This window comes from Neltuma alba, unplaced genomic scaffold (genome assembly GCF_004799145.2).
Source record: "Neltuma alba isolate B1F8T4 unplaced genomic scaffold, ASM479914v2 tig00002876_pilon, whole genome shotgun sequence".
In the NCBI taxonomy this organism is placed as follows: domain Eukaryota; kingdom Viridiplantae; phylum Streptophyta; class Magnoliopsida; order Fabales; family Fabaceae; genus Neltuma; species Neltuma alba.
The window spans coordinates 1-70,834 of record NW_021633053.1 but is presented as its reverse complement, the minus strand read 5'-3'; the positions used below and the strand labels follow the sequence as shown (position 1 = coordinate 70,834).

Genomic DNA, 70,834 nt, shown 5'->3' with positions numbered 1-70,834 from the left:
TTAAATTAGTTATTTATAATAGATAAGTATTACCTTTCTTAAAATATCCTTGCTATTCAAATATATTGGTTAGAACTACCATTATAAAAAAGACTACTTGAAAAAAAATATAAATATGAGAGACAAAGTAGATTGGGGTCTTATATTTAGAACCAAAATAAACTCAAACGAGGTCTATATTAAGGAAATCGAGAGAGTATAAGTTAAAATATATGTTAAGGTTACTCGTCTAAAAGCTCCCTAAAATTTAGATAAATTAGTTTTTAAAAAATAAATATAAAAAATAAAATGAATTAAAGTGTTACATTTAGAATCATTATTTTATAATTAACAAGCTCTTATATTTAGAACTGAAAGAATATTAATAATTTTTTCTTTCAATCATTATTTTATAATGGATATCAATAGATAAAAACATATCATTCTGTTATTTTCTTTCTAATAAAGCTTCTTTTCAATATTTTTTTCATTTTCAGACCAATATAATATGTCATCTTTTATATTTATACAATTATTTTGCCAATTCAACTTTGCCAAAAAAATTTACTTCGGCACATATTTTTACTTTGTCTTTTCATCGCTGGGGCTATGAACTTATCTACGAATAGAAACTGGGTTTAATTACAATATTGTTTTAAATTTTCTTTACGAAAGGACATGTGAGGGACAAAATAGAAGTTCCAGCGATGTGGGCCTCAAGGGGAATTAGAATCGTCGGCTGCTTTTAGTAATGGGCCTGTTATTTATTCTCCGTGCAGTGGACAAAAACATTTTTGGTTTGGTTTTTAACTTTTGAAAACCAACTTTAAAATCATTGAAAACTAATTTTTCAAACAAGAATTATGTTGTCTACGACTCTTTACATTGAGATTCAAATCCTTGAAGAAAATATCCAGTGATGTCGTCTCCCTGCAACTTGCTTGTTTTGCCCTGTAAACAGTAACAAGCCCCACAAAGCCAGATTTCTGCTAATGGGATCAAGTATATGGGCCGTGATATTATGTTTTAGGTTTTTGATGGGCCTGCATGTTGGGCCCATTGGGACCGCAAAAGATTGAGATATTCTTGCCGATTGCTATTTCTGATATATGCCCCACGCAAGGTTATCCGTGTGCATATTTTCTTGGTAAAAAGGCACGCCAGCTGACTGAAGAAATGTGCTGATCACGCAAAAACCCCTCGTTTGGGTTGTGAAGCTTGTGATGTGAGAATCGATCTTTTTACTTTAGTTCGCTTTTTCTCTGCCTTTTGTTTTCATCAATTATTGGTTTGTAATAATCAAGTCTTAACTTGCGATGTTCCAATTCAAAAACAAGAAAGAAAAGAGAGCATAAAATCCAGATTCGAGGGAAAGGGAACGGTTTGGAAACATTAATAGGCTTAGACTGTGGCATATTAAATCTTTTCATCCTTAAGTTTATGAGAGGTGTTTGAATAGTGGTTAGCGAGTAGATTTGGCTAGCCATTTGTTAGTCAATGTAAGGCTTTAGTCGACATATAAAGCTCTTCATTTCATGCATAGATGTGTAAAATACTACCTCCGGTTTTAATTATGAAATATTATTTGTAATCTACAAACGACGCTTTATCGTTAGGATCAGAGGTACCAGTTAAATTCGCTCCAGAAGAGGGAGGTTAACATCATAGATCCTTACCTCACAAGTCCCTAATAGTTATTATAACTTTGATCAAATTTCACCTTACATTAAGGAGGTGGATAATAATTAAAAGTAACTGGCTCTTCTTCTTTTTGCCCCCGTACTTTTGTTTATTTGTTAATATCAGTTACGTGCAGTCTTTCAACAAAAAAAAAAAAGGTTCAGCAATTATTGTAATAAGTTGGGGCAGCAATATAATTCAATTGTTTTCAGCATTATATGATATAGAAATGTCCTCCTTAAGGCAGATCAAAGCTGCCCCCACTCTTCAAGGTAACAACTACTCAACCACAAGCTCACCATATGCCAGCCATGAAAAAGGACGTTGATGTGAGCCATGTTCTTCCACAAAGGAAGGATATTAATTATATACCTAAACATTTATTTTTGAAAATAAGTATTAATCATAACTAGATACCAATATGGAAAAATTACCCAAAAAAACCTCAGAAATATAAAAGTATCAAATCAATGACTCCAATTTCCACATTCTCAATTGCATTATTGCCCATTTACCTTTAAAAAACAAAGTCACCAATGCACCTAGAGTTTCGGTATCGATGGTGAGGGTGCTAGGTGGCATTTTTTTCAAATTAAAAAGAAAGTGATTGACAGTATCATTTTTCCTACATCTCCAAATTTCAAATTAGTCCAGGAGGAGTGATTTTGTGTTTTATGAATTCAAATGATTTATCTGTCATTTTCTGTTTTTTTTAATGGTTTTTCTGTCATTTTTGCTATCTACATTAGGACTTTTATTTAGAAAAAATGTGAAAAATTAAATTTTATAATTTAAAAACAGATGAAGTAATTGTTTCTCTCTCAAATTTTAATTTAATTAGCAAATGAAGTAGCCAAAAGGTTTCAGTTTTTTTATTTTACCTTTTTCCCCCGGAAATGAATTAGAATAGTGTAAGAGTTGCAAATGAATCAGTGAATAATGGATGAACGAACTCAAGTATCATAATTTAGAACTGAAGAAGAAGAAGAACTTGATATATAAGGCAGATGTACAAAAGCAAATATAGAACGGAGGTTATGACTTGTGATACGATCAAGCATGAGGATGATGGTCCTTCAAGGTGGGTTTGGAATTGAGATCGAAGCCGGAATTAGCGTCCGGCAGGTCTTCAAAATCTTGGGGCTCAAACGTGGGCTTCCAGACGGCGGGGGTGGCGGCCGTGGCTGCCGAAGATGACTCTGGTGGGGATGGCTTGCGGAAATATTGGAGTGCCACGTGGAGCCTCCTCAGAATGGCAAAGAACTCCTCAATGTCCTTCTCTTGTTGCTGGTCGTCGTCGTCGTCTTCATCATCCTCCTCCCGGGTTCTGCGGCTCTTGTTGCCGCTCTTTATTTCCTGCGCCCGGTGTTCATCGGAAGGCCTCTTCTTGGTGGTGGTCGTGGGTGGCTCCATGGAGGAGACGGCGCCGTTTCGAGGGAGGAAGAATGGAAGACGAAGCAGAAGCAGAAGCAGAGAGAGAATTGGATTAGTATGGAGGGCGAGGAAGGAAGGAGAGGGAGGAGGGATTTTTAAGGTTGTCGAAGTCGGAAGGTTGATGGGAACGGGGATGACGTTGGAGGCATGACGTCAGATTGGTGACGCTTCTTTCCCCCATCTTGCAAGCAACGCTGACCGCCGCGCCAACTGGCCTTTCAATTCTCCTTGCATTTCTCTTAGGGCTGAGCAATGGGTAGGGCGGGTTAACCCGAAAGTTAGCCCATAACCCGTTCATTTATGAATAAATGGGTATGGACTAACCTATAACCCGATAGCAGCCTATTTAATCCGTATTAAATGGGTTACGGGACAGCCCGCTTGGACTGACCGGGTTACAAGGTAATCCATTTTTTTTTGTAATTTTTTTAGCATAGTTACTTTATATATGTAACCTTATGAAGTTGTCAATAAATTTTACATACCAAATAGCAAATCAAATATAAAATAATATCACATAATATCAATCATATTTCAATCACACAACACCACTTAGAGTTACAAACAATCAAAGTTTGATAAAATCATAAAAATAGTCACTAATCATAAAAGGTCTCATAAACTTTAAAAGTTCCAACTTCCACTTAAAGGATAAAAAAAAGTTGAGACAAGCATAAATGTTTGATAAAAAATGAGTGAGAAACAATATCATCAATTAAATAGAGAATAAAAATAGTTATAAAAAAATTAAAACTTAAACGGGCAAATATGGGCAGCCCAATACCTTGCCAATGGGCTACCCTGCCCATTTAAGCCGCCCGTTTATAATCTCTTATTTGGACTAATTGGGTGGGCTTAAACAAGCAAAAATTTCATGGGCCACAAGCGGGCTGGCGGGTCATAGGTTTGTTGCTCACCTCTAATTTCTCTTGCCCGCTTTTATTGCACTTTTTAATTTTAAACATTTCATATTAAATTTTAATCAAACTAATTAATCTATATATTTTAAAACCATCAAATAGTATAATAAAACCATTCATAATTAATTACATTTAGAGTTGATAATATTAGGCTTACCCCAAAAAAAAAAGAGTTGATAATATTAGTTAGGCTTATAAACCAACCAACTAAAAGTGGCGAGCTTAGATGCGGTATTTCAATTCATACCACTAAAGTCACAGTCTGTTGCGTGTCAACTCATGACTTAGAGTCTGTTTGGGATCACATTTAGGATCCCAAACATGCATCTTAACCGGCAAAAGCTCCTTTTATGTTAAAAGTGATGTTTGGCACACCGTTTTTGCAATTTGGCTTTTGGGTCTAAATGGACTTTTGGGATGAGGCTAATAGATCTTTCTTTCCACTGTGAGAAGAATACCAGTGCAGTGAAATGGGGAGGAATGTTACAATATTTTGAGTTTTTCTAGTGTTCTTGTTTTATTTGCAGTTGTAATATATTTAATTAAATATTTTAGTATTTTTTAATTTCCTTCTAATAATAAATTAAATTTTTTTATTTTTAATAATTTTATTTTCAATACTTCTTTTAAAATGGTCACATTATATATATAATTTCTTGAAAAAATGACAAAAAAAAGGACTGTTGAAATTTGAAATGACAAAATGGACATGTAAATAACTGAAATGACCAAATGGGCATAAGGTATCAATATGAAATTTTGTCAATTCGGTAGAAAGACTAAAACGCCCCTGAACCTCTCTAAAGATATGAACAGAAAGAAAACACATAATATACCAGAAGAGAGAGAGACAGTTGAGAAGACGAAGCTGGAGCAAGAGTCAAAATTTGGAAAGAGAAAAAAGGTAAGCAATGTTTCTGTTAAAATGCTAGTATCGCCTGATTTCTTGACTCGCTTTGTTGTTGCATGCTCGAATGGGGATGGGCTTATGAGTTAGAGAGTTTAGATGAAGAATTTGATCAGGATGAGAGAGTGACGCGTCAGAAATGGAAAAATGGTGGCAAACAGTAAGCATGAGGTGGTCAGTGTTCTTAAATTCATTAGTGAAATTGTAAAATCCTATATTTAAGTTGTCAATGGAGTAAGTGGGTGTGTGTGTTTTTTGGGTGTTTGGAAAGATAAATGAAATTGATTATTGGGGAACTAAAATATTGATTTATGCTTCTTTGTTGCAGGTTAGCAAGCTTTGATGACATCTAACATTGGGTTTAACACTGAGGAGTAATTTTTTTGGTGTGAATAGAATAACTTTTGAACCCTTAATTTTTTTGGGAGAATAGTTGATAGGTATGTTATCTTTTTTGTAAATGATGTTAACTGGGTAGGATATGTTTTGTAATATGAATGACAAGAAAACATTAGGTGGTGGCTTAATCTTAATGTTAACTTGTCATTTGAATATAAGTTATGTAACTTCTGTCATAGGTGTACTGATTTTTTATAAATATTATCACTTCAGTAGTCAATTTCATCATACATGTAGTAAAGTCTGAATGCTAATGTAGACATATTATGATGTTCTTTAGGTGTACTTGTATGCTATTTTGTCAACACATTTTATCATTTGCTTAATTCCTCCAAGGGAGATGGTTGAAATTGCCAATGGGCATGACCGGAGTGGTTAATTTGATTACAAATGCTGTTATTCACATTACAAAAATTATTTCTATTAACTCTAAATAATAATATCAAATAATATTAATTGAAAAACAGATATTTCTATATTTAAATTTACCGTTAACTCATCAAAAAAAATATAACTACTTCTATTAACTCTATAAAAACTAGCCTACTATAAAAAAAAATTCCATTAACTCTAACTAAATTAAGCTAGTCTATCAAACTTAATATAAAAATATAATAAAACGAATAAAACAAAAAATAAAAACAAAAAATAGTTATAAATATATTACTTTTCTTACCTAAAAATATGGATCTGCAACTGGATCTGGATCTGGATCTGAATATACTTCATGGAGAGAATTCGACAGAGCTCCGCTTCAAAATTTGCCAAACAGTGAAAATGACGTGGTGGGGGGTATATATAGGCCATGATTTTCTAGCGGTTATACAAGAATCGCTAGCAAATTCTAGCGGTTTAAGTAAAACCGCCAGAAATTTCTAGCTGTTACACTGCACCACCTCCTGTATTCAGCCACGTGTCACAACTCCTCGGGAAAAAAAAACTTTCTAGCGGTTTATCTTAAAACTGCTAGAAAGCTGGTTGAATTACTAGCAGTTTAGTAACCACTAGAGAATGGAACAACGATTTGCATTCTTTAGCGGTTTCATCATCTAAACCGCTAGAAAATAAAAGCTAGAAGTTTGGCACCAACTTTGCGCCAAAACGAGCAAACAATTTTGACGGTCACTTTCTAGCGGTTTACCTCTAACCACTAGAAAATTGTGGGCCCCACACTGTTTCTGGTCAAAGCGCTATGAATTTCTTGCAATTTGTTTGAGAACCGCTAGAAAAGTATGAATTTGTAGCGCTTTTGTTTAACAGCTCGAAATGTTCCGCTGGTAATTCTACTTTTTTTTTTGTAGTGTACGGATCATAGTTATACTTGCTCAAATTTAGATCTTTTTAATCAATTAAATTTTCAAACAGGGACTTTTAACCAAATTTTTTTTACATCAACGTGATTAGAGATGCTTTACAACAAACATCACGAAAAAAGTAATACCTATGGATGAATATATGTCTGGAGAGCCAATTCGATTTGTCAGCGGGTTAGTTTAGAGTGCTTATTAGTCATCATATGAAATAGATATCTTACCTTTTCATTTCACGCTTTTGGGTTAATAATTTTCCAACTGCGGACTCTTGTGCGTAGTTTAATGCTCTCAGGGGGTTAATCCTTGCTCTTATATTTGGTCTTCATCATTTTTAATTTTTTCCCAAAAAAAAAAAAGCCAGGTTATCTGAGACAAAAATTAGATAACAAGGATAAAGATTAAGGATTTAAACCCTCATGATGTATTAAAAGAGTGACTAATAAAAACTTCTTTGCTTCTTTGGGTGATTTTTTTTCCCTATTTCACTTTAAATTAAATTGTTGGGGGTTGCTTTAATGATATAAAATATAAAATACAGTAGTGTGCAGCGTTAGCGTCCTGATATTATTTTTCAATTGTATCTAACACTTTGATGTTATTTACGGTGTATTATTCAGCACACTAATATTACTTTTCTTCGTACTTCTAGCATTCTAATTTTATTTATAATTCATCCGATATCCTAAATCACAAATAAGGGGTGCATCTAGTATCTTAAATCATAAATAAAATTGAAGTGTAAAATGTAACTGAAATATCATAGCAAAGAGTGTTGGATATAGAGGAAAAAAGCAACTTTTACACTGACTAATAATAATCCTGCAACTTTTTCCAAAACCATGGGCCCAGTGAGCCGTTGGCGTGCTAGTTCTTTGTTATTTAAACGTTTCCCGCATCATCTGTTTCGAAGTATTGCTTATTGTGTGAAATAAAAATTTTGAAACGCATTCGTCGATAGTTTACATAAATTCTTAAAAGATTAAGAAGATATTGAGGTAAAACCAAACTATAATTCTAAAAGTAATTTTATAATATGTGAAATAAATATGTAAAAAAATTGTCTCTACTTACATAAAAGTACCTTTTAAAAGTGTTTTTAGGTAATCCAAACACCTCATAAATTGGAGAAGAGTTTAAATTGTTGGTAAAAATAATATTACTTTTGATTATAATTATAAGATCTTATTTACAGATTATAAATAAAGTTTTATAATTAGAAGGAAGGTAGTAACAGAGAGAGTTATTTATATGGAATGAATATAGAAACCCAGGATGGGACGCAGGTGAGATTCCCTTTCATGCAGACATAAGTTGACAATTTTTCTAATTTACTCCGTCAGTGTGGACCCCAAAAGCAATAGTTGTTGGCCATAAAATTTGTGTTTAAAAAATTAATTTCAACCTATTAACTATTGACTATTCCTGTTTGAATTTTCTATCCTTGCATTATTCTTCTCGTTGATTTGACTTGGCATCCCTTCACTTCGATTTTTTATGTTATAATGTAAGGCATTCCTTTTCCCCTCCTTTTTAAATTGGAAAAATGACAAAAAAAAGGACAGTAAAAATTATAAAACTCTAAATTAAGAATTCTCACAGATGTCTTATTATTTGTAAGTTAATTAATGTCAAATCTTAATTTAGAATTTTATAATTTTTATGGTCTTTATCTGTCATATTCTCTTTTAAATTTCAAAGTATACTTGCTCCCATTATTAATATAAAATAAATTAATTTTATATAAATATTCAAAGTTGATATGAAAGACGGGTTTTTACTTTTTAATATTGTAAGAAACATTCCTTCAAATAAATTGTTGCCAACGCTAGTTTCACTTGAGATCACCAATTGACATGTCCTTGCATCGAACGACACGCACGTCAATATATAATTAGATAGAGAGATTAGAAATCTTAGATATGCAGATTAAAAATAATTGTACTTGTTTCCTTAAATCAACGACATTTAACTTACAATTACATTTCCGTCTAAGGAGAGTATTACATTAAATATGCTTCCTCCTATATTTATTTCAAGCATTTAGTAACAACTTTTTGTAAATTAAGAAAGATGGTAATAATTAGGGTTTTTTTTTTTTTTTTTACCGGAAAAGCTAATATCATTAAGGAAGATCAAATTACAGACACTGTAACATAAAGCAGAAACGAAAGAACAACACCAACAGACACTACGAGGCAACAGGAACAAACAAAAAACAAGAAGACAACCGGCCTAAAACTTGCAGGAAGAAACTTGAAAGTGAGGAGGCTAACCATTACTCCACCATGATCAAAGAAAAGAGCAATAGAGGGTGGTTGTCCAAGGACTTGCTCTCCCGAGCCCACCCCCTTTGATGCCAATGCTGCAAAAACAGAAGCAGCTACAAAGACCCATTCTATGAAAGAAGGGCGAAAAGCTATCTGGAATTTGAGAACAAAAACCAGAGAACCAGTGATCATGGCACAAGTAAACCAGCATTCATCACTAACAAATTTAACCCACAGAAGGAAAAGATCACAAAGCCAACAAGACACCCACAAAAAGAAAGACAAAAGCAAGAAAAAGAACAGAATCCTAAAAACTGAACGAGGGGGCCTAAACTCCAAATGCTCCCTCAGAGATCCCCCAAATCCCTGGTAGCACCATAGGATCCTCCTCATGGTACTTGGGTGGCTGTAGGCCAGCCACCAAGCATCAGAGAAAAAGCCATCGGAGGACTGACTTGACCAGCGAACCAGCTTTGAGCACCTTCTTTCTTCCCTCTACTCAGATCAACCCAACGCTTCAGCTCATTAGTCCTGACATTCTGCAGAGATGAAAGCCCAACCATCCTTTTATTTCCAATCAATAGCTCGCAACATTGATTCCCGATACACATTGGGATTGCATTTCTCAGCCCCTGTTTCATCTCAACAAGAGAACTTCCCCAATCTCCCATTCCACCTACGCCGCTCACTAGCAGTCCTTGATCTAACAGAACCTTTTGCAGAGCACGGTGAAAGCCCTCTCCCACCATCGCAAGATGACTTGCCATGGAGGAGAACCAAAACGAAGACGCCGCTTCGACTAACCCTAGGAGAGAACCCTAGACTTCAAAGCGCACAGGAGGCGCTACTGATCATACATGGTAATAATTAGGGTTTAGTGAGAAGGGTTTGCCCAATTAGTATTCATGTCAAAAAGTGATACTTCAAAAAAAAATTATATTCATTGTTAAAAAATATCATATTATGAAATATATTAGATATCTTTAATAAGTATTTGTGGAAGTAGTCCAAAAATTGATGCCTCCATAAAGTCATATTTAACGATTAACTTCAAATGATTCATTCCCTCGATTGGTGTTTCAATTTTCCGCAAATGCATTATTTTGCTCTATTTCCACCCGTTGATTTGACCTAGCATTCCTTTAACTTAGTCAACAAAGTTTAGGCTCTATCTTGTATTTTGATATATAAAAATGAAGTTTCTTTTTAAATATTAAATGTATTTATAGAAAAGAGAGTTAATGACATATTCGGATAGATTAGGTAAATAACATAATTTTAATTTTAGAAAAATAATAATCAAGAAAAATAAAACGGTTTGAATTGAATGGGCTTCCCCCTTTTAAAATATTTTCTCTATGTTCACAACATTATATGCCTTGAGCTTCTCGAAACTTTGCATCTACATTTCCTTCAATGTTACCAATGGGAATTTTTAAGGCATGCTTGGATGGAGGAAAAGGTGAGAGGAAAATAGGAAGAAGGAATATTAGAAAAAACTTTTAAAATTGGTAAAAAATTTACTATTTTGGAGAGTTTTCTTCTTAGTATATATTCTTTCCTCATCCAAATAAAGGATTGGCCTGTTTCATCATAGTCCCAAAAAATAATAAGTAATATTGTTTCTGGAGGTTTCAAATACTACTAAATAATTTATTTGGGGAGATTATAAAAGTTAATAAACAAGTAGATATGACTGGAGAAATGGCGGTTAAGGTGGGTGACCCTCTTTCATTTAAACCTCTGACTTTGATGCTTTCGGGTGGACAAAGCTATTGAGGACACAGACCAAAACAGTCAGAAAGATGGGTCACGACGCTCTCTGACTTCTGGCAATCTCATTTGGCCTATTTATTTATCGTTTCAAGTTTCAACCGCCAATTTGTTTTGTTGCTTCCTAACTACTATTTCTGATATTATTTATGAGATTTTATTTATAATCTATAAACAAAATTTCATAATTAAAATAAGAGGTAGTATTTATTTTGTTTCAAGGAATTGGTCTGTGATTCTGTGAATTTAGAAGGACTGATTATTATTTAAGTGTTGACTAAAGAATACTAGCTCCAAACCTTAATGTAAAAACTAGTTGACTATCCTAAAATACTTTTGCTAAGCTAGAATTACTATTTTGTGAAATCTTTAATAAGTATAACTATTACAAGAATTATTTTTAAAAATAAATAAATATGAGAGACAAAGTAAATTGAGATTTTATATTTAGAACCAAATTAAAAGTCAAATTTGCTCTTATATTAAAAATCAAAAGTAGTATTTAACTATCTTTTTTTCCTTTTAATTTATTAGAACTAACATTTTGTTTACATTCTTCTTTTACCTTCTCAATCTCAACTTTTTTTTCTACCTCTAACTTCGGTGCAACCTTGATTCAGGTCTGTCTGGATAGTGTTTAAAAGTACTTGTAAACATATTTTATGTAATGGCTTGGTACCGCTTAAGTGAGGTCTCAAGTTCGAGCCTCAGCATATGCAGAAATCCCCGTTGGGAGACTTATCCACCACAGCCAAGTGCACGATGCGGGTCGGATCCAGATATAGTCGGAGCAAAGCTCCGGTGAACTGAGTGGGCAACAAAAAAAAAGTACTTGCAAACATATTTTATGTAAATTGAAATAAAATTCATCTCACATGCATATTTTATATTTTATAAATTATAATTAAAAAATTATTCGCAAACTATTCTATTCTAAACGGGTTCTCAGTTCCTCCGTAAGAAATCACTTCGTGTCCCAGCCGTGGCCGCATGTAGTCCTCTGAATTTAGTACAAATCAAATAATTATACGTCTGCTGGCAATTGTCGTCCTTTAATAAGAACCTATAGTTTTTCCTCCCCAGTCTGACAAAGCACTATCACTGGTTGGGAATTCAAGTGAAAACTGATGAATCCAAATAAATATAAATATTTTACAACTGCGTGCACTGTTTCTTTCATCGGTGATGAGCGGTCTTAGCTTTCTCTTTCCATAATCATCATTTTATCTCTTTAATTAGAACCTTCGTCACGCAAAAGTTAGTACGGGTTCCATTAATTATTGGTAATAGTTCTTATTCATTTTACGGTCTGGGAGTGTTCGTTTTGTAGATGACAAGACATGCCATCGTACTCGTATTTAATTTGGCACGAAATGATTAGAGAGTGAAAAATTCAAAAGGAAAAAATGCGGCAGGTAATCTACACGGTTAGTTGAGTCCTGATTCAGAATGATTGAGTTTAAATTTTGGACATATTTATGGTTTTGGAAGTCGATGATTTATATGCGTTCTTGTTCATAGACTCATCATTAGGATTCACTTAGATTGTACTCTTCCGATTCTTAATATAAGACCCATTTAACTAATTTGATTAGATTAAAAAAGTTAGGTAAGTTAGTTAATCATAAGAAATGTGACATGTTTTTTTCTAAAATACCATAATCATCTTTCTTAATACTTCATCTTCCTCTTCTACTTGATTATGGTTGAGAGAGTATCCGTAGAGATAATTTAAAGAAAATTGATAAACGTAAGAAATGGGTCTTATATTTAGGACAAAAACCAACTTAACAATTGAATGCTATATTAAGGACTGAAGGAGTAAACATGAAAATGTACTAAGATTAATTAATTAGTATTATGTTTTACTAATCATCCAGTAATTTAGAATTATATTATGATATGATATTGTAGAGAATTATATTTGAATATTATATTATCATATCTTAAAAGAATAAATCTAAGATAATAGGATTAGATTAGATCTGATAAGATTCTAGGTTTAGTTTAGGTTATGGTTTGCCTATATAAATGCTCATTCTCCACAGTATATAAGTATTTAAGTTTCGTAGATTTTTAATACAAATTAGCTTAATTTCTACCCTATATGAAGTTCTTAATCTCTCTGGATTTTGCTTAAATGCATATTAATATTCAGATATTTAATTATAGCTAACCATATCTAGTATAATAAGGCTTCTTGTTCCATACTGATATTAAGGGAAACATTTTCTATATTTAGCGTTTCGTCTAAAGGACAAGAGTTAGGATGCTTAAGCAATATGCATCACAAATTTATCAGACCTAGATCTTCCGGATGTGACATAGACATAGACGGTTTATATTTATGTTTTACTTTTTAAAAAAAAATAATGATTTCAATTGGTGTAAAATTAAAAATAGAGATAATTTTTAACTATTTTTTTTAAAAAAATTTATTAAAAAAAATTAAATCTAGACTCTAGCTGGAAATGCTCTCCAAAACCGGTCTACTCTAAAGTGGTGGGTGGGAGTTGGCAGATTGGTTTCAGACTCTCAGTTGGTAGGGTTTGGTTGTTGGATAGCATTAAGGGCTTGTTTGGTTTGAGGGGAGGGTAGGGGAGAGAGGGGAGGGTGAGATAGGGAAAAGGAGGAGAGGTTTTATCCTCACCTTGTTTGGTTTGATTAAAAAGAAAGAGAGAAAAAGATATTTAACGATCCTTTTTTTGGTTCAAGAAGTGGAGGGGATGGATAGTAATAATCAACTTATTATTTTACCCTTACATAGTAGTTTATATTTTTTATTGATATATTATATTAATTAATTTACATTTTAATTTAAATTATATAATTTAATGAAAATTCACTCTTTTCTTGTTAATATGTGCATTAAAAAATTGGTACAGTAATTTTTTATTATAATTAATATGACATTATATTTGAAATAATCAAATTAACAAATTTTATATGCTCTAAGAAAAATGAAATTTTATTCTCTTTAGGCTATCCTTTTTTTCAGCTTTAAAATATATTTAATAAATAATAAATTTGTAAAAAATTAATTTTATAATATTATAATATTATATTTTTAATTAATTTTTGTTATAATATTTTTTTAATTATAATAATTTATATTTATATTTTTACTTAGGATAATATATTTTTTATTTAAATAAATATTATAATAATACATTTGATGAGTAATAGTAGAATATTAAAAAAACCATAAGGTATGATGGTCCAAAAATTTAACTACCTTCCAAAAACCCCCAATTTGGAGGGGAGTTAAAATAGGGGGAGGAGAGGGGATATTTTGGCTTTCCTCCCCTTCAAAATTTTTAACCAAATGAGAGGAAGGGCTCATTTTTCCTCTCTTACCCTTCCCTCTAACCAAACAAATCCTAAAAGCTTCAATTTTATCTTTTCGAGAAAACGACGTCGTTTTATCGAGCGCTGGTCCTTATTGCAAGTTGCAACACGACCCGACCCATAACCTCCTATCCTATGCCAACCCAGTTTTTTTTTAACTCAATACGGCAAGTTGGCAACTAACTCAAACACCTAAATCTGATCCAAAAAGGCAATGTCGTCACAAGAAATTAAAATATTAAATCTTTATTTGGGACACAAGACGATAAGGACCTCGAATTCTGTTCTTAATCTTTATGGAAAGGAAGAAAGAAACCTGCAAGCAGATCTGAAAACAAAAACATTCATTCTTGGTCGGGGCTCAAATTGAGATCTATGGCTATGGCCTCCTTCTCTGCAACGATATCTACTTGCCGGGCGATCTCTTCCTCCAGCGACGCTCTCCAACCGCGATGCGATGCCGCCGTGCCTTCCTTCCGATCACTGCTGCTCTTAAAGTACTGAGCCGCCGCGTTCAGCCGGCGGAGGATCGTGCAGAACTCCTCCACCTCATCATCTGTCACGAGGCCATCCCGCGCCTTCTTCTTCTGGGTGGTGCCGGGAACGACGTCGTGAACTTCGTCGGCGTGAAGCTTCCTCTTCTCTCCTTCCGACATGAGTGAGGGATACAGTGGGTCGGATCGTAATAATGATAATGGTAGGTTGTATATAACCGTCACCCCCATTAGCATTCTTTGCTTTGCTTGGCCATTGGTTATTTCCAAAAAAAGAAAAAGCAATGCTACAGTACGGTCGGTTTCACGAGGCATCGGGATGGTTCCTCTGGGGGAGGCCCAATGGTCATCTGACACGTGTGTGGCTATTTGCGAGACATGCACTGGTGCGTGATGACGCTAGTTTGATTTCACACTAACGCCTGGCCCGAAAAAATGGGATTTCGCAACTGGGATCTCACGCTAACCCTTGTCATATCACCACTATGATATCTGCGTGAATGGTCATATTTCTTTAATGCCTTCCAATTATATTAATTATCTCTCATGATTATTTCTTATTATCATGAGATTTGTAGAGTTTTTTAAACAAAATTTAAATTGTAAACTTGTGAATATAATAGAGCAGATGCATCATGTATTCCCCAGTTTGAAAAAAGAATAAGAAATATCCTCTTTTACTTCTCTTCTTCCTAATTCTTTACTTATTTTTTTTAATTCTTTTTTCCAATCTTTCTTTATTTTTTTGTTGTTTTTGTTTTGCTGTTTTAACCTTAAAATAATAAGATTCTTTTTTAATTAAAAAAGCAAACACTAACAATTTAAGATTATACATGAGATCAAATTCATAATCTTCCAATTATGGGAAGCATCTATACCATTTGGTCACGAGACGTCTGCCGTAAAAGCTTTTTAAAACTCATGAGTGTTAAAAGAATTAATTGGAATTATATATCATCTTAAGTTTATTTGTTGTTTTGACAAGTTTCGAATGATATCTTTCAGTGTGTTAAATTTTTGTTTTACTCCTCTCATCCGTTTTTATAAAATTAAATTTCATGTGAAACTTTTTATTTGGTTAACTCATCTTGTATTGGTATGTTTTCTTCGCAAACCTTACCATTTTTTTAAACTTTGCTTTAATAAGTCTCCTAAATTTAGAAATGAAAAGAGCCTCCTAAAACTTCACAGTATTTTCAGTAAAAATAACTTCATGAGTATTCAGAATTTTAATTAAAATGATACTACCTCTTGTTCTTAATATAACACATAGTTTGACTTTTAATTTATTCTTAAATATAAGATCTTAATCTACTTCATCTTTCATATATATTTTTAAAATAATCGTTTTAATAGTTGTACATGTTAAATGTTTCATCAAACAACAGGTTTAGCTAATACACATAAATAAGAGCATTCTAAGAATGACAACACTAAGTTGTTACAAATAATTGATTCAACTAATTTTATCAATCTTTTCAGACTAGTCAATTAGGTCTTAATATAGGATTGGAGATAATATACTATGTCCTGAAGCTTGTTTAGAATTTTAACAAATTTCCAATGACATCTTTTAAATTTATTAAACCATTATTTAACTCTTTTCGTCTCTTTTTATAAGATAAGATAGGCAACAGCTGGGTATATCTATTTATAAAATAATTTACAACGTCGACGTCTAAGCACTAATTAATGTCTTTTTTGTATATCAAAAATGCCCTTTGAAAAAAAATGATGCTTTTAATTAAAGGAAAGGATCACATTTAAGCCCATTTAAAAACCCATTTAAATAGGAAAAATCGATTTAAAGCCAGCTAGAATATGTTACTTTATAAGGAAGAATGGACGACGAAGCAGAGCGGAAGCGGAGAGAGAATTGGATTAGCATGGAGGGCGAGGGAGGGAGGAGAGGGAGGAGGGATTTTTAAGGTTGTCGAAGTCGGAAGGGTGATGGGAGGGGGGATGACATCATATTGGTGACGCTTCTTTCCCCGACTGAAAGTGAACTTTCAGCGGCGACAAAAGTGTCGTCACTGAAAGTAGACCTTCAGCGGTAACTTTTTTTGTCGCCACTAAAAGTGTAATATAATAATATATTTTATTTTATAATATTAATAAACAAATTCAATCTGGCTCAGCGGCAAGAAGATTGGACATGAAAAGAGGCGGTCACGAGTTCGAACCTTGAAGAAGACACATTTAAGGTGAAAATATTTGAACGATGACGTGGCGAGAAGGAGTGATGTGGCAATGATGAGGCGGTCGGTGGTGATGATGTGGCCATCGATGAAGATGACGTGGCGACCGATGGTGATGATGTGGCGGCCGGCGACGATAAATGTCGCCACCAAAAGTGTCTTTCAGTGGCCACATTATTGTCGCCACCGAAACTTTTAGCGGCAACTTTTTTAGTCGCCACTGAAAGTTTTCAGCCACGGCTGCTACGACAACGACTTTTCAGCGACGACTTGTCGCCACTGAAAGTCAATTTTTTCGTAGTGATCCTTGCTCTTATATATTTGGTCTTCACCGTCATTTTTTTTTATTTCCCAAAAAAGTCAGGTTATCTGAGACAAAATTAGATGACAAGGATAAAGATTAAGGATTTAAACCCTCATGATGTATTAAAAGAGTGACTAATAAAAACTTCTTTGCTTCTTTGGGTGATTTTTTCCCTATTTCACTGTAAACTAAATTGTTGGGGGTTGCTTTAATGATATAAAATATAAAATATAGTAGCGTGCAATGTTTAGCATCCTGATATTATTTTTCAATTGTATCTAGCACTTTGATGTTATTCAGAGTGCATTATTCAGCACAGTAATATTACTTTTCTTAGTACTTCTAGCATTCTAATTTTATTTATAATTCATCCAATATCTTAAATCACAAATAAGGGGTGCATCTAGTATCTTAAATCATAAATAAAATTGAAGTGCAAAATGTAGTTGAAATATAATATCAAAGAGTGTTGGATATAGAGGAAAAATAATATCAGGATATTAGAAGTGGTATAAATAAAATTAAGATACTTGATAGAAAAATAACATGAGAATGCTAGATCTCACTTTGTCCTAAAATAAATGTAGGGACTTATATTTTGTAACAAAGAATGCAATTTTTACACAGACTAATAATAATACTGCAACTTATTCTAAAACTATGGGCCAAGTAAGACATTGGCGTGCTAGTTCTTTGTCATTTAACGTTTCCCCTATCATCTGTTTCAAAGTATTGCTTATTTTGTGAAATAAAAATTTTGAAACGTATTCGTTGATAGTTTACATAAATTCTTAAAAGATTAAGAGGGTATTTAGATAAAAACTAAACCATAATTTTAAAAGTGATTTTACAATATATGAAATAAATGTGTGAAAAAATGGTCTCTATTTACGTAAAATACTTTTTAAAAGTGTTTTTAGACAATCCAAATACCTCATAAATTAGAGAAGTGTTTAAATTGTTGGTAAGAATAATATTATTTCTGATTCTAATTATAAAATCTTATTTACAGATTGTAAATGAATTCTTATAATAAGGAGAAATGTAGTAATAAAGAGAATTATTTATATGGAATGAATATAGAAAGCCGGGATGCGACGCTGGTGACTATAATAAGGAGAAATGTAGTAATAAGTTGACAATTTTTCTAATTTGCTCCGTCAGTGTGGACCCCAAAAGCAATACTTGTTGGCCATAAAATTTGTGTTTAAGAAATTAATTTCAACCTATTGACTATTCCTGTTTGAATTTTCTACGCTTGCATTATTCTTCGCGTTGATTTGACTTGGCACCCCTTTCGATTTTTTTTATGTCATAATGTAAAACATTCCTTTTCCCCTCCCTTTTAAATTGGGAAAATGGCAATAAAAAAAAGACAGTAAAAATTATAAAACTCTAAATTAAGAATTCTCACAGATGTCTTGTTATTTATGAGTTAATTAATGTCAAAACTTATTAAAGTATTATATCAAATCTTAATTTAGAATTTTATAATTTTTACTGTCTTTATCTGTCATAGTCTTTTTCAAAATGCAAAGTATACTTGCTCCCATTATTAATATAAAATAAATTAATTTTATATAAATATTCAAAGTTGATATGAAAGGCGGGTTTTTACTTTTTAATATTGTAAGAAACATTCCTTCAAATAAATTGTTGCCTTGAGATCACCAATTGACGTGTCCTTGCATCGAACGACGCGCACGTCAACATATAATTAGATCGGCACAGGGCCTCTCCATTTCATTTTTTCTCCATTTCCCTAATCCTCACCTTTCATTTAATCTACGGCTAAAAAAACGCAAAGGCACATGGCATTTCATATCTTGACATCACACCCTATAAAACTCTCTCTTTTCCATTTCTTTTTTTTTTTGTGCACTCACTCTCTACTCTCTCCTCCCTTTTAATCTTCTTCTCTTGTTCTCTCTCTACATTCTCACTCCATATTATTAATTATAGGTAAAAATTAGAATAATAAAAATTTTACACAAAAAAACAATAAAACTATAAAAAAGTTGCACGACATTCAATTAAGATAGTAGAAAAAATCAGTTAAAAGAAGGCGGTATAAAATTGTTGTTTACTTGTTTTGTTTCTTAAGTTTAGAATAATGACAATTTTTTGCTAGCAAATCAAAAAAGAATAATGACAATTTTTTTAAGATAACAGTTTTATTGTTTTTATGGTATTGGCGTGTTGCTCAGAAAAAACAAAGTGGACTAATGCAATATTTTCAGAAAGTGATAAATAAATTAATATGTTGTCCTGCACTTTAAAAAATTATACCATTTTATCTCTATTTATAAATCACTTGTATTCCAAACTTGTAAATCAAGAGATGCATTAAATTTATAATTTTTTTTCATATTTGCCTTATTAAAAAAGGTATTAAAAATATGTTTATCACCTATTCACTTTATTACTCTTTGTATTTATTAAGTCAATAGGACAACATTAAAAAAATTTATTAATTACTTAATAAGTGACTTATATTTAGGAACAATCTTTTTCTCTACAATTGATTTATAAATAAAAATAGAGTAATAGTGTTTTAAAACCCAGGTTTAAAACCTTTTTATAAATAATAAGCTAAAAACCTGGCCAGGAGAGAGTAAGAGAAAGGAAAAAAAAAAAAAAAAGAATAGAGAGAGAAAGCGTGGGGGAAGGGAGGGAGTTTTATAGTGTGTGATACAAAGGTATTAAATGTCATATGTTTTTGCATTTTTTTAGCCGCAGATTATATAAAGGGTCAAGATTAGAGAAGTGGAGGGAAATGGATGTAAAAGAAAAGAAGAGACCCCGCGCGGATAATTAGATAGAGAGATTAGAAATCTTAGATACACAGGTTAAAAATAATTGTACTTCTTGCCTTAAATCAACGACATTTAACTTACAATTACATTTCCGTCGAAGGAGACTATTACATTAAATATGCTTCCTCCTATATTTATTTTAAGCATTTAGTAAAAACTTTTTATAAATTAAGAAAGATGGTAATAAGTAGCTTTTTTAAAAATAAAATATTACATTACTCTCAATAAAAATTATCAGTGAGAAGAGTTTGCCCAATTCGTATTTATATCCAAAAGTAATACTTCAAAACAATATTACATTCATTGTAAAAAAAATATATTATATTATGAGATATATTGGACATCTTTATAATAAGTATTTGTGGGAGTAGTCCAAAAATTGATGCCTCCGTAAAGTCATATTTAACGATTGGCTTCAAGCGATTCTCTCCCTTGATTGGTGTTTCAATTTTCCACAAATGCATTTATTTTAGTCCATTTCCGCCCATTGATTTGACCTAGCATTCCTTTAACTCAGTCAACAAAGTTTAGGCTCTATTTTGTATTTTGATATATAAAATGAAATGGAACAAGAAAGAAACTAAATGAAATGAAGTTCCTTTTTAAATATTAAATGTATTTATAGAAAAGAGAGTTAATGAGATATTCGGTTAGACTAGGTAAATAACATAATGTTAATTTTAGAAAAATAATAATCAAGAAAAATAAAACGGTTTGAATTGAATGGGCTTCCCCCTTTTAAAATATTTTCTCTATATTCACAACATTATATGCCTTGAGCTTCTGGAAACGTTGCATCTACATTTCTTTCAATGTTGTCAATGGGAATTTTTAAGGCACGCTTGGATGGAGGAACAGGTGAGCGGAAAATAGGAAGAAGGAATATTAGAAGAAACTTTTAAAAATGGTAAAAAAATAACTATTTTGGAGAGTTTTCTTCTTAGTATATATTCTTACCTCCTCAATTTTTTCTCATCCAAATAAAGGTTGTTTATGGAGGTTTCAAATACTACCTCTGATCATTAATATAAGATCCTGTTTGATTTTTATTTTAGTCATAAATATAAGACTCCAATTCACTTTGTCTCTCATATTTACTCAATTTTTTTCCAAGATAATCCTTCTAATAATTATAGTTATAGTTAATACACTAAATTAGTAAGGATATTTTAGGAAAGACAACGCCTTTCTAGAACAAATAACTAACTCAACTTACTTTTTTAATCTCTTTAAATTAGTCAATTAGCTCTTATAATTAAGACCGGAGGTAATATTACAAAATACTCCTCCGGTCCTTATTATAAGACCCAATTTGACTTTTTATTTGGTCCTAATTATAAGACCCAATCCATTTTGTCTCTTATATTTATGTATTTTTTTCCAAGATAATCCTTCTAATAATGATAGTTTTAGCTAATATACTTAATTAGCAAGGATATTTTAGGAATGACAATACTTATTTATTATAAATAACCAACTTAACTTACTTCCTTAATTTTCTCAAATAAATCAATTGGGTCTTATAATTAGGACCGGAGGAGTAATTTATTTGGGGAGACTATAAAAGTTAATAAACAAGTAGACATGAAGGAAGAAATGGCGGTTAGGGTGGGTGACCCTCTTACATTTAAACCTCTGACTTTGGTGCCCGCGGGTGGACAATGCTATTCAGGACACAGACCAAAAAAGTCAGAAGGATGGATCAGGACGCTCTCTGACTTCTGGCAATCTCATTTGACCCATTTATTTATCATTTCAACCGTCAATTTGTTTGTTACATCCTAAATAATATTTCCGTTTTTATTTATAAGATTTTTTTTATAATCTACAAACAAAATTTTATAATTAAGACTGGAGATAGTACTTATTTTGTTTCAAGGAATTTGTCTGTGATTCTGTGAATTTAGAAGGACTGATTATTATGAAGTTTTGACTAAAGAATACTACCTCCAAACCTTAATATAAGAACTAATTGACTAATTTAAGTAAATTAAAGAAATTTGTTAAATTAGTTATTTGTAATAAATAGGTGTTGTCTACCCTGGAGTACCCTTACTAATCATGTGTATTAGTTAAAACTACTATTTTGTATAATCTTTAATATGTACAACTAGTATAAGAACTATTTTAAAATAAATAAATAAATATGAAAGACAAAGTGGATTAAGATTTTATATTTAGAACCAACTTAAAATTCAAATTAGCTCTTATATTAAAAAGAAAAAAGTAATTTCTCTGTCCCTATAGTTTGCATGAGTTTTGCAACAGGTCCCTGAATTTTTTTTTTTTCATTTTATAGGATCCTTTGAGTTTACTCTGTTAGTTCCTTTAGTCCTTCATCTCAAAAACCGTTAAATAAGCAGTGACGGTGTTAAAATTTCCTTTAGATCAATTTGAGGTGGCAAATAGCTGGCAATATTTTACAAGTGGACTCTAACTAAAAATCTAGGTGGAAGTAGTTAGTGTCTGGGAAAAAATAAAGTCTTGCATCGAAGAAGCCACGCACTAGAGCATCGTCTTCTGTTTATTCCATTGATCTTCACTGTTGTCAAGGAGCTTCAGCAGATTACAAAATACTAGAAATGAAGTCCCAAATCCCCATAGATTCAAAATATATGATGCACCCACAAAACCTATTCATTGTTCAAGCCTTCAAGGTTCTGCCGCCGTTAACCCCTTTCTAGAACACAAATCCTTTTAAAAAGTTTGGCCATATTTCAAGACACAATAGCTGGGATATGATAGGGACAAAACTTTGAGGCTGGGTTGAAAAAACTCGAAATTTGACGGAATGAGATACGGATGTTACTGAACCCATGGTTCGATGGTTTTGGATTCACAATCAGAGAGTCCAGTTTCAGATTTTAGCTTCCTGTTTTCATAAACTTTAGCTTCGTAGAATCTAGAAAGGAATCAATTTCAGGTTCGATAGGGTGTTATGCTTTCGAGATTCGAGCACTTCGTTCTTGCCCTTCTTTCCTTCGTCTTCGTTCTGGTTCACCCTAATCTATTTGATATTCTGCTTGTATTTGATAGTTCTTGTATTTAACACAAGCATTTTTTTCCCCACATCAACCTCAAAAGATGCCACCTCAGATTGATCCAACGAAATCTTTAACATTGTTACTACTTATTTAACAGTTTTGAAGATGAAGGACTAACAAAGTTGACAGAGTAAATTTAAAGAACCTCATAAAAAGGAAAAAAAATTGAAGGACCTAATTCAAAGCTTGTGCAAACTATAAGGACTTGGAAACTAATTTTCCCAATTAAAAACCAAAAGTAGTATTTAACTATCTTTTTTTCCTTTTAATTTATTAGAACTAACATTTTGTTTACATTCTTCTTTTGCCTTCTCAATCTCAACTTTGTTTTCTGCCACTAACTTGCGTGACTCTTTTAGCAACCTTGATTCATGTTTGTTTGGGATAACCTTTAAAAGTATTTATAAGCATATTTTTCCTAAACTGAAATAAAATTCATCTCACAGGTTTATTTTATATTTTATAAATTATAATTAAAAAGTTACTTATAAATTATTTTAGAAAAAATTAATTCGTAGGTCCTTATAGTTCACTTCAATTTTGAATTAAGTCCTTATAGTTTATTTCTTTTGAATAGGGCCCTTGTATTTTGATCCATTAAGCCCATCCATTTTCAAAGGTTAACACCGTGAAGTTTTGATGATGTAGAGGCTAACTAAACTGACATGTGGATAAAGAAACATGAGTTGGCACCACATGGATTAATTTTGATGATAGGTGGATAATAAAGTGATTAAGAAGCCTGTAACTAAGACCATCGTGATAAGTCGATTCAGGAAACCATCACATTTCTGCCCTCTTGCTAATTTTGCAACCAGTTGCAGAACATTCAGTTTTGGTTTTCATTGGGTGCGGATATTATCAACGAAGAAGCCAACAATGTGAGCAGATAATAAAATCAGAAATTTTAATTTATATATGAAACATGACTCTTTAATTTTCCTCTTCAATTGTTGATTTACATATGATTACTGTTTTCGCCATTAAATTGTATTCAACATGCAGCTAAGTTGGGACATCATCCTCTTCAATACAAGTTTTGACAATTTCAATTTCTTACCATGATTTACTTTTTTAATCTTCAATTGCTAACCAGCTAAGGACTTAAGCTTGATAGTATAGGATATGCTAAATAGTATGGGAGCTATCGAGTTTATATCAGAAGTTTTGAAAACTTAATTAAGATCCACCAAAAAAATAAAACTCTCACTGCAAGAAAATTAAAGAAGAGAAACAAAAATATAGCAATAAATGGTAGATTAAGATATAAGAATGGTCGAGTGGTACTTGATGACATATAGCACCGTGAAATTTAAGAGTAATTTCCTTGTATCATGATTGCAATTGAAAGCAAGGAATTCCGCAGCGGGAGTCGGAAACTAAAGACCTAGAAACAATAACCCTTGATTTTTTTCCATGTTTACCTGAAAATTTTAGAAGTAAAATAATTTTAATATTATATTTTTAACATCTTAGCTGGCCATGAAAGCATATTATTAGTCACATCGTCAAAACTTAATAGTGTTATAACAGTGCTGACCCTTAAGGATTGATGGGTTTAACAAATCAAAGTGTAAGGGTCTGATTTTTTTTAAAAAAAACTATAGGGATTTGATTTAAAATTAAAGTAAATTATAAGAACTCATGAAGTAATTTTTTATTATTTTATTTTAAACAGGTTCAGAGTTCCTCCGTAAGAATCCCTTCGTATCGCAGCCGTGGTAACATATAGTCCTCTGAATTTAGTACAAATCAAATAATTGTACGTCTACTGGCAATTGTCCTCTTTTAATAAGAACCTATAGTTTTTCCCCCAGTCTGACAAAGCACTATCACTAGTTGGGAATTGAAGTGAAAACTGATGAATCCAAATAAATATAAATATTTTACAACTGTGTGCACTGTTTCTTTTATCAGTGATGAATCTTAGCTTCCTCCCTTCGCAATCATCATTTTATCTCTTTAATTAGAACCATCGTTACACAAAAGTTCCTACGGATTCCATTAATTATTGGCAATAGTTCTTATTCATTTTACTGTCTGGGAGAGTGTTCGTTTTGTAGATGACAAAACATGCCATCGTACTGACATTTAATTAGGCACGAAATGATTAGAGAGTGAAAAATTGAGAAGGGAAAAATGCAGCAGGTAATCCACGCTATTAGCTGAGCCATACTTCAGAACGATCGAGTTGAAATTTTGGACGTCAAGTTCAGGTGAAATATTTACGATTGTGGAAGTCGATGCTTTACATGCGTTCTTGGTCAAAGACTCAAAGATTAATTAATTAGCATTTTGTTTTATTAATCATCTAGTAATTTAGAATTATATTAGGATAAATTATGTTTGAATATTATATTATCATATCTTAAAAGAATAAATCTAAGATACTAGGATTAGATTAGATCTGATAAGATTTTAGGGTTAGTTTGTTAGGTTATGGTTTGCCTATATAAATGATCATTTTCCACAATCTATATGTATTTAAGTCTAGTAGATTTTTAATACAAATTAGCTTAATTTCTACCCTATATGAAGTTCTTAATCTCTCTGGATGTTGCTTAAATGCATATTAATATTCAGACATTTAATCGTAGCTAATCATATCTAGTATTCCTCCGATCCTTAATATAAGACCTATTTAACTGATTTAATTAGATTAAGAAAGGTGGGTAAGTTAGTTAATTATAAGAAATATGACATGTTTTTCTTAAAACATCATAATCATTTTTCTTAATATCTTCTCTCTCTCACTTACCTGATTATGGTTGAGAGAATATCTATATGGGTGATTTACGAAAAACTGATAAATATAAAAAATAAGTATTATATTTAGGACCAAAATTAACTTAATAATTAGTTTCTATATTAAGGACTGGAGGAATATAATAAGGCTTCTTGTTCCATACTGATACTAAGGGAAACTTTTTCTATATTTAGGGTTTCGTATAAGAGAAAAGAGTTAGGATGCTTAAGTAATATGTACCACAAATTTATCAGATCTAGATCGTCCAAATCTGACATAGACGGTTTAGATTTTTAAAAAAAATAATTATTTAATTGGTGTTAAATTAAAAATAAAGATAATTTGTAACTATATTTTTTTAAAAAAATAATTTTTATTTAAAAATATCAAATCTAAATTGACCAGATACCGCAGGTGCTCTCCAAAATCAGTCCGCTCTAAAGTGGCGGGTGAGAGTTGGCAGATTGGTTTCAGACTCAGTTGGAAGGATTTGGTTGTTAGGTAATTGGATAGGATTTGCATTGGGTGCTCATCACTTTTGATGAGCACCCAATACTCATCGGACCTGGACCGTCCAAATCTGATCTGGACGGTCCAGATTTATTTTTATTTTTATTTTTAAAAATAATTATTTTAATAGGTATATAATAAAAAATAAAAATAATCTTTTAACTATCATTCTTTAAAAGTGTAGTTTTCTATATTTTAAGATAATTATTTAAAAATATTAAATTTGGACTGTCCAGATTGCTCATTAAGTGATGAGCATTGGCTGCATTAAAAGGCTTCAATTTTGCCTTATCGTGAAAACGACGTCGTTTTTTTCAGCGGTGGTCCTAACTGCAAGTTGCAACACGGCCCGACCCCTAAACTCTTATCCTATGCCAACCCAGATTTTTTTTACTCAATATGGCAAGTTGGCAACAAACTTAAACACCTAAATCTGATCCAAAAAGGCAATGTCGTCACAAGAAATTAAAATATTAAATCTTTATTTGGGACACAATAAGAAAATAAGGATCTCGAATTCTATTCTTCATCTTTATGGAAAGGAAGAGAGAAACCTGTAAGCAGATCTGAAAACAAAAACATTCATTCTTGGCTGGGGCTCAAATTGAGATCTATGGCTATGGCCTCCTTCTCTTTAACGCTATCTGCTTGCCTGGCGATCTCTTCCTCCAGCGACGCTCTCCAACCGCGATGCGTTGCCGCCGTGCCGTCCTTCCCATCACCGCTGCTCTTAAAGTACTGAGCCGCCGCGTTCAGCCGGCGGAGGATCGTGCAAAACTCCTCCACCTCATCATCTGTCACCAGGCCCTCCCGCGCCTTCTTCTTCTGGGTGGTGCCGGGAACGACGTCTTGAACGTCGTCGGCGTGAAGCTTCCTCTTCTCTCCTTCCGACATGAGTGAGGGACACAGTGGGTCGGATCGTAATAATGATAATGGTAGGTTGTATATAACCATCACCCCCATTAGCATTCTTTTTTTTTTTTTTTGATATACACCCCATTGGCATTCTTTGCTTTGCTTGGCCATTGGTTATTTCCAAAAAAAAACACAAAGAAAAAAAAAGGGAATGCTACGGTACGGCCGCTTTCACGCGGCATGCGGATGGTTCCGTCTGGGGGAGGCCCGATGGTCATCTGACACGTGGGTGGCTATTGACGGGAAATGCATTGGTGCGTTATGACGCTAGTCTGATTTCACACTACCGCCTGGCCCAAAAAAATGGGATTTCATACTAACCCTTGTCATATCACCAACATGATGTCAGCGTGCATGGTCATATTTCTTTAGTTTTACTTGTGGTCCTAATTATAAAAACTAGTTGATTAATTTAAAGAGATTAAGTAAAAAATTAAGTTAGTTATTTGTAATAAATATATGTTGTCTTTTTTAAAATATCCTTGCTAATTAAGTGTATTGGCTATAATTATTATTGTTAGAAAGACTATCTTGGAAAAAATATTTAAATATGAGAGATAAAGTGGATTGGGATCTTATATTTAATACTAAAATAAAAGTCAAATAATGTCTTATATTAAAGATCGGAAGTAGTACCTGCCACTTATCTTTATTATCTCTCATAATTATTTCTTATTATCATAAGATTTGCAGATTTTTTTTATAAAAAAATTGAAATTGTAAACTTGTGAATATAACAGAGCAGATGCATCATGTATTCCCTAGTTTGAAAAAAGAATAAGAAATATCCTCTTTTCCTTCTCTTCTTCCTAATTCTTTACTTATTTTTTTATTCTTTTTTCCAATCTTTCTCTATTTTTTTTTGTTTTTTGTTTTTTGCTGTTTTAACCTTAAAATAAGAACATTCTTTTTAATTAAAAAAAACAAACACTAAAAACTTAAGATTATACGTGAGATCCTAGGTCTTCCCATTCCTTCATCTGGCTTATGTTCTTCATGTAGCATTCAGACTGAATGAGATCAAACTCATGATCTTTTAATTATGGAAATCATCTGTACCGTTTGGTCACGAGATGTTTGCCGTAAAAGCTTTTTAAAACTCATGGGTGTTAAAAAATTAATTGAAATTATATATGCTCTTAAGTTTATTTGTTGTTTTGACAAGTTTCTAATGATATATTTCAGTGTGTTAAATTTTTGTTTTACTCCTCTCATCCGTTTTTATAAAATTAAATTTCGTGTGAAACTTTTTATTTGGTTAACTCATCTTGTATTTGTATGTTTTCTTTTCAAACGTCACCATTGTTTTAAACTTTGCTTTAATAAGTCTCCTAAATTTAGAAATGATACGAACCTCCTAAAACTTCACAGTATTTTCAGAACAAATAACTTCATGAGTATTCAGAATTTTAGTTAAAATGATACTACTTCTTATTTTTAATATAAGATCTAGTTTGACTTTTCATTTGGTTTTAAATATAAGATCCTAATTCATTTTATTTTTCATATTTATCTATTTTTTTCAAAATAGTCATTGTGGTAGTTGCACATGTTAAATGTTTCATCAAATTATAGGTTTAGTTAATACACATAAGTAAGAATATTTTAGGAATGACAACACTAAGCTATTACAAATAACTAATTCAACTAATTTCATCAATCTCTTCAAATTAGTCAACTAGATCTTATATTAAGAATTGTAGATAATATAATATGTTCTAAAGCTTATTGGGAATTTTAATAAATTTCCAATGACATCTTTTAAATTTATTAAATTATTATTTAACTCTTCTCGTCTCTTTTTATAAGATAAAATAGGCAAGAGTTGGGTATCTCTATTTATAAAATAATTTACAACGTTTAAGCACTAATTAATATGTTTTTTTTTCCAAAAATGCCCTTTGAAAAAAATGATGCTTTTAATTAAAGGAAAGGATCACATTTAAAGCCCATTTAAAAACATATTTAAAAAGGAAAAATCCATTTAAAGCCATGTAGAATATGTTACTTCATAAATAGGAAAAAGACAATAATATGTTTGGTGGGGGGAATATAATATAATTGATGGATGATGCATGAATTTGGATAATCCCAACTGGTGATCTGAACTTGATGATAAAATAAGTATTCGATAAATAGGATGTTATCACACCAAATCATTTTTCTCTTTTTGTCTTTGAATTTTAATGGCCCTCTTTGAATTTAACGCCACAAGAATTGCAGCAGTAATTTGAATGCATCTTATGAAAACGGCGTAAAGGAAAAGAGAAAGCAATCGTGTTTTTATGTTGTCTCACCATCTACTTCAAAGGATCCCAACCTTTTGACATATAGATAGATAAGTCTAATACATGTGTCTCAAAACAGTTTGAACACATCAAGGAATTTTGTTGGGGTAATACCATTTGTAATTATAAAAATTTGATCTTATTTTGATATTAGTTGCTAACATTTGAAACTAAAATATTTTTGTTTCAAGGACAAAAAAGATTTAGACAAAACAAAATGAGATCAAATTTTAAGCATTAAAATCACTAGCTTCAAATTTCAAAGATTAAGGGTGTGTTTGGCAAGCACCCCAAACCATGGTTTGGGAAAAATGTTAGCCAAACACCCTTAAAAAAATCAAAACCATGGTTTGGGTTCAAAACCATGGTTTTGAGAAAAGCAGAAATTTTTTACTTTTAAAGGAAAAAGGGGAGAGTGTGAGAGCCTATAGGATATGTATCTTGTAGTTTTTTTATAAACATATTTTTTGTAAATATATTTAATCTTATATCTTATAAATATATATACATATTAATTATTTATTAATTATATTATCTTATATATTATTAATATATGTTAATAAAAAATATATTATTAACTATTTTATTCCTTCAAATTAAAATATATCATAAAATATATTTTTTCTATAATTATCATATTAATTTATGCCAATTTGTATATATAAAAAGTACTTCTAATAACAACTATCCAAATACTCACACTTCTCAAAATCACTTTTTCACAAAATCTATTCTTCTCAAAATCTATTTTTTTCAGAATCTATTCTCCAGAAGCTATTCTCCAAACCATGGTTTGGTTTCATCCAAACACACCCTAAAATCAAAACAAGATCAGACTACATGATATTTTTGTTTTTGGTCACAAGGGATACACTAACACAACACACACTCCTCCACGGGATCGAACCCGCTTGGTTCCACAGATTATTGGCAACTTCATGAATTAAAGATGAAATTGACTCTTTTTTTTTGGGTGGGCCTGGGACCATTGCCTAAATGGGCCTGGTGCCTCCACCCGGATTGTACTTGGATAGTAATATTAAAGACGGCATTACTGCTTTTTTTTTTGGGGTATAAAAACATCTTTTTCTATAGAAATAAAAAAAAAAAGAAGGCGATCAAAGATAATTGTGTTTGATTTTCCATGTCCTGTTCTTACTAGTTGAATATAAAAATATGTCGAAAAGTTGAATTAGTCCAGGTGGTTAATTTGTGGTTTGTAATGTTAATCAACTAGTTTGTTTGGGATCTTTAAACATTTTATGAGAAGTCATGTATATCATAATATTGAAAGTAAGGAAATGGGGAAACATACTAAAGGGTTAAATACAATTTGATTAAACTAAAATGAAGAATTGGAATTGGTTCCTTTTAGATTCACGATCTGAAGATTTTTCTCTTTTGCTTCCTTTTTTTTTGGGGGGTGGGGGAGGGAGAGGCTCATAACCGTTAAAAACTGACGGGATGAACGGGCTGTTCAATGCGACAACCATAGTTTTTGAAGCCCACTATATGTTATTGGGCTATGATCAGGGCCTCCCAATCAGTTCTTGGGCCGGAACTAAATAAAAGCCCATATATAATACCCAGTAATTAAGCGATTTTGAATTTTCTTCTAAGCAACACTGTAGGTATAATTTATCCCATTATTATTAGACCCCTTTTTGGGAGTTTTTCTTAGGGGTTTTTTGGCTTAACAAAAAGTACCTTTAAAAAATATTTTCATATGAGTCGAGATAAATTTTTTTTACATACTTTGTATGCCATAAAATTATTTTTAAAATTACGATTGGGTTTACACTCAAAAATCATTTTAATCATCACCCGTGCAGATGCTGTACACACTTTTGGACTAACAACTTCATACTCAAATGAAAATGTAAAGGAGGCGTTTTTCAGTTATTACTTATGACTTATGAGGATAATAAATTATAAATTTATAAAATGTAGATAAATTGGGTTGGCTAGAATTAGAGAGACAAGTCCCTTTCCTTTCGAAGGAGCAAAGCGGTTCTGAAAAGAAGGCACGAAGCTGATGATGTGTCAGAATTGGCGGTCGCAGGCACTGCCACGTCTCATGTAAAAGTCACCAAAAATAGCATGCAGGAGACAGCGAGATACTATTACTTTATTTTTTAAAAAAAGAAAAACAAAAACAAAAACAAAATGAGCGATAGGAATGGGACGGCTCAGAGTTTTGAAGAAGAGGTCCTCGTCACCGCGGACGTCGACATTCTCAGGGACACATGTCTCCACGGCGAACACGTGTCTGTCGACTTTTGGCGGCACGACCGGGAATGTGGGTATTTTGGCGCCAAAAGTGGGCCCCACTTTCCCGCTAATTGGCGGGAAACGGAAGCAATCCTTCCTCGGTCCACTCACCGCATCCCACGTGTCTTTTCCTCACTCCCTCTTTTCTCCTTCTCACCTCTCAACCACACTGCCCTGTTCCCCCTACGCTTGCGCTGATACGCTCCTCCTGCTCTTTCCTCAAAATATCACCCCCCCTAATTTTTTTTAAAAAAATATCTTCTTCTTTTTTTGTTTTATCTTTTCAATTTTTGGTAGGGAAAATGCAGAAATTTTCAAATCAGATTTAATTCTCATACTTTAACATGTTTTAACTACACCTAACTTCTTAATTACACATTTACGTAAGAATTCCTAATTTGGAATCACGCAATTTAGAAGTTCTTTTCTGTCAATTTTTTTAAATATTCAACATTTAAAGATAATTGAAATTATTTTCATGCAATACATGAGATGACCAATACCCTCATAACTCAGCATGAGCATTGTATGCTGTAGGGGGGAGGTGAGGAGTTAAATTTGGCTCATAATTTTAATAGATGCAATGACAACTCATAAACCTAAAAATAAAGTACCAACTGAAAAATAATAAAATATAATTCAACATATTCAATAATTTAGGGGAGGAAAGAATATACAGGCGACGAAACAAAGGGATCTTTAAATTTATGGGCAAAAGTGGCGGTTTCAAAGACGAGAGAAATAGGAAGGAAAAGGGATGATTAAAATATAGCAATAATAAAATAAAAAGAGAGAAAATGATGGCCGATCATGTCATTTGGATGCGAGAGGCATGGGACATGGAAGGACATAGGAAAATATCTTGTGGGACAGGGAGGATCTGAGAGACACGCGCTTTTGTCTTTCCACAGTGAAAGTGGGATTTCCCAAAAGTTGGCTCCTTCGATGCTGCAGTCAACCGAAACCAGGGAGTCTCCCATCCTTTCACGGTCGCACAAATTTACCGCTCAAGACCATATTTATGAATAAAAAAATATTTAATTGGAAATCAAATTATATTTTTAAAAATAATTTTATAATATACAAAATAAATATGTGAAGGGGTTTATCTTATTTTACCAAAAAATATTTTTCAAAAAAACTTTCTTATGTTAGAGGATGTTTGGTAATCAAGTGAAAATAGACTCAAATACTTTGTTTTTTGGTCAAAAGACTCGTATACTTATTTCATATATATCGTAAGATGTTATGGATCAGAATCAACACAAGAAAATGTAGAAATCTGGATTCTGTTAGAATATGAATATAACTGTCACAGAGTATGACCGATAAACATCTAGATACAAATCATAAAAATGCAATCAACAGCAAAAGGGAAGTAATAGAATTGTTAGAAGATATCCGCAAAGGGTCTAGAGAGGAAGGTAGAGAGTAGAGGTACAAAGAGAAGAATGACCCACAAAATCCACACCCTCTCACTCTCGCATAACCACTTTTATTCTCGCATTTTCCACAATACTCACTTGACATGTGAGCTGCGACAATAATTCTTGATATGGGCTTTATTCTCTTGGGCCTGAGAGTTGGGCCTGTCGGCCCTGCAGGGCTGGAATATCAAAAGTATTATGATTTGCTAGGCTCAGCTCCTCAGTTGGCGGGCTCAAGACCAGCCAGTGGGCTTTCGACCTGTTTAAAAAAAAAATCTTTTTTTTAAAATATTTCTCACATGCTTTAAATATAAGTCAAATAAAGCCACAAATACAAAACGACATCATATTTTTATGTCCATAAACATACCAAAATATCTAAAATTCATAACAAGTCAATAACACTCAAAACTTCCATCAAAGTTAGATAAACACTTTCATCCCAAAAAATCATAGACAAACACATTCATCAATGTTTTGAAACTTCATCTTCGCTATCATCAATTGCAAGGACATTTGATTGTGCTTCATTAGTAACAAGCTCTTCTTGACTTCTAAAAATATCAACAATTTCTTCATCATCATCAATATAACAAGCATTCTCTGCAACAAATAATAAACCAAAATTATAGACAAGCAGTATACTTGTTATCTTTGTCAATTTGAGCAATTGAAAGCATAACAAGATATAAATTTTTGATATTACCTTGATATGCAAATCCATGCAACCAGTTGTGAGTATATATAAGAGCCTGAAGATTAGCAGGAAGAATGGAACTTTTATCTTTTATGAAAACACATAAACCAATACTAAAAACTGATTCATTAGAAACTATTGTAATCAGAATACTCAAAATATCAGTTGCTATCTTCGAAAGAATTAGAAACCGAAGTTGATTGTTTTTTCACCAGTTCAAGACATTCAAATCTTTCTAATTATCAGGCTTCAGTATTGGTTCTTCTAAGTAAGTTTCCAATTTAGACTTGTCCTTTGAAGAATGATCCATGATCGCATAAATATCTTGATAATCCTGCATCATTTAAAAATTGAATCAAGCAAAAGTAAAAAGCTAAATAAAGAACAAATTAATTGATAAGATAAAACATTGACAAAATAAGACATACATCAAATGCATCATCAAAAGAGGTTGTTGTTGAAGTACTTGAAGTGTGAGAAGAATGATGAGTCATAAATGTTGAAGATTTAGAAGTTGAAACACTTGCAACTCCATGACTAGAAGATGATGTGATTGATGTCCCCATAGTTGAATATTTTTTAAAAATATCATCTAACTTGTTCTTAACAATAGCAATCTTCTCAGGAGAAGTGATATGATCAATCTTTTCATAACAATATTTGATAATGTTCAACTTCTATCTTGGATAAAAAATCACAGCAAGTGTAAGAAGGACGTTATAGTTTTGCCAATACTTGTCAAACTTTTCTTTCATTCTTCTTGACATCTCCCTAATCACATCATCAATACTCTTTACATTTGTATCAAGCAACATTTCAATTTTTGATACTTGCATAAAATAAGAGTTGGCAATTGGAGAAGATAACCCAGAAATTAACCTTATTATCTTTTCAAAAGGCCTCAAGAAATTGCACATTGCCTCTGCTCTATTCCACTCATCATTTGTCAGATTATAACATATTAGGTAATTTGAATCAGATATGCAAAAGCTTAGTGATATTTAAGTACACTCTCAAGCATTGCATAAGTAGAGTTCCATTTAGTTGGCACATCTAATCGCAAGCTCATAGAAGTGTCAATGCCACCAACTTGCTCAACAGATTGCTTGAATTGAGTCATCCTTGCCTCAGAAGCCTTCAACCATTTAATGCTCTCTCTAATCTTCCACAAAGCAATACTTGTTACTTTTAAACCTTCTTGAACTATCAAGTTAAGGATGTGGGCACATCATCTTATATGAAAAAATTCACCATTATAGACCAAGCTAAAGCTTTCTTGCAAAAGTAATTTCTCCTTCAAGAAGTCTTGCATATTATCATTTGTAGATGCATTATCTAAAGTAATTGAAAATACTTTATTCTCAATCCCCCATTCTTTCAAGCAATCATACATCTTTTTAGACAATTGTACTCCAGAATGTGGAGGCTCCATCTTGCAAAATGAAAGTATCTTGCTATTTAGAATCCACTTTTCATCTACAAAATGAGCTGTCAAACATATATATCCTTCAGAAGTCTCAGAAGTCCAACAATCAGAAGTCAAACATATTCTATTATGCTTTTCTTTAATTTTTCTTTCAAATTGTCCTTCTGATAGCAGAAGAACTTCATAACATTAACTACAATTGTTTTTCTAGTCATGAGCCTCACATCAAGATTCAACATCCTAAGTAGTTCCTAATCCATTTATATTCAACAAATGAATAAGGAAGACCATGTTCAATAGCCATAGTCATAAACTCCCTAACACAATTATGACCAAGTTTTCTAGACCTAATATTGCCTTCATTGTCCATCATTATCACCCCAGCATCATGAAATTTGTCTAGACATTTACAAGACTTAATATGACGATTTAAATGTAAAGTGCCTTTAGCCCCACCCGATGCATATAAACCATCACAACCATTACACTTTGCCTTCATTACCCCATCAATCTCAACTCTTCTACAATATTTCCAAACATCAGATATCAAAGTTCTAGCCTTCTTAGGCTTTGATTCTTTAGTCTCTTGAAGAGAAAATGACTGACCTTTGGGGTTTACAGTTATAGCTAATGATTTATTAGTAGCTTGAGCTTTCTCTTTTTCTTGTTGCAAGGAAGACATGATGCTGCCAACAATCACAAAAAAAAGCCATAGTCAAAATGGCTAACAGGGGCAAGCATGTAGACGCAGTATTGGAATGAACAACAAATGAAATAATGAATGATTCTTAATCCAATAAAAGCAACATGAATGCTATCAAATGATTGTTAATCCAATAGAAGCTACTATGGGATGCTATCAATCAAATGAATGAACAACAAATGAATGCTATCAGATTTACTCAAAATCTCAGGTTTGAACTACATGTAATTGATTATACAGTGTCTAAAATACCAATAACTCACTCATAGAGTACGTAAAGGCATGTTGGACGCTGGTAAAGCTGCTACTAAAATCGACCGTCTTAGTCTTGTCTCATAGACGTAGGTAGGGGAAGCAGAGATGAAACTTGTAGTCGTGGGTAATAGGGCAAGGCGAGATTGATTGCTGGTTTACAGCTACACTACAATGGAAGTCACTAGACGAGAAGCTCAACTTGGGCGTGAGAGCCGACGAACTCATTGGACGAGAAGCTCAACGCCGTAGCTAGCAAAGAGATACCTAGCAGCTATTGTCAAACCACGAAATGTGAGCTTGGTAGGCAACTAAGGTGAGATCAGAGATGGAGAGGCCGTAATGTTGACTGCTTCTACTTGATTGCTGGTTGACGGCGACATGACGGTGGAAGTCGGCCACTCAAGACTCAAGAGATACAGAGATTCAACAGTGACTTTGTGAGCTGAGACTTGAGAGTGAGAGGCAGAACTGAAGAGTGAAGACTGTGAAGGATTGGAAATTTGGAATGGAGGTGTGGAGGATTGAGATTTGAGAGTGAGAGTGAAGACCGACAAGGCAACGATTGTGGTAGAGGATTGAGATTTGAGAGTGAGTAAGCAGTAGTCAGTCAAGCTGACAGAACTAAAGGCTAAAGCTAGGGTTTTTTTTCCTTTAAGTTTGAGTTTTGACGTGGTGCTGTCTTGAACTCCTTTGATAAATTTTTTTTAAAAAGTTACTGTTTACGGGCTTAAATGGGCTAGCCTTTTTATTTTGCGGCCTTACAGAGCTAGCCCTTTTAAGTCTAAGTCCTTTTTCAAAACCCCAAATTACAAGCCCGGCACTCACTTTAAACAGGCTGGCCTGACGGGTTTAGCCTGTTTTCCCGGCTCTAGGCTTGATCCTCCTTTTCCTTACCATTCATAACAATGCCCCCTGAAAAGTAGCGACCTTGCCATCAAGGTCAAAAGAGGGGTAGAATTCATGTATGTCATCAGTGAGTTCCCAAGAAGGTTTCTCATCACCATCCCATTGCATCAAAAACTTGCTGAACCTAATTGTCCTTTTGCTTAATCACTCAGGCATTTAAAATTGCGAGGGGCTATAGTAGAGGGCCCTCTAAATCAGTTAACAATGGTAAAGGGACATATGGTACAGCAAGTCAGCAATGGGATTCTCACACCTTTTCAGCATTGACACATAAAACACCAAACAAATTCGGGCAGAATTAGGCAATGTGAGGCAATAGGCGACTTCACTAGTCTTTTGTTCTACTGGAAAAGGACTAAAATATCAAAGAGACAGTTTGTGATGTTTTCGTAGCACGAAAGAGTGCTGCCTATAACGTTGTAGCTTCACAAATACCAGGTCACTCACATTAAAATGAACCTCCATCTATTTCAGATATGCAAATCGTTTCATTCTCTGTTGAGCTTTGGAAATTTTCTTTGAGTTTGTTATTAGCATGGTTTAGTTATAAAAGGTTATTTCTTAATGTTACTATGAAAAAGTTAAATTTATTGGTTTATTAGGAATGTTGTTTTAGATATCCTCAGTGTAATAAAGCTTGGCAATCTCTATTGCCTTGAGGAGGGTATGCGTTGCTGCGATATCACTTCTTGGCGTATCTCAGGCTTCAGTCTACTGGTAAAATAGTCTATTAGGGCATCCTCAGTCAACCCCTCTTTCTGATTGGCTAAAGCCATAAATTGTCTACAGTACTCTTTAATGGGATCAGTCTACATTAGCTTGAATAGTTTGGCTCTGGGCTGCTTGTAACACCCTATCTAGAAACTTGCCATACTTAATATAATATAGGAATGTCAACACCATTACCATGGTAATTAAAGAAAACAGGTTACAAACTTTATTTCAAAATTTTCTCCCTCGTTATGAAATAACCATGATATAAAAGAATAAGATATACAGTTAGCAATATAACATATCTTGGTTATAAAAGGGTTATACTTACCCATTATACATAACCATGTTAGGAAAGGATTATACCCCTCACATGGCTATAAAAAGCCTTTAATATACCTGATTGACAAAGTTTGTCACAATTAATCTAACAAAATTAAGTTTAACTCATTTCGAAGACATCCTCATAAATGTATAATCATAAATGTTTCAACATTGATAATATAAAAAGAGATGTATAATGATATCCTAGGTGGCAAATAATTAATGACTAAACATAACCAGAGTTTGAGGTGTGATCACCAATGAAGGTGACCTCACACCTCCGGTTCCTTCCCCGCCGCGGCTACTTTGTTACGCTTACCTGAAAATTGTAGATGTAATGGAATGAGACTACTGTCTCAATAACGAAAACTCCTACCCACCTCACTTACCAGCACCCCTAAGAGGTGCCAAGTGGGACTAACAATTAAGATAGTCATTAAATATGTTACTATCACATAACAGATACTAAATATCATAAACATATAAGCTAAAGGAAAATATCAACTTATGTGCTTGCTTTACTCATCACTCATTATCATTATTCATCATTTGATTCCTACCTTATATCCTTCTTATACCTGCCGACTTGAACCCATGGGCTAAGTCTTAATCAGGTGATTGGTAACTCTCAGAGCTTCCCACGCGTGTGATGCAGACCGGCTAAAGTCGGCAGAGCACACACAGGCCATGGGTTCCTCTAGAAAAGGGGGATTCTGCCCCAATGGGTTTACTGCCTAGTATCCTAACCGGGATGCTGCCCTCGAGGAATACTATCCCGGGATACTCTTGGAGTGTCGCAAATAAGGGGATACTGCCCTCTCTAATAGGCCAACCATAGTGCGCGCTATGGAGGCAAACCACGTGGTAATATATGTATATCAGGCTCCATCACACCACCTCTCCCCGAATATTAAACGAATTAATCACAGTCATGAAAGTTCTAAATTCTCATCAGGTATCTCAAGAGCATGTATCTTAAGAGATTTAAAACATACATTAACCATATAAGATACTTAATATCATACCATACAATAGCATTCTTAGATAATCAAGGGCATAAACATATCATTCCAGAAGCTCATGCTAACATATAAAACACGATCAAATAAAATAGCAGCTTGGATAAATCGCCTTGGTGAATAAATAACCTTTCGCCACAATAGACTACACAGTACATCCCGAGTCTACAATTTCATCCAAAAATCACTCATCAGGCTCCTATCCAGTCCTAAAGTTGTAGCAATTCATTCATTTTTCACAAATCACTCCTACCAAGTAACTTCCAAATGTCTATAAAGTTTTCTGATAGTTTCAAAACAGCTTTCCCATTCCATTATTATTCAAGCCTATCCTAAAGGGTTCAATTTAATTAAAAACTCCTCTTAGAGGAACTGATAGGAGAAAACAAGTAAGAATTCACGTTACTTATTGTCCAACAAGTGCTTACAAGTTAAAGATTAAGACCCTGAACTTGGGATCGTCAAACCAAATATCATATCTACAAACAGAAAATATACGTTACTATAGTATCTTATGGGTAAGCTACGTATTAAATTTTAACCCATAACTCCTTCCTTAAGGTTTCTAAATTGTTACTCAGAATTCTAGCTCGTGCAATTTTTCTAAGATCTGAAGTAAGAACATAGACACTATGCTTTAGATTAAATTCTTAAGTTTTTTTTAGCTTATATTATCTTTAAATTTCTAAATCATGTCATTATAATTTATTCACAACCCAAGTAGAAAACCTTCAAATTATAGCTTGTGTTCTATTTTCGAAAACTTAGAAAAACATATTTAATACAAGTTAAATTATTCTCACTACAGATTTTTAATTATTAATCTAACCGTTGAAATTAAAATATTATATGTCTTGAGTCTATTCTCCAAATTTTAGCTTGATCTAACGGTGAAAAAATTTTAAAAAATGATACTTTACTATTCAGTGTTCTATCTACAAAATCTGAAAATAAAGAGTTTAATGGATATCTAATAACTCATACCTCAAATATTGAATCAGTAATCCAACCGTTGAAATTGACGAAATAGATGTCTCGGACTGGAAGACCAAATTTCAGCCCGATCCAACGGTTTACGAACTTGCACATGACACTTTACTGAGACAGTCTCAGTTTTGTGCGAAAATATTTAACTTATTTTTAATTCTTTCCTACTACCACCTATTTATAGGCTTATAGAGTCTCATCTTCATATCATTTAGTCAATGTGAGACTTCTAAACATTTTTTTTATTTATTGGTTCATATATAAATAGTTATATATACACACACACACACCCATATGATCATAAATATTTTAATTATTTATATATATAATTAACCACTATTAAAGTGATCTCAATAAATATTTACTCACAGATTTACTTACGTCTTAAAGATTAAAAATTAGGATGTTACACTGCTCCAAAAAAGAAGGCCCATATTTTACTTCAATAGCCCATGTCAGTGAAACCCAGTTGTAAATTGCCTTAGATTTTTACTTACCGTTCATAACATATGACTAGGTTTCATCTTATTCCAAAAAATTGTTAAAAATGTTGTCAATATGAGAATGTTGTGAATATCACAGTTGGGTAAAAAATAATAATAATTTGAGTGAAAGTACTATAATTATATGGAAATTCCTCTCAAACACAAATACGTATGAGGTGGTCCTCCCGTTGATAATATAAGAAGTTAATAAGAAAAAATTATGATCCAAAATATATAAAGTTATCGGGATAATTAATGATATTTTTTCACTTTTACCCTTATTAATTTTTTTTGCTGAAATTTACTCATATTAACTGATGTAATTGATTTTCAAAGTTTTGAAAATGTGACTGCTCGTAATTTGTTTAAAGATAAAACAGGCAAATTTTATCATTATAGGACATATCAAATGACTAAATTGTAATCTTTTAGTTTGTGAAAAGAAAAAAACGTTAATCAACCTCTTATATTTTCTTAGTTTGTGAAAAAAATTTAATCAATTTTTTATATTATGAAGGGGAGTGAGTATTGAAAGTAGCTTTAAAAATTCTGAATAACTTGTTTGAACTCCTTTTAAAGCTTCAATTTACATGCAAAGCCATAATTGGCTTATTTGCTGTAATTCCTTAATGCGTGTTTGGAATCACAATTAAATACCCAAAAACACTTGTTCATTGTTGAGAATTTGTAATTATCACGAAATCAATATTAAGATAACAAAATGATAGAATTAAGTCAACTACATTAATTTTGATTCGCTTACTTGGGCACGAAGAAAAAAAAATTTCAAGAGTGATTCATCGGTTTAATAAATTAAGTCGATCATAATAAATTTAATTAACATTGTTAGAAGTATTCACTCCCCTTAAAATGATTAAAGCAATCAATCCAAACAAAATTAACCTTTTTGGCCAATAATCCTATTAGAATTAACCATCAAAAGTTAGATTGCACCTTCGATAATTATTCGATGTATAATTATATTTTGCAATCACTTCGATATTATTTTTATTCTATGCATCTATTATTATTTATCAAGAATAAAGAATGATACAGTTAATTTTAAACATTGGATAATTTTTTTAATGATTTCGAATATACTAATCTTGAAGATTTTATATGGGTCACAATAAAAAAAATTTAATAGTGATTTATGAGTTTACTGAATTAAGTTGATGCAATTAAATTTAAAATTCCTAGATATATGTAATATTAATTAAAAAGGAGCAAGACAACCATTGCCATTAAAATTATCAAAATTAGATTGCATCTTCTTATAGCTAACTTTTATAATTTATATTGATTGATTGTAATTTACATTATATAGATTATAGATTGTAACTTTTAATTTTACAAACACGAGTTTGCAGAAATTAATTGTTTATTATTGTTTGTGTCAAGGATGAATAATAAATTCATAAAGGGATTAAAGGCTAAATTTATTTACTGTGACAATTTAGCTCGAGACAAAATAGAGTTGATTCCATATGTTTTTCTCTTCTAACCTTTTTTTTTTTTTCGTTAATGGATTTAATGCTCCATTTGGATGGATAGAAAAATTGTGAAGAATATGAGGTAAAAATAAAGAAAAAAACTTGGGGGAAAGAAATTTATTGACATGATATTCCCCTGATTCTAAATATCAGAGCTATTTTATAGTATAATTTAAATTCTAAAATGAGTCTTATATTTAGAATTAGAGGAGTAACGATACTATTCATATATCCTAAGTTATCATATTGGAATACTTTCGAATAAAAACATCTGAAAAATAAATTTTTATATTTTATATTTTAAAATTAAAATGCATTTAAAAGTAGAGTAATAAATTGAAAGAAAAATAACATATGATATGTATATATATGTATATATATATTTCAACATATATTTTTCATGTTTTGTATATGTTTGAAAGTAAATTAAAAGAAATATATTTTCCATATTGTTGGAAGGTGATTTGGCAGGATTGGTTGGAGTGGGGAAAAAAAAAAATATGGCAATGCGAAGAAGAATATTTTTTCCAAAATTTATTTAACTAAATTATACTTTTAATCTTTTAACTTTATACAAAATTTTAATTTATTTTTTTAACTTTAAAAATATATCCTCAATCTTTTAGTCCAATTGTTATAGAAAAATTATCATTTCAAATTAACGATCTCAAAAGTAAAAAGCTAAATATATTTTTTAAAATTAAGGGATCAATTTGATATCTTATATAAAGAAAATATATATTGCGGGTCCCACCCCATTTTTTCCCCCTTCTTGCTTCTCTTCTCCTCACAATTTTTTCCTTCCATTTCCATACCCGGTTAATTTGTTTTGGCCTTTCGGGTAAATGTTCACTCCGTGCAGTGGCAATGTGAGTAAATATCCCACCGTAATCTCACAGTCGTTGAAAGGAGAAAGTCAAAAGGCGCCTACTCGGCGTCCACGGCGCTACATTCCCACATAAAGCGCTGACAGGTGTCCTCACTTTACCCACTCTCTCTCCTGGCGCGTGCGTAACGGAATCACTAAAATCCAATATCCAAAATCCAAATCAACGCCTCATCTTGATACCCACAAGTGACACGTCACGGAGAACTGTAGGAGACACGGAGACAGTGCCCCCGAATGACTCTTATAAATATGTTTTTGCAAATTCATGTATTTTAATGCCCCATGATGTGAATACAAAATCATCATGCATCGAGCATGTTCATGATGCCGGCTGTTCATTACTGTAATCACTACTATAATTATAATAAATTCTTATTAATCCCGTTTAATGCTCGATTAAATTCCTTATTTTGACCGTAGGCTCCGGTACAAAAAGCAGTGAGAGAGGGTGGGATTGACGAAGAAAAAAGGCCGGTGGGAAAGCAGAGACATAGATAAGGACAGACGAGACGATAGAAAAAGCCACCGTTTACAGTGATAAGATTCAGAGTGGGTGAGTTATGCATCCTCGGCTACATGTAAATTAATTAATAGGGTAATCTTTTTTCTGCAGGTAAATTGGTTGTATTTATATTCTGAGGGCGATGTTTGTATTGAGATTTGCGTAGGTCGGCAAATTTTTTCCCACGGTCTGCGTCACTGTTGTGCAGATCGATAAAAACTAGCGATAGATAACTCCTCATGCTGTGTTTGTAGTAGTTGTAATTGTTGCGAAAATCGTAGCCACAGATTTGTGATCTTCTCCTTGTTGCTTTCTGATTTGAAAATTAGTCTATCTCCTTGGGTGATTCTCTCTCTCTCTCTCTCTACACTCTATAAATCTCTGTCTCGGTGAGTGTTATAGACTTGTTTGACATGCTAAAACAGGGAGCGGATAGATAGTACTGAAGTAGGGATTCGCTGTTTTGACGTTGAAGGAACACTGTCCTTCGATAGCCTTCAGAGGAGGCCAAGTAGGGGAATTTATGTTGTCGTTGCAGTTCTGGGGTTCCTCTGTTTCATTGTCGCTCTGTCTTTGCTCGGTCGTTCGTTCTGTGCTCTTCTGCTCTGTAAGGCAGGGCTTGAGTCTCGTAAATCCGACTATCTCGATGCGTTTGAGGCCAAAAAGGTTTGTTGGGTTTTGCTGTTCTAATGAATACTTAAACCCTTTGCTCGTATTCTATTCTGAAGATTATCATCTGGTTGGTTTTTGCAGGACTTGTTCTGAAGTAGTGTGTTTTGGTGACTTTCACATACAGCGATTCTCATCCCTTTTCATCTTTTTAAGAGGGCAACTAAAAATTTTGAGAGGCTTCTTCCTTTCAGAGAGGTTTTATTTTAACTTGTGAGATATATTTAGAGTTTTGTGGTATTTTGAGAGGTTTTTTCTGGGTTAATCTACTCAGATGACCAACGCTCTGAAACAACTCACAAAACCTGGGAACCAGATGAATTTCCCCAAAATGTTAAAACAAAAGCATCGTGCCGTTCCTCCTCGTACGAAGCCCCTAGTGTCCAGAAAAGTGCGTATTTTTTATAACGATCCTGAGGCCACAGATTCATCTTCAAGTGAAGATGAAGATGGGTGGGAAAGTAGAAAGTTGAAAAGGGTAAAACGATGTGTTCAAGAGCTCACTCTACCTCCAGTTGCTGAGAAGCTCAAACTTATTGAAACTGACGGCTCTAATCGTAACTTTAATGGCAAGGGAGGTACAGATTGTGAACCAGTTAAACCCACTCCACGGAAGAGACGCGCCTCTTCGCAATACAGAGGCGTCCGACTCAGAAACTCAGGCAAATGGGCTGCGGAGATTCGTCATCCTATCAAGGGTCGTAAATGGTTGGGTACTTTTGATACCCCAGAGGAGGCCTCTCAAGCCTATGAAGCCAAAAGAAGAGAGTTTGAAGCCATGGATTTCTCTAAGAAGAACCTTCCTTCTGTTACTGTTTCTTCATATTCGTCTTCTGCGGAAGACTCATGCAGTGTTATTTCTCAGTCATCACCACCCTCTGTTCTTGAAGTCTATACTTCCATTGGGAATGGTCGTATTTCAACAAAAGAATTCGATCATTTTGAGTCTGCGCTTGCAGCTTTGCAGATGCCGGATTCGGTTTTGTCGACTTCATCACCTTCGTCTTTGAATTCATCAGAGGATTATGAGTCCTCAGGAAATGAAGCCAGTGATCTGGAGCAGCAAGGATTTTGGGGAAACACACGATTTGAGAGCAGCAAAGATTCAAGCAAAGGCGGGAATGATCTGGCGTCGGAACTTGAAGCGAGTATGGAAATACACGATTTGAGTTTGGCTGAAGTGGCAATTCCGGTATGTTCAGAGCCTGATGGGTTTGATTTGGATTGTTTAATGGTGAATGATTGGGAACAGGGATTTGAAGATGACGATGATCTTTCTGGGTTGCTGGGTAATGGAATTGGCGGGTTTAATGACGACGGGCCTTGTGAGCTTCCAGATTTCGATTTTGGTGCAGATGATGAGTTTGCTGGTTGGATTGAGGAATCCCTCAATATTCCATGTGCATGAGTGTTGCAGATAAAATGGAAATAATTGAGTTTCTGTATGTCTGAAAAATTTTGCTTTTGTTCTCCTGAGAATGATTTGTGTTTGTTTCATTAAAATTTGTCAGGAGAGAGGCTTTTCGAATCCTTTGGGTTTTCCTGTGCTATTTGAGCCGTCCAAGGGGTTCTCAAGCTTTCTGTGCTCTCAGTTTCGTGTTAATTCCCACTTAACCGCAAGCTTCTTTTTTTTTTTAAAAAAAAAAACTTCATGTGCCATATTAAACTGGAACCAAATCGTAATTTTAGAAGTAAAAAAATTTGTCTTGATTTACAATATCCAAACACTCCTTGAATAATAAGTCTTTTTTGTATGAGCGTGTTCTTTTGTGTTTTGATCAGCTAGTCCATGTAGAGGTTCGAGAGCAGGATATATGAAAAGAAAGCATTTATTTTATCAAAAAATGATGTAATATATATTTTTGAAATATATAATGATATAGTAAAAGGAATGAAATTAGAGTTAGAAATATGTGTATAAATCGTCGGTATATCTGAAAAGATAAATGTGGGACGTACTTTGGGAGTCCCATATGGAGCAAAGCTAGCTGGATCCCACTGCGATTGGGTCACCCTGTCAGCGACTTGTTGATATTCCGGTTTCAGCCAAACTAAAAGGTACTGCATGGTCCCATTTTTAATCATGCTCTCATCCCATTGATCCTATTTTTATATACTATGTGTATGCTACCTCCGTTACTAATTACTCTTTCTGTTTTAAATATAAAACTCTTAAACACTATATAGATCTTACATTTAGGATCAGAAAAGTATAATTATAAGATCTTGTTTATAATCTTAAAATCAGAGGTAGTATAATATTAATATTAATGGTCCGCGAAGATGAGTTTTTTTCCGTTCATTATATTTTTTTGGCCAGCCAGAAAGATGAGATTTTGAAATAGTTATGACCTTGACTATTAGATATGATATATATATATATATATATATATATCTATAAAAGATACTTGTGAATTCAAAATTACTCGATCCTGTAACCATAAGATTGAATTTACTCCGACCCAAGCAGATTCAAATTCATGAAGATATTGGAGTGAATAAATAATAATAATAATAAGGTTAAGTTGGATCAGGTGACAATCATTATTTTAAATTAATTTTTTGTGTATCCATTACTTTAAATATTTTTTTTAGTAACACCTAATATTTTAAAATAATTTATTGACACAATGTTGTCTTCTTCTTTTTTTCCCCTGTTACAACAAAGTATCCTACCCTTAGCATCCATGCATTAATTGAAAAATATTTTAAAACGTAGAATGTATCAAAAATTAAAAATTATTTTAAGATATTGACCATAGTACTATTTGAGAAAATAATTCTAGACTTTGGATGTTGTATAGTCCATGAAAATACTATTGGGAAGGATGAGGATGGGGATGAATCGAGTGGAGAGTACGTAAAATGGGACCCGACCCGAACTGACCGAAGCACAAAGAAATGAGAGTATTTTTGGCGTGATGGGGGGGGGGGGGTCCGAACGTTGATAGGATCTCATTGATCTTGGACAGGGGGGCTGCATCTATTGGGCCTACCAGCACACACGTGTTATTTTAATCATACTCAACGTTCATTCAATTAAATTGATTAGGGTTAATTTATGTGGTTTGCCTGGGCTGACTTTTGTCTCTACTGGCTGCATATCTTTGTCATCCTTGTTTCCCACAATTTAACAATGACATATATTCTCGCGTGTTTATTTGTATTTCCTTTCTTTTTGTTATTTGTTTATTCAAATAAATAATTCATAACTGATTATGATGTGTCTACCAGTGAACTAAAAGGTGAAGGGCAATTTCTTGCTTTGCCTCCACGTTAAGGTGATGGACCAATTCCCATAATTTTTCTCCTCTCACTGAATTAAGAAGTCTCATTTGCACTCAGTTTTGCTTCTTAAAATATTCGTCTGTTCATTCGATTGAAGGGCAAAAATTTACGCCAAACCCTTTCAAGTTCTTTTTTGAGGCAAAAATTTACGCCAACTTTTCTGGGGATTTTATTTGAAGTTGAGTAATTAGGAATAATCCCTTAATTAAAAAACTTGAGAATAAGTTGATCACTGTAATTAATTAAAGAGCAAAAGAAAAAAAGAAAAAAGAAAATAAGTGACAGGTTTTGGATGGAATTTAAGGAAGGACCCAACGAAGGACGAAGGCGGTGCCAAGCTGGAGTGCAGTAGATGGAGGGCGGGAAACCATGTGATGTTAATAATAATAATAATAATGGAGACTGGTCTCATCTCGTGACTGTGTTTCATCCCTCATTAGCTTCAGTGGGTCCCCTCCGACTTCTATCCAGGCGACTGTTTCATCCACATCATCATCGCCCCTTCAATCTTTGACCGTTTGACTCTTCTATCCCCCCTTCACTGCTGGTTTATTTGCAGCACTATAAATTCATCATCTGCAACAAGGCTCATCACATTAACTAGGATTAGCTTACCGCGTTGCTGTACCTTATAAAATAAATTCTTAATTCAAAGATCACACTTAATAATTTCACTAAATGTTATATTCAGTCTTTTTCTATTGCTTTCCAAAAGATTTCATATTGCTTTGATTTACTCTCCTTATCAGTGCATTTAATAGTTTTCTTTGCATATGTCTAAAGCACCTTGATAGAAAATAGTAAGGTCATCACTTCATAAATAACGCAAAGTAAATTAATACCTCCGATCTTAAATATAAAACCTAATATACAAACTAGGTCTTAATTATATCTAGCTATTGGAGCTCACAAACATAATATTCTTCCCGTCATTGTTGAATGTAAGAGCAAAATAAATGGAAAAACGGTGGAAACACAGAACATTCTATTTCCACCACACATATAAGTAGTAAGTGGGGCTTTCTGTTGACACTTTGCCATTTTCAAACGGGGTAGAAAAGCCTTTTTCCTCTTTTTTCAATACTTTGGGCTATTTAAGACTTTTCCATCTCTTTTGTTGCGTCAACCATCAATGACTTAACTATGGTATTAGCCTCCACCAATTTTGTCCTTAGCTGCAAACTGTGCTTGCATTTGGATACATATATCAGATTCAAAGCATCAGATTCTTTTTTCTCCATTATGAGCTTGTGGTCTTCAGCCTGAAAACACGCTTGTAGAATTAATAATGAACTAGTGCTGTTACGTTGGCTATCAACTTATATTTGTTTTACTCGTAATAAAGCAAGTTGCTTTTCATCAAAGAATAGCCGTAGCTTGCAATCTTCATGACACAACAAAATCATGACTATTCCAATTCATACAATCCTTTCCAAATACTGCTACGTTCTTTCAAGCAATCTTCTACCCCCATAACCTTGATGAATCTTGGGCCTGAATTACCCTGGGGATTGGAGAACCCATTGGTATAAACCAGAGACAGCCCAACACAGAGCCCGACAATTCCAAGCATTTGGTTTGGCATGATAACATTAAAGCATAAATAAAATAGAGTTTATCCTCGCAGTCTGTATGGAAGGAGTTTCGTGACTAACACTAAAACCCTTTGGAAAGTTTATGATGTGAAGAGATTAGTCACTACTACCAGCAATGGATATCTTGAACTCAACTAAAAAAAATATAACATCAATAGCCTTACAGCCTGGCAGCATGTGAGCAAAATACCACAGGTTCAATCTTGTTCATAATCTCAGATTACTAGTGTTTGCTCCTTTAATTCAAAGGAATAAAATTTAACACACAGGATGATGGATCAGTCTTTTTCGACCAAGCCTAGGTACTCCATTACAACGGTTTATTTAGTGGGTTATTGAATGAAGCAGATTTCTCATCACATGAATATGAAAGGTAATTGAATCAAAGGAGATATTTATTTGCTACGAATTATTGCATACGATGACTTTCATAGGAAGCCCTTCTCCTGGAAGCTCTTGATGCAGTCATCAAACATTTGTTCAAGGGTTTTGAATGGAGGAAACCCTAATTCAGCAATTTTGGTGGTATCCATGCTGTGTGGGTTGTTATCTCCTTCCCGGCTGCCACACCTACAAATTTCATTATTGGAATTTACTTCAGCAGGCAAGCCAAAAACTAGCATAACTCCAAATTATCAGAGAACTGTCCGTGTTCTCCAATCAAATCTTAATATGGCTCAGAGTTATATCCATATGCTGTAAAATAGCTCGATTTGACTCACTTGTTTTCAAATGGGTAGGAAGGATATTTAGCCCGAAGCATTTCGATGATCTCTGACCAGTGAGCTACGGTGCTGGAACAAATAAGCCTGCAGCCGGATGCTCTGGGTTCAGCCATAGCCAACAGATGAGCTGCTATCACATCATCTATATGCACAAACCCTACTGCTGTGTTTGGATATTCTCCATTTAAACCTACTTGAATGAAGGACTGGGCACATTAAGTATGAAGTGCAGATCAACTTGCTAAAACCAAAAAGAAAATACCCATTTAGTCCTATTTATGAGATATTTCCAACATGTTTTTAGAACTAAGAAAAGTCTCAAACCTTATTAACTCGGTCTTCAAATTTAAAAACTTTCTAGCTTTATCCGTATTTAATGCATTCTTTATATCTTAGTGGCTTGTTTATATGAATAATAAATTCCGGGTACAGTTATATATTTCATGTGAAAAATTTAATAATTTGACTTATAAACAGGACAGAAACACACCCTCTCTACCTTATACATAGAACTAGGGAAGGATCAAACGTGAGAAGCTAACCCTTGACAACGCTTAGAATGGCCATGAGGGTACTGGTTGGTTGTGGTGCAAGCAGAGGACCAACAACAAAAGATGGGTTAACCACTACCAGATCCAACCCACTTTCTTTCGCCATCCTCCATGCTTCTTTCTCTGCCATAGTCTTTGAATATGCATACCATAGCTGCATATCAGTGACAGATTCATCTAATTAACGGAATTGCAATATATACAAGCAAATATGAGAATCTTAAATACCAAATATGTTAGATCGTACATCAAATAGTTGATTAAATAAAAAAAGAAATAACGAGTGTTACATTGTAGCGTTTGCAGTACTCAGGATCACTCCAATGTGACTCGTTAAGAGTAGTCAGTTCTTGTTGTTGAACATCATTGCGATATCTGATGGAAGAGCAAGAAGAGGTGAGAACCACCCGTTTCACTCGTGCTTCTATGCAGGAGTTAAGCACATTCACAGTGCCCTTTACGGCCGGATCAATTAAAGCTGTCTGAAACATATTTTAAAAGTATCAACAATACGCACTGATGCTAGGACCAAAATGTATCAGCCAAAAAGGGGTCAAACAAAGCTTTCTCTATTACTGTGATCCATTGAATCTCAGCTACTAGAGTGTAACTAAGGGTCTCACGTTAGAAGTCTCTCAGTGATCCATTCTGATTTAGATATTGTCAGATATATATGAATGAATGTGTATTTCAAAAGGAATGAATTAGTTTGACTATATGAAAATGTCATCCACAATCACATTCCATATTCGTATGGTTTTGAACCATTTGTAATTTTAATCAAACTGGGCCTTAATCAATCATATTAACATAGGACACACTCTCCTTCCTCTAGTTTCTGTTTGGGTCAGAGTATTTTAGTGAGAAGGTTCTGCTCATTGACTGATTCGTGAAGGATCATCCTCAAACTTAACTATATTCCACTTAAGAGAATGCACAGAATTGTTGAAGTTAGTTGAATAGAGTAACAGTAAAATAAATGTTAAGAAAGAAGGTAAAAATTGGGAAAGACAGACCTGAACATTATCATCGTGGGTCAGAGATAGTGGGAGTGGGGAAGCAGTGTGGAAGACACCATCAACCCCTTTCACAGCCTCATGGAAACTGCCTTCATCCAATAAATCAGCTTTGAAGATGCTAAGCCTCTCTTTGGCGCCACTCAGATCCGACAGAAATCCATGCTTGCCCAAATCATCTGGTGGGATTAAACAAAAACAGAAGAAAAAAGAAAAGGCACAGTACTGCTTCAAATTTCAACAAATAAGAGATATTAATACTTAAGAAGAAGTAAATACCAGGGTTCCGGACAGTGGTTCTAACAGAGTGACCATGGAGAAGCAAAGCCTTAATCAGGTAAGCTGCAATAAAGCCAGAACCCCCTGTGACGCAGTAGTCCGGCATATCTCTCCCTCCCTCCCTCCCTCCCTCCCTCCCCGCAACTTTCCTCACGGCTCTTGAGAGTTCTTCCCAATAGGCTGCTGGCTATGTGATTTGTCAAATCTTTATCGTCTTATTAGTTATTTTATTCCTCGGCCGCGGTCGCTGCAGAAGTGGGGAACCGCAAACAATGCAAAGTACGAGAAAATGGCAGAATGCAAATGGAGCCTTTTATTTACTTGTTTTGTATTGATATATTTTAAAATGAATTTAAGACCAGAAGTTCTTAATCTGAATTTACACAATAATTTTTAGCAAAATCGCAACAACAAAAAAACATAAAAAATGTGAAATTACAACTCATGTATTTTGTCAAAAATGTGTTATTATTTACAATCCAATTGTTATCAAAACCTACGCAATTGTTATAACAGGTGATTTTACAATTTTCAAATTTTTTTTCCTGATTTTTCCTAATTCTTATTGATGGCCGGAATAATTTGAAATTTTTAGGCAAAAAAATAATTTGAAATTCGGATAATTAGCAGCAACAAAAAGAGTGGCCTTAAACAGAAAATAAAGTTAAAAAGAAAAGAGAATTCCCTTTTTTGCCCCCAAAAAAGAAAAATAGAATTCAAATATCGTTAAAAAAAACTACTCCAAAGTACAATAGCTTCGATTTATTAAACAAAATTGATTTCTAAAAGCACATACTTAACTTTAACGGAAAATTACCCATAAATCTTAGGTAATAAAATTAAATACATACAGATCCTCTAAATTTAATTTAATACTAATCGGTTTCAAGATATTTAATATAATTGAGACTTATGAGAATTAAATAAAATTTAAAAATTTTATTTGGATTTAATGTGTTTACCAACTTTAATTTGAATGTATTGAGAGTACAAAAGAAAATTCAGGTCCTTGAACGTTGCTTTCTTTATTTCTCATTTTGTAGTGATTTTGTGACAAAATTAATATCAATATTAATTGTAATTTCTAACCAAAAATTCTCATAAAAGAAATAAAAAAAGAAAAGCGAAATTAGTCGGGCAGCTGAAATGCAAGTGGGCTGATAGGTCATGGGCTTTTCTTGCCCAGGGTGGGCCGATCATACGAACCGTTATATCCCCCTGGGAATGCCCATTTTTATAACCCGCAAACAGAGTTGTCAAAAGAAAAGACCCAGAAGGAAAAGGTGCTTCACTTAATAAAGGTTTGGTCCACAGAGCACAGGTTTATGGGCAACTTTTCAATTTTCATATATGTTTGTGTGTTGGGTCGGGATCCAAAATTCAGTGCTCGAATCGGGTCTTGCTACCCAACTGATATCAATCAGCTTCTTTAAGAATTAAGGGCATGTTTGGTTTGAAAGGAGGGTAGGGGAGGGAGGGGTAGGAGAGGAGAGGGGAGGTTTTATCCTCATCTTATTTGGTTGATTAAAATGAAAGGGAGGGGAGGATATTTAATAATCCCTTGTTTGATTCAAAGAGGAGAGATGAGGGATAGTAATAATCAATTTACCATTTTACCCTTATATATTAGTTTATATTTTTTATTGATATATTATATAAATTAATTTACATCTTAATTTAAATTATATAATTTAATAAAAATTCAGTCTTATCATGTTAATATGTGTATTAAAAATTTGGTAAAGTAATTTTTTATTCTAATTAATATAATAATATATTTAAAATAATCAAATTAACAAATTTATATGCTCTAAGAAAAATGAAATTTTATTCTCTTTAGGCTATCTTTTTTTCCAGTTTTAAAATATATTTAATAAATAATATATTTATAAAAAAAATTAATTTTATAATATTATAATTTTTTAATTAAATAATTTTTTATTTTTAAATAATTTTTTATAATAATTTTTTAATTATAATAATGTATTTATTTTTTTTACTTAGGATGATATATTTTTTATTTGAAATAAATATTATAATAATATATTTTATGGGTAGAAGTGGAATATTAAAAAGTCTATAAAGGCATAATGGTCCAAAAATTTGACTCCCCTCCAAAAACCCCCAATTTGGAGGGGAGCCAAAATGGGGGGAGGGGGGAGGGGACATTTTAGCTCCCCTCTCCTCCAAAATTTTTAACCAAATGAGGGGAGGGGCTCATTTGCCCTCCCTTCCCCTCCAACCAAACAAACCCTAAAGCTTTTCTTTGAACATGAGACTGTGAATGGAACAATAAATAAGGGGTTTAATGGACCAATAGGTTAGGTATAGCAGGAGAGGTTAATCTTCCACAAGATAGTGAATGAAGGTTCGAATCTCTGCTTAAAAAAATACCCACATTTAGTACCCGACAATGTCTTAAATAGGATTACCTTCTATTTCTATAAGAGGATATTTGTACCTAAAAAAAAAGAGGGTTTAATGGGTGCTTGACTTATGATGATGATGATGATGATAAAATACCATGCAGCCCTCAAAACTTAAAATACAACTTATAATCTGGTCCCGGCCTATTTCGGGCGAGATCCATCCCTCAAAAATTGCCTCGGACTGCTCTGCAGGTAGAGCTGGGAAAACGGGCCGAGCCCGTTTAAACCCGTTTAAGTCGAGGGCCGGGCTTGTATTTTGGAGCCTTGAAAGGGAAGTCGGGCTTAAAAGGGCCAGCCCTGTAGGGCCAAAAAATAAACGGGCCGGCCCTGTAGGGCCGCGGGCCAGCCCGTTTAGGCCCGCCAAATTTTTTTTTAAATTTCTGTCTTGTTTTCTTAACTTAAAAAAGAAAATCTTAACATTTTAAACATTGCATACTCTTAGTTTTACTTATCTTGACAGCTCACATAGATAGCATTCACAAAAGAAAAAAAGAATCACTATAGTTGTGGGAAAAATAACCAAAAAAACCATGAAAATTGCAAAATTTAAAACTAGGTATATTCATAAAAATATATCGTTATTTATAAGTTATCAAAACCTATTAAAATACTATATCTGTAATTTTTATAGTCTTTATTTATCATTCTCCCATATTTTTTATACTTGAAATATAATTGATCAAAAAATCTTTTAAACTAAAATAAAGATCTATATCATTTTTATAGTAGAAACAAATTTACAACTAAGGATGATAGACTCTTTTCTTTTTTGTCGGTATGATAAATGATTATTCTTTATGCATACTATGTTTGTTAGTTAAAATTTTTTGTTAATTATTTATAATCAAACTAGATCATCCGTATTGTAATTATCTACTGAATTTAATGCTTATTTAGTTGTTTATGTCTATCCTCTATTTAGTTTGTTTATTCAATAGACTTTATTATACTACTACCTCCGGTCCTTAATATAAGACCCCGTTTGACTTTTTGTTTGGTCCTAATTATAAGACCCCAATCCATTTTGTCTCTCATATTTATGCATTTTTTTCCAAGATAGTCCTTATAATAATGATAGTTCTAGCCAATACAGTTAATTAACAAGGATATTTTAGGAATGACAACACTTATTTATTACAAATAACTAACTTAACTTACTTCCTTAATCTCCTCAAATAAGTCAACTGGGTCTTATAATTAGGACCGGAGGTAGTATAATATATGTTTACACATGATAATGTTTATATTTGTGACTCAATTTTATTTATATTTATACCTTTTATTAGTAATTTTTATTGTTTCATTTTTATTATTTTGATAAAATATACAAAAAAATAAAAAAATTCATTTTAATTAAAAAGACCAAAAGCCCGTGGGCTAGCCCGAGCCCGTCATCTCACGAGCCGGGCTTGAAAAAATAACTTATTTTTGGAACTCGGGCTTAACGGGCCGGCCCGTTTAAGCCCGAACCCGTCACGGGCCGGCCCTGCAGGGCCGGGCCAGCCCGTTTTCCCAGTACTATCTGCAGGATATATTTATCCATCATCTTAATTATCAATAAAAGTCGCTTCCCACGTGGCACATGTACATGGATTCCCAAAATCCGACTTTACATTTTGATGGCTATGTATTTTTAATCCTCATGTATAGATTATTTTGTTGATTGGGATTAGCTAAAAAAGTGGTTATGTTATACATCTGGTACGTAATATAAAAGTTTTGTATTAAAAAAAACTAATTGATTAATTTGAGTAAATTAAGAAAATTAGTTAAGTTAGTTATTTGCAACAAATATGTGTATTGTTTTTCTTAAAATATCTTTACTAATCAAGTATATTGACTAAAACTATTACTATTACAAGAATTACCTCGAAAAAAACGGATAAATATGAGAAACAAAGTATACTATGATCTTATATTTATGATCAAAATAAAAATCAAACAAGCTCTTATATTAAGGACTGGATGTAGTATATCATTAAGTGGAGGGATTTTTTTGGTCCATAATACCCCCTTCAGTTCAAAATATAAGTTAAACTTTACTGGAGGGCTTGGTATTTTTGTAAGATAATATTTACTTTTGACTAAGTATTTAATAAGTTTTTTTTCAATTTTATTCCCATATATTCTCTTTCCTCTTCAATTCATTTATTAGGCCTTTTACTTATTCTCTTCATTAATAAAGACATATTTAAAAAAATATATGCCTTACATATTTATTGTTTTGAACTAATTTTAACTAATTTCTTAATAAATATAAATAGATAAAATTTAATTTATGTTTTGAATTGGAAGGAGTATTGTTTTGTGTGCGGGTGTTTTGTTGTTGTCCACAACATAGGCCTAACAACGTTGTCGACTCCTCAACTACTAATTCCCCAGCAGAAAGAAACCATATCGTATTTAAAATATTGTTAACATTTAAGGTTTAGGAAGTTAGTTGGCTAGTGGTAGGTTCAACTCTCCCTAATTAATCCTCACTCACTCATCAAATGATATCTATGGCAAGTAATGGGCCCATCTAAAACCAAAAGCATATTCGTATGTAACATAACAAAAATGCATCCAAATATCGATGAACTGCAAATTACAATCACAACTTTGCGGGGATCAAAATTTCGTATGTACCCGAAGAGATAATTTGTGGAGAGTTTATAGTAATTAAAATTGTGTCTTGATAATTTATTAATTAATTTTTTTTTGGAAAAGATAATTTATTAATTAAATTGTTAAAATATTATATAGAGGTGTGTATTATCCATGAAGCACAAATGGGATATCAAGTTATGTTAGTTGATGTATAATCAACCAACAAAGAGCTGATTTAGTGATGCAAGGTCCCGTTAGATTTCTCTAAAAGTCTCGAGTAGATACCTAGATATTTGATAATGGAATCCAAAAAAAGCGTTGGATACCGGATGATAACACCTCCTTCTGGTTCTTATTATACACTTCAAATAATTAATTCACGAATAACAAATAATTAGTTAAAATTAATTAAAAATAATAAATAGGTTAGAATTATATTTTTGTTTTCAAACATGTCCTTATAATAGTAAATGAGAAAAAAGATGAGAGAGAATGTGTGAAAAAATGTGACAACAGATAAATAATTAAGGGCAATATTAAAAAAATACATTAAATGTTACGACAAACGTAAATTGTAATTTATAAAATGAATTACATCCCTTCTTAAATTTGAAGTTTATAAATAGGAAAGGAGAGAGTATATATATATAAAAAAAAGGAATCAGAATCATGTGTTGATTATATTAGAAAACTCTCTCAAAAATAGTGATTAATTAAATTTTGTCTTACAATGCCACTTCGTTCTTTCCATGCCACCTTTCCAAATTCCAGGCAGCGAAGTGAGGCATATAGCTATTCCTTTTTCGATCTTTCTTTCTTCTCTCTTCTCCGATTTTCTTCTTACTTTTTTTTTTGGGTTTGTTCTTTAAGGCATGGCATCACGTAAACAGATGAATGATGATACAGTGATAATTATTAGGCCAACCAAAAAGGTAGGAATGAAAGAGCTTAATTGTTGCTATAAATTGAAGTAGCTGGGAATTTCTGCATTTGTGATAGATAGAGAGAGCGTGACCAATAATAGAAGCATATTCTTCTCCAATCATATAAAAAAGTGCAGTATGGGCTTCATTCTAAAAATAAGAGCCTGTTTAATATTTACTGGGCAATATGTTTTTTTCCCCCTCTTGGATATATAAATTAAAGATTAGGTAAATCACATATCAGGAGTTAACCAAGGATAGATTAACACTAATAAAATTCCAGTATTAGAATCTCACTAGCTCTTATTATGAAAAATTGAATTGGTAGTAGTTTTGTATGGAAACGTTACCTGCTAATTAATTAGGGTTTAGGTTACAGTAATCAAACTTTTGAACACCATCCCTATATTCATGTTTGGTGCGATTTGATGACCAATATTGTAGGATTGCACAACAAATTAAACGATAGTACGCTACGTCCTACTGGTGCGCTCTCAAGTACTGAATTCACAATTTGGTCTTCACTTATGAGCAGCAGGTAATGAAAAACTCTTAAGGCGGTTGAGACAGTACATGGTTGAATTGAAGTCAATTCAATTATGAAGAAAACAATATAATTTCATTAAAATATACAAAAAATATTCACACATAACCTTAAAAAGAGTAATATTAAAATAAAATGGCACTAACTCATAGGTAAATGGAACATTTATCTTAAACTATACATAATTGGTGAACTGCTTTTTTTTTTTTTAACTCAAAACAAAATCATTACATGTTTAACAAGTAAAGGAATCAATGCCGGAAAAAAAAAAAAAACAAGTGAAGGAATAAACCCAGTCGACTGATTCAAAACTCCTGACCAGATTGGTACCAGTTCATTGGTATGACCACCGGGACCGGATTGGATTTTACTCCCTCCGTTTCTTATTATAAGAGACGAATAACCGAATTATATTGATAAAAAAAACAGTTAAAATTAGTTAAAAACAATCAATGTGTAAAAAGTATAAATTTTTTTTCCAAAAATACCCTCATTAATAAGGAGAGAGAGCATAAAAGAGAACAATTAAATTATTAAAAGAAAGAGAAGTGGGAGGGAGAGAGAGTGTGAATTGGAGACAAAATAAATATGGGTAAAATAGGAAATTAACACAAAAAAGTAGAGACAACTTTTAAGTATTTCTTATATATAGGAACATGCCATAAGCATCAAATGTCTCTTATAATAAGGAATGGAGGGAGTAATATCTTTCTTATGACTTTCACTTGATTTTTATTTTTGAAATATATACAGTGTGTGTGGTCTTTATTTTTTATTCTCGCAAGATGCAAACGGACGAAACAAAACAAACTGATGATGAATGAGGATTCAGTTGTAGTATTTACATTAGAGTTGCTTTTTTACAAACAATATTATAAATTTAGTCCAAAAAACAAAGCTAAAGTAATTAAATGTCAATATTTTTTTGAACCTTACAATGGTCTTAATTAGTTATCCTTTCTTCTGATTTTTTTTCCCTTCATTCTATTATTGTCTCTCGATTTACAAAATATCATCAATGTGGTCCTCGACGTAATAACATGCTCCGCTAGCCTTGATAAATTAGGAAAAGGCTGTGAAATTGAAATTGAACGGAAATATGCTGTTGATAATATACTACCTCTGGTTTTAGTTATAAGACCTAGTTAACTAATTTGAGGAGATTAAGAAAAGAAGTTAAGTTAGTTATTTGTTATAAATAGGTGTTGTCTTTCCTAAAATATCCTTGCTAATCAAGTGTATTGGCTAGAACTACCATTGTTAGAAGGACTATCTTGAAAAAAAATGCATAAATATTAGAGACAAAATGAGTTAAGGTCTTATATTTAGAATCAAAATAAAAATTAAATGAGACTTTATATTAAGTACGGGTGTAGTATTTTGATTGATAAGTATATATGGTCCCTCGTACAGGTGTGAAATAAATGATCATTTATATATTTCCTAATATATAGAGTCAAGAAAATGACTGCTATAAAAGTTTGAATAGTAAACCTAGAAAGGTTGTATTGGTACTTCCTTCGATGCTATTTAATTATAACATACTTTTAACACGTTTTATTAGAATTAAAATTTTTTAAGTCTTATTATTCTATCTTAAAATTTAATAAATTTTTAATTTTATTCATGTCTAATATACACGGAATATTTTATTAAAAAAATCTATTAAAAAAATGAACTAGAGGTAAAGTTATATATTCATATGATAATTTTAATTAGGTTACATATAGTAAGGAGCCAAAAATACCATTTCTATCCCATAACACATAAATATGCTTAAAATTTTTACCAAATTTTTCTATCTTTGCCTCATTAATTACACGTCATATTTCTTTTTTGTTAGGGATTAATTACATATTATATTCCTGCATTGATTATTACTTACTTTTCATTTGACTCCCTCCCTCTCTTTATAAATAAGGATATTTTTAGAAAATAAAATATATTTTTTATATATTTATTTTATTAACCAATTTTTACTAAATTTTTTATTTACATAGTTTAGTTATAGGGAGAATTACAATCAAGTCCCATAGAAAAGAAATAATTATCAAAAAGTTCTAATAACAATATCAACAGCCTATAATAACAAGTCTTATAGTAAGAATGACAACTTCTGAGATTTTTTTTTTAATTATTTTTTTTGCTTGAGACCTTTCTTCTTTAGTTATATATACATATGTAAAGCAGTATACAAATTTTTCATTTACATGAATTTTCTCATAAAATCTTCAATTGACATTCTACAGACTACGCCCTTGAAAATAAAGGTTGTGGCCTTGTTGGGGGGATGAAGATGGAGAAAGCAATGTCAGTGGAAGTACAAGTAATTAATTAGAGAGAAAAAGACCAGAAAGCAAGGTTGATACGTACATACAGGTGTTGGTTGAAGAGATAGAACAATTGGGTCAACGAGAGATCGGAGCTGAAGCAATACTAATAGCTCTCTGCCGCCTCATTCATCAAAAGTCAAGAGATTTAATTATGCAAATTCAGTTAGAGTGGTCACTTTTCGGCCAATAATGAATCACTGATTAACTGATGAACCAGAAATTGTTGCAAGGGCAACAACACTAATTGTATACAGTCTAAACTTAGCTTCTTTCTTTTACATTTTCTCAACAACAATAAAGAAAGAAAAAAATTATTGGAGATAAATGGAATGCACTTTCTTTGATCCCGTTTATAAGTCATAAGGCATGTCATTGATTTTTTTTAAAATCACAAATATTCCCGTTTTTACTCCTCATTAGATGTAGATGTTGGTTATACTATGATTTGATTTTTGAAGTATGTACTCCTCTGGCTCTATTCAGAAGGCAGAGAGATAATTTTTTTTCCTTATCCCATTTATATTTAATATGAATGTACTAAAACTCTTTATTTAGTATTACCTTCAGTCTTAATTATAAGAGCATTTGACTAATTTGAGAAGATTAAGGAAATAAGTTGAGTTAGTTATTTATCCTAAATATATGTTGTCTTTCCTAAAATATTCTTGCTAATCAAGTGTATTGACTAGAACTATCATTATTAAAAAGCTACTTTGGAAAAAAAAATGTATAAATATGAGAGACAAAATAGATTAGGATCTTATATTTAGGACCAAAATAAAAGTCAAATAGGATCTTATATTAAAAACCGAAGGTAGTATTGTGTAAACTGTTATTTTATTAGAAGGTATATATATTAAATAGGAATAAAATTAAAAAAATTGTTAAATTTTAATGCAGAGTTAGTAAGGTTTAATGTTTTTATTAGTTCCGTTAAAATATACTTAAAGTGACTTATAATTCGGGACATGTCAATTTAAATTTTCAGATTTTATGAGTACATTTTTTAAGAATATGGAAAAATTTTCTTCGCCAAACCTATAATGCTTTGTTTTTTGTTTTTATTATAATCAATCAATTTAAGTACTCACACAAGAGTTAATGTCGGTTTTAAATTTGAGATCTCAACCAAGCATGATAAGTATTGTTGTTGGGAATATTATTCATGGAAAAAAAAAAGCATCAATAGTACTAAAATATATCTAGATAATAGAAAAAGCTTGAATATAGCTACTTTGGATAGAAGTTAATGAATTTTTTCAGTACTTGCTACTTATAGACACATCACACATGCATGTATATGCCCTTGTTTATTTCCCTGTTTTTTTTTTTGGCCAAAGTTTATTTCTCTTATAATGTGGAAGCATTGAATAATAGAGATCAATTCTTTACGCATGATATGGTCGGTAAAATCATAGTTCTTATAAAGTGAGAGTTTATATATGCACGCATTAATTTTCTGAATATATTATTTATGTTTTCCCCACAGACATAAAGGATGTATATATTTTAAAATGCTTCCTTCATGCAACTCTTATCATGATCAATGCTTTACCATGAAATTGATTGTTTAATCAAAATTAATAGGAATAAGATGCTTAAATACTCTGTAGGTATTTATGAAGGAACACTCAATACCTGAAAGTTTTTTTGGCTTTTATGTACCTTGAAAGTTTATCTTCGTAGCAAAAATACCATGGCTATTATCTATCGTTAAATTTGACTATTAAATTACGTTGTTTGATCAGTGTCTTTAATAATCAAATTTAACGACGGATAACGGTTTAGGGCATAAATACTACAAAATAAAATTTTCAGGGCACATAAGAATAAAAAAAACACTTTCAAGTATTGGGTGCTCCTTCGTGTATATTTCCAGGATATTTAAGCATTTTATCCCAAATTAATATACAAAATTTATAAAAATAAAAATGGAAACATTCAGAATTAATTTTGCAAGTATCCTTTCTAAAATAAATAGCTGAATTATTAAAAAAATAAATCTTAGAAACTGAATTAAGAATTCAGGAAAATGAACAAATAAAAAGATAATTACGGAAAAGAACACATTGCGTTCAAATTTAAAGGGAGATGATGTGAACTGCATGGGTTTTTTTTAAAAATAACCTTAATTTAAAAATTGTCATTCTTAAAGCTAGCCTAAAGTAAATCATAAAACAGAATTTGGGTGTTTTATTTTTAAATAATATAATAAATTAATAAATAAATATATTCTGTCTATTTTCACGACAACTAAGTAAGTAAGAATCAAAGGGTGAAAGAAATGATGGCTTGCCATCTCTGTCCTTCGCATTTTGGTATGGAGAGAGCATTTACTATTTGCGGGTTACTTACCTGTTTCACCAAATGAAGAACCTCAATATTAATTTTCCCATGTCACCAATTATTTAATTATATACTCTCTCTTGTTTTTATTCTAAATTTCAAGTAACTAATTCATGGACAACAAATAATTAGTTAAAAATAATAAACAGGTTAAAAATATACTTTTGTCTCCAAATATGCCCTCATAATAAATAAGAAAAAGGATGAAAGAGAAGGTATGTGAAAAATGTGATAAGAGAGAAATAATTAAGGCAACATTAAAAAATATATTAAATATTAAGACAAACTCAAATTAAAACTTATAAAATGGAGTACATTCTTTCCAAATTTGAAATTTATAAATAGGATAGTGGGGAGTATATTCCAAGTTTTGCAATCATTTTGCACCCCATTCAAAACTAATACTCGTATTAATTATATATACTCCCTCCTATTCTATTTATAAACTTTAAATTGAGAAAGAGATGTGGTCCATTTTATAAGCTTTAATTTAGTATTTGTCTTAATATTTAATGTATTTTTTAAAATTTTACTCTTAATTATTTATTCTTTCTCTTTTGCCATAATCTCTCTCATGATATTTTTCTACACATTCTCTTTCATCCTTTTTGTCACTTATTACAATAGTATAATTAAAAATAAAAGTATATTTTTAATAATTATTTGTTAATATTAAATTAGTTATTTAAAGCTTATAATGTGTTTGGCAACATCCTAATCCAAACGGATTGCTAGCTAGGCTTTAGCGTGGGAGCACAACTAATCAAATACTACCTCATCTTAATATAAAAGATAATTTGATATTTAATTTGGTTTTAAATATAATATTTTAATTCACTCTATCTCTTATATTCATTTATTTATTTCAATATAGTCATTGTAGTAATTGCACATATTAAATATTTCATCAAATGATAGTTTTAGCCAATACACATGATTAACATGAATATTTTAAAAAAAAATAACACCTATTTATCACAAATAACTAATTAAATTAATTTTTTTAATCTATTCAAGTTAGTCAACTAGTTTTTATACACTAGAGGTAATACTTCAGAATTGCAATTGGTGATGTATATATCCCTATGTTCTAATTATAATTACAAACAAGGAAAATTACTATTTAGTGCTTAATTATAGTTTCACGTTATTTTTATTTTTTTTAATTTTTTTTATTCTTTTATTGAATCCTTACACTTTCCTCAATTGTAAGCAAGCATTTGTGCTTATAATATACTCATTCGGTCCTTAATATAAAACCTACTATATCCGGTTCTAATTATAAGAGCTGGTTGACTAATTTAAGAAAATTAAAAAAAAAGTTAAGTTAGTTATTTGTAATAAATATATATTATCTTTCTTAAAATATTCTTACTAATTAACTATATTGGTTATAACTGTCATTGTTAGGAGAACTATCTTGAAAAAAAATATATAAATATGAGAGACAAAGTGGATTGGGGTCTTATATTTAGGACCAAAATAAAAGTCAAACAAGATCTTATATTAAAGATCGGAGGCAATATTTAACTAATTTGATTATCTTAAAGAAGTTAGGTAAATTAGTTAATTATAAAAAATATGACATGTTTTTTCCTAAAAGATTATAATTATTTTTCTTAATATCCTCCCTCCCTCTTTTACTTGATTATGGTTGAGGGAGTATCTATAGGGGTAATTTAGGAAAACTTGATAAATATGAGAAATATGTCTTATATTTAACACAAAAATTAACTCAATAACTAGGTTTTATGTTAAAGACCGGAAGAGCATTAGTTCTGTTGTAATTTCTACATTGAAAAACAAATCTCAGTTTAAAACTTTAAAAAACACATTAGAATGGCACTGATATAGAATTATAAATATTGTTATTGTGGATGTTAAAAAAATTCTTAAAAAAGAAAAACAAAGCCGCCAGTCCTCTGCCCATCGGAGCTTGGGAATTGGAGCTAGTTTAGGTAATAAGAATACACTTAGCTTTGGCAAAGATTAAAGATAATCCCTTTTTAATCGGTGCTAAACATTTCGTTAAATCATATTTAAATGTGAGGTTGTGTACGCTATGTTAGATGTATGAATTCCTTCATATTAATGAGGAATGACAAAAAAAAAAAAACTAGGGGGAAAAGATAATTATATTAAATAAAGAAAACAGAAAAAAGTGGTATTATTAATAACATCATTACAACGTCAAACTCAGAAAAGAAGGACAAAGCTAGAGATTAATTTTTTTAAAAAATTATAATACTCCTTCTAGTTCAAAATATAGCTAAATTTTGTTAGAGGAGTCTACACATTTAATAGGTTTTTTTTTTCTAATTTTATCTTATATATTTTCTTTTCTCTTTGATTTATTTATTACATTTTTTACTTATTCTTTTTATTAATAAGACATATTTTAAATATATATATGCATTACATATTTATTATTTTCACTTGATTTAATTAGTTTTTTTGATAAACATAAATAGATAAAGTCTTTTGATATTTTGAATCGGAAGAGTAATTAATAAGATAATTTCAATGTTAGAGCGAGGATATATGGGATGGTAGAGTGTAGACCATTTCTCTTACGGGGGTCGTACGTCGTGCCTAAATTGTGAAGCTAATTAATATCCCCACAAACCCCATTAATTAAACAAACCTGACAAAATGTGATCCCTATCTCCTTTATATTCTGCATAGAGATATTTACTCGGTTGAGTTATCGATAAAATGCTGCACTTTTTGATACCTCGCTTTTATGCCAGCAACTGAACTTTATATCCTCAGGGCACAAACATGGCAATCTTAAATCCGGTTTTAATGATGAGGTAACGTAACCTCATCACATCAAGCTAGTAAACAAGCCATGTCACAATTAATAGAGCCAACCGGTAAGGCTTTCTATCTTACTCCCTCCTACCCATAACGTATATGATATTTTCTACCCGCTAATGTTGGTACAGATTCTTTTATTTTATTTTATTAAAATTGTAGGGAGAGGTTATATAAAAAGAAACTAAAGGTGATTAAGACAAATTGATTTTAGATAGAAGCTAATCTTAAAACTTAGTTATAATTTTTTTAAACCATTTTTAACGATATAAATTATTTATTTTGGATGGAACGATATAAATGACTACTTTTAATTGCTTTTTTAAATCTTTGCGAACTACCACTTCATTTCTTATTATGAGGCATTTGCATAAATAAAGATAAATTTAAAAGCTTTTATTTTCAATCAAATTTAAAGTATTAATCATATCTCTTTGATGCTCCTATGCTAGTGAAGTAATTAGAAGTATCTTATAATAAGGATTACAATGGTTGTTAAAAGTGTCCTATATTTTAGACTGAAGAGAGTATATAATGCAAACATGGAGGTTTAATTTCCTAAGAAGAATTTAACACATTACTCTCACGTCGCACCTATTCAAAGCATAAAACCTAACTATAAAGATCACTAAGGAAAAGAATTATTAAGATGAAGTTAACACATTAAATCTGCTTTAAAACAATTTCTAAAATTATCCTTGTATTTTACTATATCCGTAGGAGGGTACACAATTTCTGAAAAATTAACTTTCTCATATTTAACTTACATAGGGTAAATTAGGGGAAAAAAAAGTGTCCTAGATACCATCAAATATTATTTATATTTCGGAATGGAAAATGTTGCAAGAAAAGTACTTGTCTTTTGGACAAAAAAAACGTTGCTTATCCGAGTTATTTGGACCGATTTACACGTTACTTCTCCATGCTTTTTACTGACAAAAGTAACAAAAACCTGAAATGAAACTCATTGATTTTATCTAAAAATTTAAAAAGTTTCCTGCCTTGTCAATTTTAAACACATCTTTGAAAAGTTTTATATTTTTCTATTGGGTTAAGGTGTAAAAATACTTATTAATTTTTTTAAAGTGTGTTTAATAAGATACTCCTCTAATTCTTAGTATAAAACTCATTTAACTAATTTGATTAGATTAAGGAAGTTAAATAAGTTAGTTAATTATAAGAAATGTGACACATTTTTCTTAAAATACCATAATCATCTTTTTTAATACCCTCCTCCTTTTCTACTTGATTATGGTTGAGGGAGTATTCATATGGGTAATTTAGAGAAAATTGATAAATATGAGAAATGGGTCTTATATTTAGATTAAAACCAACTCAATAATTAGGTCTTATATTAAAGACAAGATGAGTATATTTTTTGAGGTATAAAAATACCCATAAACATTGAAAAAGTGAGCAAAAATAGCATTGCTGTTAAATTGTCTCACGTTGACTGTTAAAGAAAACTTCTTGACACAAAATGCTGACATGGGAACCTATGTGGTCATGGTAATGTCCGAGCTGGCTGGGAGGGAAAAATGAAATTAATTTACTCCTCCGGTTCTTAATTAATATAGGACTTAATTATTGAGTTGTTTTGGTTTAAATATAAGACTATTTATCATATTATCAATTTTTTTTAAATTATCTTTATGGATACTCCCTCAACCATAATCAAATAGAAGAAAAAGTTGGGTATTAAAAAGATGACTATGGTATTTTAGAAAAAACATGTCATATTTCTTATAATTAACTAACTTACCTAACTTCCTTAATCTAATAAAATTAGTTAAATAGTGTTATGTTAAGGATTGGAGAATTATTATTTTTCAAAAATTAAAATTCCCAACCCACGCCCATCTGTAAATCATGACCCATCCTCATCTCCCTCACAGTCACGCCGCAACCGTACCGTAACCTCTCCTTCTTCCTTGCTGACTTCATTGCCGGCCACCGTCTCGCCTTAGCATCCCCTGTCATACTCCGTCTCCTTCCTCTCTTCCTCCCTCAACCTGTAAAGTTGCATCCTACTAATAGTAACCTATTGTTGATCTCATCGTCCATGGATCTACTACAGTCTGTTAGATTGTGGGGAGGCAGTGATGAGTGAGACGGGGACATCGTCGTTATTGATCTCGGAGTCCATCGTCGCTGTCGGTGAGCTCTTCCTCCAGGCCGTCGCACATAGCATCAACCGCATCCTTCATCGTCAAACTTGCGAGCTCTCATTCAAACTTGTGTTCAGGATAAGTCGTGATCTTGCTAAAATAAAGGGTCTCATATCCTTTTTTCGCTGAAGCTGGTCGGTTCACTGAAAATAACGAGAAGGAATTTTGGCTCTGAGTTTCACAGTCTTGGGTTGCCACTTTAATGTCGTTCTTCCCTGCTTCCTCAGTTAATTTTTGCTTCAGTAGCTTGTTTGGTGCTTTCCGAGATTGCTCCTTTTATTCTCTACTGAGTTTCAAACTCTTCATCGTAAGGTTGCTCCTCTTTTTCATTGTTGATAGATGGTTGATGAACATTTGGTTGATAGATTGTTTTAAACTGTCAATGGATTGTTGATTAATTTTTGAAAACTGGAGCAAAGGATAAATCGGTAGGGGGAGAGAGGGGCCTTGTTTTTTTTTTTTTTTTTCAAAAGGGATATTTTGGTACTTTTATACTAGAACACATTAGATCTGGACAAATAGCACAGGGCTATCACAATAAGTAACGGCAGTTAAGCTAATTTAACCGCAACATTATTTTTGCCCTCTCTTTCAACATTCGTAGGTATTTTTGCACCACGAAAAAGTATACGGTGGTGTTAGGCATAATTGAAAAAAGTTGATGAATATTTTTGCACTTTAACCCTTTCTTATTTAATGTTAAATAAGAATAAAAGTAGAAAATTGTAATAAATAATTAATGTGATGCCTTGTTAAATAAAATAAAAAAAAAGGACCACACAACCTCTCATCCAAGTAACTTAAATATATAAATAAGATGGAAGGCAGTGAGCTGAAACTTAACCACTAATCAAGCCATCCCATTCCCGTATTGGCGGAGTTACACCTTGTTCAGTTTAACTTACTTTGTCCATATTTTTGACATTTAAAGATCAAGACTGTTAATTATGTAAAGCTGAGGGATTTTTTTTTTGGTAACACAGTGAAACTTTTTTGTCCAGCATGGAGGACGAGCGTTGAGTGACGTGGAAGGCATCATTAAATCTCTTCATCTGCCATCTTCATTGCATTGGCCCCCATTGCCTTTAAAACCTCAACCTCCTCCCCTCCTCACTGGATATCATCAATACCTTCCTCTGCATCGCCATAACCCACATATTTTCCTTCCCATAATCTCCAATTCTCCATCTCAACAAAACAACCAGACCAGGCCGCAAACAACATGCCTCCTATGTTGCCGGAATTCTCCAGCTCCGTCAAGCTCAAGTACGTCAAACTAGGTTACCAGTACTTAGTTAACCACATTATCACCCTCACTCTCATCCCTATCATGGTCGCCATCTTTATCGAGGTCTTACGTTTGGGCCCTTCCGAGATTTTGAACCTCTGGAAATCTCTCCACTTCGACCTCGTTCAGATTCTCTGTTCCGCTTTCCTCATCATCTTCATGGCCACTCTCTATTTCATGTCCAAGCCTCGTACCATATACCTCGTCGATTATTCCTGCTTCAAGCCCCCCGTCACGTGCCGTGTCCCTTTCTCTACCTTCATGGAACATTCCAGACTCATCCTCAGGAGCAACCCTAAGTCCGTCGACTTCCAGATGAGGATTCTTGAGCGTTCTGGACTCGGAGAAGAAACCTGCTTGCCTCCGGCGATTCACTATATTCCTCCAAAACCTACCATGGAAGCTGCCAGAGCGGAGGCCGAGCTGGTCATTTCTCCGCCATGGATTCTCTCTTCAGAAAGACCGGGCTCAAACCCAAAGACATAGACATCCTCATAGTGAACTGCAGCCTCTTCTCTCCCACCCCTTCTCTGTCCGCCATGATTATAAACAAATACAAACTCAGAAGCAACATCAAGAGTTTCAATCTCTCCGGCATGGGCTGTAGCGCGGGGCTGATTTCAATCGACTTAGCTCGCGATCTTCTTCAAGTTCATCCAAATTCAAATGCTGTGGTCGTGAGCACCGAAATTATTACCCCTAATTATTACCAAGGCAACGAGAGAGCCATGCTTCTCCCCAACTGTCTTTTCCGAATGGGCGGCGCAGCGATCCTCCTAACGAACCGCGGGTCCGAGCGCCGGCGAGCCAAGTACAGATTGATCCACGTTGTACGGACGCACAAAGGAGGCGATGACAAGGCGTACCGGTGCGTGTTTGAAGAAAGGACAAAGAAGGAAAGGTCGGGATTTCTCTCTCCAAGGATCTGATGGCCATAGCAGGAGAAGCACTGAAGTCGAACATAACGACGATGGGGCCGTTGGTTCTTCCGGCGTCGGAGCAGCTCCTTTTCCTCTTGACTCTGATCGGAAGGAAAATCTTTAACCCCAAGTGGAAGCCATATATCCCAGACTTCAAGCAAGCGTTCGAGCATTTCTGCATCCACGCCGGAGGTAGGGCGGTGATCGATGAGTTGCAGAAGAATCTACAGCTTTCGGCGGAGCACGTGGAGGCGTCGAGGATGACACTTCACCGGTTCGGAAATACATCGTCGTCGTCGCTGTGGTACGAACTGAATTACATAGAATCGAAGGGAAGGATGAAGAAAAAGGAGAAAGAGTGTGGCAGATAGCGTTCGGAAGTGGATTTAAGTGTAACAGTGCGGTGTGGAAATGTAACAGAACAATCAAGACGCCGATTGAGGATAGTCCCTGGGCAGATTGCATTGATCGGTACCCAGTTCATATTCCTGAGATCGTTAAGCTCTAGGCAACCAAAGTTCAAGAAGAACGAGGTTGATTGGTCGTTGGCCTCACTGCAATTGTAGTTGCTGATGATGATGATGATCTGTCATACTTCTTCACTGCTTTTACTCGCCAGAATTATTATTATCTCTTATTTATTTTGTGTTTCCTGATCTTTGCGCCATAGGAGAAAAAAAAATCAATGTAGTCTCTGGTCATACATATGATTATTCAGATTTGATCTGTAGATCAACTCTGACGTGTTGTATGTGAACACCAGACTCTTGAGTCATATTTGTTATCCCACTTTTTTTGAGAAAATATTTATTTTTCTTTGAGGAGAATTACAAGAGACTTTCTCGGGGTTCATATATAACATGCAACAGACTACGATGAGTACGTAGTACAAGTAATATATTGGCAGTAATTAGCAAACACCTA

At 32.7% G+C, this 70,834-nt stretch overlaps 2 protein-coding genes and 1 pseudogene across 3 annotated transcripts; 2 read left to right on the top strand and 1 right to left on the bottom strand.

The window, feature by feature from the left end:
• The first annotated feature begins 43,402 nt into the window (after positions 1 to 43,402).
• LOC114739688 (ethylene-responsive transcription factor ERF118-like) lies at positions 43,403 to 45,728 on the top strand. Of its 2 annotated transcripts, none has more exons than XM_028927764.1 (3): positions 43,403 to 43,481; positions 43,856 to 44,096; positions 44,184 to 45,728. In XM_028927764.1, exon 3 carries the CDS (start codon positions 44,374 to 44,376, stop codon positions 45,505 to 45,507), a length of 1,134 nt encoding a protein of 377 aa, XP_028783597.1. In that variant the 5' UTR covers positions 43,403 to 43,481; positions 43,856 to 44,096; positions 44,184 to 44,373; the 3' UTR covers positions 45,508 to 45,728. The 2 variants fall into 2 exon arrangements, with proteins under 2 accessions (XP_028783597.1, XP_028783598.1); XM_028927765.1 differs by lacking the exon at positions 43,403 to 43,481 and adding an exon at positions 43,514 to 43,772.
• Positions 45,729 to 49,098: 3,370 nt separating this feature from the next.
• LOC114739690 (tetraketide alpha-pyrone reductase 2) lies at positions 49,099 to 51,692 on the bottom strand. The gene is made up of 6 exons (XM_028927766.1): positions 51,554 to 51,692; positions 51,275 to 51,453; positions 50,549 to 50,740; positions 50,250 to 50,412; positions 49,705 to 49,897; positions 49,099 to 49,552 (listed from the first exon to the last, which is right to left on the bottom strand). The coding sequence occupies exons 1-6, from the start codon at positions 51,657 to 51,659 to the stop codon at positions 49,411 to 49,413; spliced, it is 975 nt and encodes a 324-aa protein (XP_028783599.1). The 5' UTR covers positions 51,660 to 51,692; the 3' UTR covers positions 49,099 to 49,410.
• Positions 51,693 to 68,807: 17,115 nt separating this feature from the next.
• LOC114739689 (3-ketoacyl-CoA synthase 6-like) lies at positions 68,808 to 70,583 on the top strand (annotated as a pseudogene).
• Positions 70,584 to 70,834: the final 251 nt, after the last annotated feature.

Excerpts from the sequence above, each read along its gene's own strand:
- LOC114739690 (XM_028927766.1), bottom strand. The coding sequence starts at position 51,659 with ATGCCGGACTACTGCGTCACAGGGGGTTCTGGCTTTATTGCAGCTTAC. Across the intron at positions 50,413-50,548 it reads AGTACTGCAAACGCTACAAT|CTATGGTATGCATATTCAAA; the intron begins GTAACACTCGTT and ends ACTGATATGCAG. Across the intron at positions 49,898-50,249 it reads CATTCTAAGCGTTGTCAAGG|GTTTAAATGGAGAATATCCA; the intron begins GTTAGCTTCTCA and ends TCATTCAAGTAG.
- LOC114739688 (XM_028927764.1), top strand. The coding sequence starts at position 44,374 with ATGACCAACGCTCTGAAACAACTCACAAAACCTGGGAACCAGATGAAT.